At 33.8% G+C, this 61,927-nt stretch overlaps 1 long non-coding RNA gene and 2 pseudogenes across 1 annotated transcript; all 3 read right to left on the bottom strand.

Annotated features, from left to right (window-relative positions):
- Nucleotides 1–9,892: 9,892 nt before the first annotated feature.
- LOC111992829 (uncharacterized) lies at nt 9,893–12,447 on the bottom strand. The gene is made up of 2 exons (XR_002880901.2): nt 11,851–12,447; nt 9,893–10,587 (listed from the first exon to the last, which is right to left on the bottom strand). It is a non-coding gene; the product is annotated as an uncharacterized LOC111992829 (long non-coding RNA).
- A 3,343-nt stretch (nt 12,448–15,790) lies between these two features.
- Nucleotides 15,791–30,109, bottom strand: LOC112039025 (ABC transporter C family member 8-like; annotated as a pseudogene).
- Nucleotides 30,110–31,453: 1,344 nt separating this feature from the next.
- LOC136061162 (ABC transporter C family member 8-like) lies at nt 31,454–34,562 on the bottom strand (annotated as a pseudogene).
- Between the last annotated feature and the right edge of the window lie 27,365 nt (nt 34,563–61,927).

Genomic DNA, 61,927 nt, shown 5'->3' with positions numbered 1-61,927 from the left:
CCTAGACCCACAACCCAGAAAAGAATGCCAATGGCTAGGAAAAGTTGAAGTACAAAGCTCCATGAAGAATGGAACCACCAAGGAAATTCACCCATTCTATAGGCATCAACTGCAATATAATTCACTATCTCCCCAGTTGAGTGCCTTCTCCTTCCTAAACTAGAAAGCTTTAACTGCTTTTGGTAGACTGCCACCATTAAGGCTGATCTCATTCTCATTCCTGACCTCCTTGAATCGAAGAACCAGTGCCTTTGAGACAAAGACTCAACTAACTTGGTAACAACTAGACACCCCACAATAGAGAGGCCTTCATCCAGGTTCCTCTCATTGCCATTTGCATAATTTACAAAAGCATATAGTATTAGAGGAGAAACTACTACAGCAATTGTCCTAAGAAATGCACAAATGCCTATGAATATATTCTCTTTCAGGTAAACTTTTGCAATGGCCTGAAGAACCAAGTTCCCGGTATTGTTCGAGTTTGTTTCCCTTAAAAGAGAATCCCATGCATGTGCAAACTTTTTGTAGGTAAATTTGGCTTCATCTTCAGGAACTACGGGGGGGATATCTTTAAGAGCCAATCGTTTTGAGTAGCCCAAGCTAAGTAAACTATTAATCCAAGAAAATGTCAATTTTCCAAGAAAACTAGCCTGGTCTAATTCTATTTGCCCTTTTTCTGCCTTTTTGGCTAATAGAGGTTCAGATAGATTGTTTTCAAGATTATGCTGAGAAACAAAGTGAATTAGGTTCCTAAGGGCACAGAGGCAAAGTAGAAAGTTAATAGACCAAGGTACTATGTCCAAAATTTCAATGCTCTGTGTTATTAGTAGAATTTGGACATTCAGAATTGAAATCAATACAAAAGAGAAGGCCCACCAAAAAGAGTTTAGAAGACTGATCCATTTGGACCATTGAGAAAGCAGGGAAACAGTAAAAGTGATCCAAACCATTCCTCTAACAAAGTAAACCAACCAGCTTAAATGATTGAATTCGTCATTTTTGGCCATTAGATTCCATAAACCCACACTAAAATAACCAATGCTACAAAGAGCACAACACAGTGAAACTACCACCAAGACCCAATCTTTTCTGCTACTTCTTGTAGAACATTTTCCTATGATAGCTATGACCAAAAATAGGTAGAAAGCACATAGGAAGAATAGGTTTACACCATCTACAATTGTTCTTTGAAGGCAGTAAGAACCCAGATAAAGTTCTTCACAAATCCATGAGATGCCCCCTGCATATACATCAAAAGAGAAACCGTAAGAACAGCAAAGATTCATGCTAGAAACACAGGAAAGTTGGAAAAATCAAAACAAATAAAATAGTGATGCAAAAGTAAAAGCTAATGAGTTTGCCAAGAACACATTAACTGCAATTCATTGATAACAAAGCAAGAGAGAACAAACAATTGAAGAAAAAAAAATTTAAAGCAATAGAACAAACGACTGAAGAAAAAAATTTAAAAGAATATTCAAAATGGTAAAATTCATTTATTGCTTGAAAAATTATTGTACATGCCATAATAGGCAACCTTTTTTTTTTTTTTTTTTCAGACAAGCATGTCCAAACCTCTTCGTCTTTCTAACTATTCCCTTAGGTGTATGTAGTCCCCTTATCTCACATGCACCAGATTATTACAAGGAAGAATCTCATAAGGGTTGCCCTAAGATGCTAGTGTGACAGTTCGGGCCCAAGATCTCATAAATATCATGAGACTTTAGGAACTACTAGCGGTTGGCATCAATTTGAAATGTCTTACAGTGAACAACATAAATTCTTTACTTAATTGTGGAGGAATAAAATCTATAATCCGACTTTTCCATCTTTTATAAAGAAAAAAAAAACTTCTATAACCCAACTCACTGCAACACATGCTTGCTTAATGGTTATTAGGGGGAAAGGAAACAAAAAAACATTCACACAGAGAAGGAAGATTGCATGTACCAAGTGAGCTCCCCAAGGAAATCATTGCTGGAAGAACTTCTATGGTTAACTTGGCACCTCTAGTAGCGCACCAGCCTACTTATCATGTATGAAGTCAAGAATAAGAAGTGCCCCCACGTAGCTTCCTCGTAGCATATTCCCATCTAATTAATGCTGTCAGAATCATCAAAGCTCAACCAGTCACTCCTTGTCATCATTTGTTTTTCATGTTTGGCACATTTATTTCTTTGTCTGATTGTGTGTCATTTCCTTTCATTAATCATTCTAATAAAACGTGGAGGATGAGGTTATTCATGACCAGTTCAATACGTCAATAACTTCAATAAATAAATTTAAAAAAATATATGCAAGTCCATATAAATCTCCAACTCTTCGTTTTCTTTTTCTGTTTGGGTAGAGGGAGAAATCATAAACCAAATAATCGGAACTGTCTAAGGTACTTTAGGCCTTCTTATTGAACAAAAAACGTTTATGAAAAGTTATTTAATACTACAAGCTTTCTTGGGTAGAAAGTGAAATCATTAAACAAACAATTAGAACTGTGAAAGGATTGAAGTCTTCTTTTTGAACACAACCACATCTTTTGGAAATTGTTTCAAAGACAACAAAGTTCCTTTTGACTATATTAGGGAATAAATTCAACAAATTATTGCATTGACTAATAAAACATAAACAAGATTATTGTTTGTAAAACAATTGAATTCAATACAACTGTCTTTGAATTTAATCGAAGAATCTAACGTATTGCACCTAAAAAATTTACACCTAAGTCTTAACTTAAATTCAATACTTGAAGAGCAAAATTTATCCTCTTGCTTGAACCTTAAAATATTTTATACTATTTTCAGTGAAAATATCTAGAGTTCTCTCTTTCCCCACTCTATATTTAAAAAAATTATAAACAAGATTCAATACTATGTTTTTTATTTAATTTATCAATTGTGACTTGTCAGTTAATTTTTTTTATGAGAAAAAAGACTTTACTGATGACAAACCAGATTACACATAACAGACTCCTTAACCAAAGCAGCCTCTAAACAGGGAGGGCAGCAACCAACACCAAAGGACCCCACGAAATTATAATTCCAAAGACCATTTTGCAAAACAATGACCTGCAACGTTCTCAGCTCTAGAGACCCAACTGAAGGAAACACCTTGAAAGCGAGAGATGATGACAACTATATTCTTTTCTTTTCTTTTTTTCTTTTTTTTTCTTTTTTTTTTGTAACCAAAAAATGGGTAGAGGGGGACAACCCGTGTGGCTTCCCTACCTGAGCGTGACCATAGTAGTACCCTACCCGCTCTCAGGCGAGACCTCATACTCCCGGTCCGTGAGAAACTCACTTATTATTCTTTATTCTTTAGACCGTTTTGGATATAGGAGGGATATAAGGGGCATCAACACACAGCTAGTTGTTTGAGGCTCGAACTCAAGTCCTAAGACTTGATGGCCCAATATCTTACCAACTAGGCCATCCGAATGTTGGTTATGACAACTATATCCTGAACCATAATGGATACCACTTACATATTTATGTTGTCCTCTTGCTAATGACTATCCGATTAATGCTATAAAAAAAAAAAAATTATTTTTGCTAAAGGGTTTGACTTACTTCCAGTACTTTTTTAACTAGACATTTCCTGTTGTTTTAAATATATAATGGCAAGTGATAGTGGGTTTTAAGGAAAAATTTTCTCTGCAACCTAGGTTGGAGGATGTCTCTCCAACCTGTGACGTGTCCCTTTCTAATAATGACACTTGTTCCACCCACTAAGACCCAAATTCAACGGATGACTCCCATTAACTCACATAAGCCACTCTCCGTTAATGGACTGCGCTATATTTCCCTCTTTTTTTTTTATCAAAAGAGCAATTGTTTCCCACCATAACCAAAACGTGAAGCTCAGTCCGTAAACCACACCAGTCACTCACACTCTCTCTGTCTCCTTCCTTCAACCTTATACAGCTCAAATCCCTTCTCCATCTCTCTCATTCGTTCTTTTCCCTTTCTCTCTTCAATTGATCTTAGCCACACTCAACCAATGCTCCCTCTGCCTATCCCCCCCGATCTTTCCATTGTTTCTGATTCCAATAGTCCCACCCATCCACCACTCTTCGCCATTCCACCCACCCAATCCCTTCCCTCTCAATTGGTGCCACTCCCTCCAAACCTCTCTCATTCTGCCGTTCCCACTCCCTTCCCCCTACTCTCTCTCTACCTTCCCCATCCCCCACCCAACTTGTCACCACCGAGAACCACCTCTCCACACCCTTCTTTTTGTGGCAATCTCAGTGATGAAGACGATTATTTTCGCAGTTATCTTTGTGATGAAGACAAAGATGATTTTTTGGTGGTAATCTCTGTGACGAACACAAAGATGATTCCTTTCACAATAATCTCTATGATGAAAACAGAGACGACTGCCTAACCTTTTTCAAGGATTGTTTTCCATTAGCAGATTTGAGATTTTTATGCATTTGTTTGTTATTTCTATTGTTGTTCATTGTTTGTGATTGATTTTCAAAGTTTGAATATTGGAGCTTTCCTGATCTTAGTTGAGTTTTGTGGCTTCGAATTCTGGTGAATTTTCAAAGTTTGCTCTTGGGTTTTTTCTTGATTCTTGTGGATTTTCTTTTAAAAGAATTTTTTGGGGGAAAATGTTTAAATGGGAAAATTTTTTGAGGTTTTGTTTGTTTGGATTTGAAATCTTTGTAACCGTGGAAGGAAAATTGAGGCTATTTTTTGGGTTAAAAAAACTTAGCTACAATTTAACTTTAGGTTCATGTAAAAACTGAGAAATCTAAATAAAATTTAGAGGATTTCATTAATTGAAAGAGAATTACAAGAATTGGGAAAAGAATTAATGAAATCAATACATAATGTGCTCTATTTTATATACACAAAAAAATATAACTAACTCCCTAAAGACGCCAAAAAAAAAAAAAAAAAAAGTCGTTTGAAACTTCTAGAAACTGTACTCGTGTCAGTCTTTGAGTAACAACCTCCTTTATTCACGGAACTAACTTCTTCAATGCTCTTGGATGAAGAATTCATGATGTGGCACTGCCTCAATCAGTTCCAAGACTTCTATGCTAATCAAGGCATCTGATGCAAGCTTCGTGGTCTGAGCAATGCACTCCTCATCAGCAAATGCTACACTGCTTGCTGCCCTTGTGGCTTGACCAGTGCATTTTGCATCAGCAACTGCTGCACTGCCTGCTACTCTTGTGGCTTGGCTAGTGCATCTCTCATCAGCAGCTGCTGCACCACTTGCTACCTCTGTGGCTTGGGTTATGCAACTCTGCTGTGAACGTTGCCTGCACTTTTAACAGTTCACTAATTAAATTCAACTATTTAGTGGCAAATACATAGTTAAATTTAATTGGAGAACACGAGGTACAACATTGAACCAAGTGTATCTAAGTTTTGTTCTTTATTGTAATTGGGTATCTAGAAAACAAAAGTATATACTTACTAAAATAGGTACTGATTTCAGCTTAGATTTGAGGCCTTCTTTGTTATTTGGAGTTATGTTAACTATATGAAAATGTTAGTTTTGTATCTTTGTTGAAATATTTGTTTCCTTTACTTAATCTGCTAAGGAAATTAAACTTTTTTAGGTAGGACATGATAATTTCTTCCCAACCATCATTGTCAAATTTTGAGTAAAATTTATATGGGGTTGATAGAAAAGAAAACCATATCAAATTTATTAACATGTTTTTATTTACATGTACATCAATTCATTTACATGTTTTTATTATTATTATTTTTTTCATATGCAAATTTATTTTCCTAATTTGCTTACTTTTTTTTATTATTATTATTCAAAAGGAGGCTCAAGTAGTACCTACTCATGGAAGCCCAAAAAAATCAAGCACTGCAATAGACGCTCCAGAAATTGGCATGAAATTTATTGTGATGATAATGCATATGAATTTTACAAAGATTATGCCCACCAAATTGGCTTTAGTGTATGGAAACAATTTATAAAGAGAGGAAATATGGGACAAGTCATAAGGAGAACATTTTGTTGCTCAAAAGAGGGTGAACAAGGTGTTGACAAACGCCAAGAACAGGTACATTTTCATTACCCAATCTCACGAGTAGGTTGTTTAGCACAAATGACATGTCAACTTCAAAAAATGGTATGTTAGAAGTTGTTTCTTTTCATGAACAACATAATCATGAGTTTGCTCCTTCACCAATGAAATATATGTTAAGATCAAAAAGAAAAATTGCACCTGCTTAAAAAGCTATTGCAAATGATGCAAAGAAGTCTAGAATATCAATAAAACAAACTATAGATTTATTGAGCATGCAAGTTGGTGGTCATGAAAATCTTGGTTTTTTGGATTATGACTATAAAAATCATGTACATCATGAGAGGACAAAGGCTTTGAAGAAAGGTGATGCTCGTGATGTGATGGAATACTTTCATAATATGCAATTAGAAGATCCATGTTACTTTTATTCAGTACAAGTTGATGATGATGGTCTAATATTGAACATATTTTGGGCTGATGCTAGATCAATAGTTGATTATGGCCACTTTAGAGATGTTTTATGTTTTGATACAACTTATAGGACAAATCAATATGATCGACCCTTTGCTCCATTCATCGAGGTTAATCATCACAAACAAACAAACCATCTTTGGTGTAACTTTACTTTATGATGAAACCATAGAGTCATTTAAGTAGTTGTTTAAAACTTTTTTGAGTGCAATGTCAGGGAAGCAGCCAAAAACTATACTTACAGATCAGTCTGCTGCAATGGCTAAGGCAATAGCAGAGGTATTTTTTGAATCAAATCATCGTTTATGTGTATGATATATTTATCAAAATGCTGCTAAGAAACTAAGTCATGTATTTCATTCATCAAAGCAATTTGTAACTGATTTGGGCAATTGTATGTATGATTATGAAGATGAAGATGAATGGCTAGTTGCATGGAATAATATGCTTGAGAAATATGATCTTACTAATAATAAATGGTTGTGTGGGATATTTGATCTAAAAGAAAAATGAACCATGGTATATGGTCGACATATGTTTACTGCTGATATGAAAAGCTCCCAACGTAGTGAGTCAATGAACAATATGTTGAAGAAATACTTGAAATCGAAATATAATCTTTTGCCTTTTTTGGAACATTACTCTAGAGTTTTGGCTGATAGGAGATGTCAAGAACTACAAGCTGAGTTCAAAATGAGGCAGACAACACCAGTTTTACAACTTGATGTAGAGATATTGAGACATGCTGTAAAGTTGTACACCCCAAAAATGTTCAAAATTTTTCAAGATGAATATATGAAGATGGGGGATTGTACAATTTTCAAAGTCAGTAAATCTAATACTATCATTGAATACAAAGTTAAATATTGACAAAAAACTCGAGCACCTGGTTAAATATGAAATCTCAACAACTAATGTTCAGTGCAATTGCATGAAGTTCAGCTTTGTAGGAATTCTTTGTGTCCATGCTTTGAAGGTTCTTGACAAAAAAAACATTAAGATACTTCCAACTCATTATATATTGAAAAGATGGACACAAGATGAAAAGGTTGGTTCTATCAAGAACTATCATGGTGTTGATATTAAAGGTAATGCTCAAGAGTCATTGGGAAAGCGTTACTCTCATTTATGTCACAATTTTCATGAAGTTTCCATACTTGCAGCAGAGTCTGAGATAATGTATGACTATGCCAAAAGATGTTCTGACACATTATTGAAGGATTTGCAAGAAATGAGGAAAAAATCTTATTCTCTTAGCATGAAGGATCAGACAGAGGTCCATGATGAAGTTGTTCTTGAGGTGTTTTACAAGGTGATAATGGATGCCAATCCCATGAGGGAATAACTTTTCAAGATATACGTGGGATTAAAACAAAACCTACTGTTGGACGTCCAAAATCAAGGTTGAAAGGTGTGTTAGAACGGCAAAGAAATCCTAAATCTCAAAGAAAAAAGGCATGTAAGTCAAGACAAGTTCAATCACTTGGATGCCTAAATAAAGTAAGATATGCTACACTGCATTATAATATATGAATCTATATGTCTATAAATTTATTTTAAGTTTTTGTGACAATTATTCTTTGCAAATGTTATAGGCTAATTCCTCAGTTGACATTAATTTTCTTGAAGAACATAGTAATGTTGAACAAGTTTCATAGTTGGTGGATAATTTCACTCAAGTATGAATCTTTGGGTTTGAGTTTTCAAGTTTCAAAGTAAATGGAATTAGATTTATTTGAATTTTGAAATTGTTTGGGAGTCGCTTGTGTTTTGGATTGTGTCTTGTTTTTTTCAACTTGTAACACTACTTAAATCCTAGTTCGCGTCTACATTTTCCTTTTAATGAAGTGCTGTCAAAATGCCAACTTATGAAAAGTCCACTGCCCACCTATAATTTTTTGCTTGTTGCATTTTTTTTGTTTGGCTGAGTGGTTGGAATATGTGATGGGCCACAAATTAGTAAATAGCAGTAGATGGGGCAATTCTTTTGATCACCACAAGAATGGTTTGATTATCTTGATAGCTTTTATGGAATGCATGCTAATGGTAACAAAATCAAAACTCATATTTCCAATGCCAATTTTCAAAACGATAATCCAACAACTTCTCCCATTTACAAAAGCACACTTCCCTGAGGTTGCTAGGGAACTCATCTTTTGATGGTTCATTTTTCCTTTCCAAACAGAAAAGATTGAGGAATTTAAGTCCATTGGTCTCAAACAAGTTTCACATTAATTCTCTTGAAGAACTTAGCCATTTGATAGATAATAATTTAAGAAGTTCCACAATTTCAGTAAGGTTTGGTTTTCTTTTTCATAGGAAATAATAAGATAAACATGTCATTGACGTAAATTTGTTAAAATGTAAAATGTAGGAATCTGTCTTTTGTAGTCATTTGGTTGGACGAGACTATGTTGTTGGACAAATTGTTGAGACAAATCAGGTACGCATATTCCTCGTGATTTTTGCTACAACTTGAGCCTATATATATATATATATATTTTCGTACATATATTTATATTTTGTGGCATATTTGCAGGTTTCAGTAGCTCCTAATGATATTTATAATCCTTGAAAAGTACCATATTGGAGACTTTTTGAATTATATTTTTGCAGAGCATGTCTTACTTGGCAAGCTAGTCAATATTTTTGGACAATTTTTTGCACAGCTAATGGACAATATATGGCACATACAAATGACAGCTAGTAGACAACAACATATTGGACAATTTGTTGGATATAATATCTAACAATTTTTGTAACTAATGAAGCTACTCAAACATGTTAGGTTCTATATTTGCATGTTTGAGTAGCTTCTAGTTAAGCACTAATGACATATGTGAAATGACAAATATTTTTAAATGCAATGGAAATGTACATTTCTATATGTTAAGATCCATATGTGCATAACTGCATATTATGTAATGAAGTTGAGGCAATATCTCCCACTTCTAGCATAATTCACTGTTGGTAATATGCAAAAAAAATTTGATAACAAAGAGATTTTATGTTGTCAATTATAGCAATCCAACAGACTTAATTAAAAAAATAGAAAGATGATAACTATTTATACGGACAAAATTTCATATAATTTTTTTTTTTTAACAGAAAATTTTGTATAGATAGCTGCTTTGTAAATGGGTTGTGTATAATTCCAACATATATTCTACAACAACATATTTCACTTACAATCATAGCTCAAAAAAAAAAAAAAAACATGCTTAGCAATGAAGGAAGCACTGCTGCAATAGATGTCAAACAACACCCAGCAGACAGAAGGACACCAAATGTTTCCACCATATGCCCCTAGATCATTAAACTAATATTCCAAGATTTCAAAATCTTTTAGAAACAACCCTAAACAATATATATTTAGAAAAAGTAGATTCATTAACTAGATTTTATAACTTATCAATCAATTCATTCAGCTATCCAGGCACAAATTATTATACCATCACAATTTTAGATACAACCAACTTGCACTTAAAACAGTGTCACACTAATGTCAAACTATTTGATGAACAAAGCTGCATGCAAACATCCCTTAGTACAAGTAAAATCACCAAAAATAGAAAACCATTACAGTCATCCTCCAAAGCCTTAGCTAAGTCCACGTGTGGACTTGTAAACAAAGTAAAATCTAGTTCTTGGTCAACACCTATTCTAGCCATCAGATCAGCGCCTATTCTAACTCAACAATAAGGCAGGGTATATTAAAGCTACAACACAACATAAGACCATCCATAAGCCTCCAAAGTTCAGCAGCAAAGCTGTTAGTTGCTCCAACGTGTCTTGTGAATCCCGCAACCCAATTTCCATGCTCATCCCTAATTACACCTCCACATCCAGCCTGCTCCATACTGCCTATAGACGATCCATTAGTGCTCAACTTCTTCCACCCTGATGGAGGTTTCTCCCATAAACTCCAATGTTTGGTTGTGGATCTCCATAGGCAGATTTGGATTTGGATTTTTCCTGTTGAAGACGTATGAATTTCTGCTCTTCCATATACTCCACACAGCAAAGTTGAAATAATTTTTGTCTTCTCCTTCATTTTTAGTTCTTGGTTTTCTTTTCATTTTCCTGCTTGCCCTTGCTTACATCCATCCTCCCATTCCCTATATGTTGAAATAATCATGATAAAAAAAAAATTAAACATCTTATAGATGCAAACAGTACATGATATGACATATATGATAAAAAAGAACAAATATAACAAGGCCAAAGGTGAATACAGTTTTCAAACATAACTTATTGAGGGATAAAAGCAATATGAGAGCTTCTAAACCATAGAATAGAAGCTTGTATTAGCTAGTCCTTTTTTACAAAAATACAGTACTCAAACCACATGTACATGTCAAATAGCCCATGGTTTTTTTTTTTTTGGATAATGGGAATTATATATAAATGAACTAGTAGCACTCAAATTTGTAACATTGTGAAGTCCATTACAAAGTTTAGTGCAAAATTTCACAAAGGAAAATCCAGCAATGCCATTTTATACATTATGGTTCTTGATTAGTGTTTTTCTCTGGTTTGATTTAGACTTTAATCAATTCAAAGACTTTATACCACCTTCAAGCCTTTATAGACATCTAGCATCAACAATTTTCAAAATCTCAATTACGACAATAGATTAGACAAAATAACATGACTTAGCATTTTGGTTCAACCAAGCCATCCAAACATAACAGCCTATTGCATTTTGGTTCCCCATTCAATCATTGTATAGAACGTGCATAATGCATTTACATATAATACAAATATATATATATATATATATATATATTATCAAACTACTAATTAACACATCACAATTTTAATGCCTACCCATAAACTATGAAAATCCACATATTACTTAAGCATGAGTTTGAACTTTGAAACCATTCCCCTAAGGCTGCTCTGAATTATGCAGTAACAGGGAGTATTGGCTAATTGTTTCTGCTTTAACAAAAGTCTGTAATGGCCTGTCAATTTTTTATTTTCATTCTCATTATGTTCTTTGTAATCCTTCCTAAAACCCCACCCAGCAAGCAAGAAACTCCCTTGTACAGCAGTTGGCTGACAACCCAAACTCCACCATCAAATCCTCCTCCAAGAATCCTGCCACCCTAACCAATTACCACCGGTAATCAAAGTTTAGCCACAACAAACCCAACTACCAATGATAATCACTACCAACAAAAACTGATAGGAAAATTAAATAGATAGTACAACATCAGTTTTAGACACAATTCCACCCGTACTAGGGGCTACAAAACTCAACTAAAATCAGGAAAATTCCAATATTCAAACTTCGAAAATCAATCACAAACAACGAACAACAATACAAATAACAAAACCACACATAAAAATCTCAAATCCGTTAAGGGAAAACAAACCTCGAAAAAGGTTAAGCAGTCGTCTTTCTCTTCGTCATAGAGATTACCGCAAACGAAATCATCTATCTTTGTCATAGAGATAACTGCGAAAAGAATCGCCTTTGTCTTCGTCACTAATATAACCGCGAAAATAATCATCTTCATCACACAAGGGATTGCCACAAAAAGAAGGATTTAGAGGGGTGGTTCTCAGCGGCGACAGTGTGGGTGAGGGATTCGATGGGTGGAATGGTGGAGAGTGGTGGAGGGGTGGGATCGTCAGAGACAAGAGACAAATCGGGGGGACCGGCGGAGGTAGCATTGGTTGCTGAAAACGATCGAATAAAGGGAGAAAGGGCCTGGAACAAAACAGAGAGATGGGGAACCGATTTGCGTTGAAGGAGAGGGAGAAAGGACTGATCGTTTAGATGATGGTGGTGAGATTCAAAACCATATCTCTAGTGGCTACCTGTCCCTGCTTGAAGTTTGCCGTGAAGAGATATAGGTGATGGTGGTGAGAATTTTTCAAATAAAAGGAGGAGACTAAAAAGGCGTGGACAAAGAAAAAGGAAAAAAAAGAGCCACCAGAGATGCTGAAAAAGTGGCTAACGTCCGTGATAACGGGAGTTATAGGTTGAATTTGGGTCTTATTGAGGTGGTGCAGGTGTTATTATTAGAGAGTGACACGTTACATATTGGAGAGACGTCTTTCAACTTAAGTTACAGAGAAACTTTTTTTGAGTTTTAATCTTTACATTTCATTTAGTTAGTGCGTAATGTGGCAGATTCTTATTAAAATAAAAGAAGATTTAGGTTAAAAAAGTACTGAAGGTAAGCCAAACCCTTTAGCAAAATGTTATCAAAAGATTTAATAGTCTATATAAGGTAAGATTAAAAATAATAATAATAATAAATAAAGCATTACTTTCAAAACCTTCTCCAGTATCTCTGTGTGTGTTAAAAATACTTACTATTCTTCTCCAAAAAAACCTTTTTATGAAAAAAGAAAAAAACTGAATTTTTTTAAATATCTGTTTATATTTCTTATCAAAATTCTCCTAAACTTTTTTAGTAATAAATGTTCTAAGGGCACCCATTAACCAGACCTATAAATAAATAATGCCACAAACCACTTATATGAATATTATTAAATTGAAAAGGTTAACGGATGCCCTAAGAGCATTGATTTAAGAAATTTTTTTAGAAATTTTTTATGAAAAAAGTAATTAATTTTTTTGGCTTTTATATTTTCCATGAAAGTGATGATTAAATTTTTCTAAAATATCTTATTAAAAATTGCCATAAAGCACCCATTAACATAACCCTTATTAAATTATCTAAGAAATATCTAATTTTTCAAAGTAATAAGACTCCTTCAAATTTCTGATTGCAATGATTCTTTTGCTAATTAATCTCATTTGTTTATAATTGGTCAATTCCTTACGCTCTTTCCAATATCACAAATCCTAATACTCTATCTAATTGCAATGATTCATTTGTTATTGCAATGATTCATTTGTTAACTAATCCCTATGCCTTTTTGTATGGCATCTCCAACCCTAATTTGCCAATTTCAATCCTATTTTTATAAGACCACACTTTTAAATACTCCCACTCTGTTTGGTGGGGGGAATCAAAAAGTGAGAAAATAGAAAGTAGGGTGGGACTGAAAAAATAGGAGGATAAAATAGATTTTAGTTTTCTCTCATGGTATATAGTGGGAAGATGGCAAAGTAGAGAGATAAAAAAAAAAAAAAAAAAAACCAATCATGCTCAGTCAATAAAAAAATTAAAAAAAAAAAACAGAAAACCCAAAAAATAAATAAATAAAACAAAATCAAAGGTAGCACCTAATATAGTGGAGTTTGAAGAAACCTGACTTAGGCATTTTGTCTAAATATTTTTCAATAATTTTCTCTCCAATTTGGGGATATTGTGTTTTGGTGGGCCCAAGGAGAAAACTCTTAGATCCCACCACATCCTTTCGATTTTTCCACAAACCTTATTTTTCTCTCCTCTTTTTTCTCCTTTATATTTCATCCCTCCAATAATCACTCCAACCAAATGGGGTTTAAAGTCTACTCAAGCGAGGATTGAAGCGTTCTTTATTTATTTATTTTTTTTGAAAAACAAACACACACATGAGAGAGAGAGGTTTAAAGTATTCTTTAGATAGTGAGGAGAGGAGGGAAAATCTAATAATACAACAAAATGTTTTAGTTGTGAAGGGTTTTAGTATATTATTTTATTTTATTTTATTTGACCTATAATAAGCTAACACCTCAACTCTTGTAAAAATGTGAGACATTAACAAATCATAGTTAGTAAGTTATTATTGATTCTAATTTGAATCTATCACGGAAATTACTTTTTTTGCACCTAAAACTTAAGATTTGTTGTGAAAGTGTTGTGTGAATGTTATGGATACAATATATCTCTTTATTATAACCATAAAACAACTAAGTGGAGTTCAAGGTTAGAACCACAGACATGAGATATTGATTTATTTTTTAAACACCTTCGTGAGGGAAAAATCTTGTATGCAACATAATGAGATTCATGTCTCACTGGCACATAGGGTTCCACATGCGCAAGAGATACTTGACACTGATATCACTCTCGTATGTTTTTCAATATTCAAGCAAGAATCTCGTTCGAGCAAGAAATTAAGCCCATGAACCCGTGAAAAGAATTCATTTTATAAAACAAAGAGTATCAAGGAAGAGCTGTTGAAGTGTGTGCTATTAGAGCCATTACAGTAGAGCTTGGCAGCTGTAGAGCTAAGCAGAGAATATGAGAGAGGAAGAGGCAAGGTATGGCTTTGTGAGTAAGCAGACCAGCCATTGTTTTTGCGCAAGCAGATTTGAGATTTCAATGGTACAGCTTCTTTAGTATCCCCATGTCATAGTCAAGAAGATCATTAAAAAAACTCATGCCAAGTGCTTGATAAAAAATACCCATTTTTATTATCACTTTAATTTCAATACCAAATACTGTATTTGAGAGATTAAAAGAAGGTAACATTTTTTCCAATCATGAAGGATCTTTGGATCTTCTAGAAGTTCTGGCTTTTGTGAGCAGGGAATTCGTGGAGTAAATCACTATTGAAAGATTGCAAAGATTCTGTACACACACAATCCATTAAATCAGAAACAATTATAATAGTCAATGACTCACAAAACTTCTAGCCCTCCGAGGACAATTTGTAACTTTGTATATATGTATAATATTGGACCAAATTAGGAATTGGCATATTGGAACATGAATTTCTATTTCTTTATTCTAAATTAAGCTCACTGGAGTTAGGGAATGAGAGGAACAGGTAGAGCTTATTGCATGATGACAATATTAGACTAGAACAAGCCATTTCATGCTAGTGTTGTACTTATCATGATGTTAATATATATCTTTATGTTAAGTGTTAATTAATTGACTATTACCTACCGTCGAGCCATACAGATCAAGTGGTACCTCTATCTCTCTCCCCAATTGGAGAGAGTGCAGGTTCAATATCGGAGTTCTAATTTCCTTGAAAATATTTATAGTAGAACTATAACTATTACCCTTTCCATTGTGTAGATTAGTGAAGCTATTTTTCCTTTTTTTTTCTTTTTTTTTTTAAAATGTGTTTTTCAAAGTTGATCAAAAGTGTCAAATTATTTTACCTTCCTTTGTATAGTTTATAGGCATAATGAGCCTATAATGGCAAGAAGAAAAATATTCGTGTATAAGAGTATATGTTGGTAATAAGGTGAACAGTAATGTTACAAAGACAAACTATTTTACAACATTTTTATAAAATGTTGATGTGATCAACCTCTTATTAGTTATCATTTAGACCCACCATTAATATCATATTTTTATTTACCAATAATCACTCACCACATTAACAGTTTGTAAATTTTTTTGTAAAGTAGTTTATATCTCTAACATTATTCTAAGGTGAAACACACTTCAGTAGTTGCACACCTATAAACAATAATGATGGTATTATCCAAATGGTAAAATATGGCATTGCATCTTTTCCCATAGCCCATAGGCAAATCCGCTTACAAAATACAAAGCAGCCCCGGATTCTATATACTAATCAAATATTCCAATACTTTCACAAAGAGACCTATTTTGTGACAACACCTTAGGATAACATGTGTTGCATGTATTCACCTAAGTGTGCTTTAAAGTCACATAAAAATCACTCATTTTCATGCCGAATGTCTGCTTTATTTACTTTATTTATCATTATCTATATTATTATTGATATTTGTTGAAATCCTGGTAGGAGTTCCTCCTGCTGCTGGACCAGTATTCAGCTACAAGCTTAGCGAAGGAGGAGTTAGTCTCAAGAAGTTTCGAAGGCTCAACATATTCTATAAGTTTCCCTACAAGACCAAACCAACTCAGATTAGCATAAGCTGTCTCAACATCATTACAATTTAGTGAAATAGTTTGGATGGGGACTCTTTGGGGCCTTTTGGACACAAACTAGCTTTCACATATATCCCTAGGTACTTACAATTGTTCTTACTGTAAATTCTCTTTTCTTCAGGATATTTCCACTTATGATGAGCTTATTTTTCAGTTTATTGACTTATCTGAAGTTTTAAAACCTCTCTCTATCTATATACAGCTTATTTTCCAAGAAAAATTAGCCATTTGAAAATTTGCTCATCCAAGCACATAATTTCCTTTGATCCATTACCGATTCACACAAACCCATAAGGCCAAGGGAGCCCTTAAGCTAAGCAATTCTTTTAGCATTATACAATAATTTTCAGGTATACTTGCCATCATATTTAGACATATTCCAAAATGATACTTTCCCTTGCATTTATTTAACCATTTTAACTGTTTCTCAAGAATCTTGTCTATGTACATTGTTAGGTTCTAAGTACTTAAGAACTAATGTATTAGAACTCTAATTTGTATTGTTGGCAAATCATGATCAAAAAAGGTTGTTAGTCTAGTTTTAGACTTGCTCAAAGTATGTCTTTTATGTAAAATTGGAATCGAATTAACTGCAGAATTGAGTGTGCAATTCTGAATGGCTCGATCGATCGAGAATTAGACTTGATTGATCGAAAGTCGGGAAAAATGTTTTTTTTCTGCAGAATTTCCAACTCAGCCCTAAGCCCATATGATGGGTAGGGTTTTATGTTTTGCCCTAAGTATAAAAAGGAAACTCTAGCTGGGTTTTAGAGGTGGCTCTATTTGCTATGTGCGTAAATCTCTTGTGATATCTGAGAGGTGATTGCCTTCACACATGTTTAGGATTATTAAGAAGGAGATTTCATTGAAAGCTTGATGATCATTCAGTTGCTGCACTAAAGAGCTTAAAGATATACAGGCGGAAGTACTTGTACTTGCTGGAGAATCCAAGAAAAAAGGAGTCCATAGTCTCGGAGCTTACACGTAGTCGTGTCAATAAGTTTTCTACATGAGGTAGCAAGAGGATGTTAGTGGTCTAAGTCGCTATTGTAAAACTTCAATTCTTTCATAGTGGATTCAGTTTTACCTTGAGGATAGCTAGATTAAATCCTCCCCAGGTTTTTACCAGTTTGATTTTCCTGAGTGATCATATCTTTGTGTTCTTTATATTCTGCACTTTGCATTAATATGATTATATGTTTGTGTTAACCTAGATCTGAAATTTGGACTAAGTAATAATTTGACTAATTAACTAGGTTAATCCGATTGTGTTTTAAGGGATCTAAAAACAAACATGCATATTTATGTATATGGCGAAAAAGAAAAGGGAAAGAGGAAAGTATTTTGAACTGGATTCCTTCTGTATGTATAAAAGAAAGTTGGAATGTGAAAAAACATACCATAAGAGAGGACCATGACCATATCACTATCAATAACAGTAGGAACTCATGTGCTACTGTTATCACCGTGCATTCTGAGAATTCCTGCCTGATAATTCTTTGTAGAACTGCATCTGTTGCGGAATCAATGGAAGCAGTAGCTTCGTCAAGAACTAGAATTTTATTTCTTTTAAGGAGGACTCTACCGAGGCAGAAGAGTTGGCGTTGCCCAGCACTCCAATTTTCACCTTCATCACTCACTGTTGAATATATCAAAGTTAATGAGCAATATTATCCATATTGCTTTAATACCACTCTCTAGAAATTGACATGTTTCATTCTTCTAGTTAGTTCTAAAAAAGAATCATAAACTGACCTGAAGAGTCAAGCAGATTAGGTAGGCTGCTGATTGTTGCCTTAAGCTGACACTTCTCAAGAGCCTACAAATGAAAATGTGAGTTGGGTTGCTCCAAACTTGCAAAGAAAAGAAGACAAAATATTACAAAAGAATTTGTTCAAGATGAGAATCAGCAGGCTTACCTTCCATATATCATCATCAGAGTTAAGACCTAGAGGATCCAAGTTAGTCCACATGCTACCCTTGAAAAGAGTTGGCTCTTGAGGGATGATGCTGAGTTTCATCCTTAAATCCTTCAAACCAATGAAGCATATGTCAAGCCCATCTACAAGAATTTTCCCGCTTGCATGCTCTACTAAACGAAATAAAGCACTAACAAGTGTAGTTTTCCCACATCCTGTTCTTCACAAAACTCTGACTCTAGCCCCTTCTTTGAAAGTGCAGGTGATATCCTAGAGAACTAATGGAGAATTTGGACAATATCTTATCTGAAACCCAACAAAAATGATAACTGGAGTCAATTTGATCAATTAGAAGTTGAAATGATTGAGGTAGCGAGGTGAAGAACACTAAGAAACTTAAGTTGATAAAGCTAAATGGGGATATGTATGACATGCTTCCTTACCTTCAAAGCTTGCAACTCTATCCTACCCTTTCAAGGCCATGAAGACAGTGGCCTCGTGTCCTCCACAATAGCAGGAGGCTCTGATGGTACGTGCATGAATTGTTTGATCTGTTCAACTGAGATGATATAGTTTGATAAGCTGCTATACCATCGAGTCAAAAAAATTTGGGTTCCTGTTAGTGATAGAGCATAAGAAAGAGAGTCCCACAAGTCCTGCAGACCACCCAAGAAAGGAGGATTTATGAGTAATATTTTTTGACAGTCTGAAAACTCCTTGCTACAAAAAATGGACAGTTCTAATGAAGTTATGTTACCTGGAGCTATAAAACCATTGGGAAGCAACACAAGAAGGAAAGCTGCAGTGAAGAGGGTCAAATTCTGAAGTACTTATATTCTTAAAACTAACCACTCCATGGCTGCATTTGAATAGAAGAAAAGCTGAGCATCAGAATCAATGAGCTTTAGATAGTTCTCAAAAAACTTGTCCGTCATGTTAAAAGCTCTAATTGTGACCACTTCAAGTGAAGTCTCAGCTGCATAATTCATAACCGGTGCTTTTGTAGTTCCATTTATCCTTATTAGTTCCCTCATAGAGGGTTTATAATACCCCTTTGAGCAAAAGCAAAAGAGAGAGCTTTGTCAGTCCGTTATTGATGAAAGAGGTTAAAAAAATCAAGACTAAATATGAATCATTAGATCTACCTGAAAATATTTTGCAGCTACCATAGCAAGAATGGCTACAATAAGAACTTCCCATGTGACAGAAGCCATAATTCCTAATTGTAGTCAGAAGTTCAATACTTGCTGCCACTACAAATATTGTGGAGAAAGGTACGTTGTAATCCAAAATACTCAAATCTGATGAAGCCTGCAAGAGAAACAATAAGATGAATGTACAAATTGAGTACAGGCTCTGATTATAAAATACCCTTTCAAGATACATAATACAGTATAGATTTTTTATTTTTTATTCGTGGTCGAGAAATAAATAATCTAACTCTAGTCAAAATCTGGCCAACAGGGGTTGAGTCAAAGAATAACATGGGAGCTTTAAAGACAGCATTGGTAAACCCGGAGAAAAGGCTCTGGAAAGACCTTACATATACAAAGAGAGCACTGAGTGTTGAAATTGCAGTGTAGACTCCAATCAAAATGACACTAGTGATTTTCGGAATTCAAATGCCCAGAGCTAGCCAATATGTCGCAGCAGCCTGAAGACCAACAAAACCAGCCTGAGTTACTATGCCTAAGAAAAAAAGAAGCAATCCCTTTGAGTCGATATAATCCCAGAATGGCTTCCATCCAACATCATTAATCTCTGTTTCTTCTTCTTCTGTTAGTTGTACTCCTGGTAGATCCTTCACAGCAATCTCACCCTCACTGTTTTCCTTAGTGAGGTTAGACCCTTGAGAAACCTCTGGCTGAACCGTATCTAACTTCTGAGATTCTTCTTTAGTTCCGTTATTTGAAGGACCCAGTCCTGTTATTGCATCTCTATGAGCATTCACAAGCTGTTCAAATGCTGTCCCATCTGTCAAGAGCTCCTCAGCTTCCAGATTGAGTAATCTGACCACCATTCATAACCTGGAAAGTTAAGAAACAGAATACTATTAGATATGGGTAACAAAAATTTATGCATACAAAATTTAAAATGAAGCTTAACTTTTAGGAACTCCACTTGGTGAGTCACTAGAATGATCGTTTTGTTTTCAAGAGCAGCCATGACACAATCCTGCAATTTCATTTTTTTTTTACTTGGTTAAAAAACTGCATCAAAGATGAGGATTCTTTCTTGATCCTAGATTTCACATTCATGAAAAAACTTGAAGCAAGTTTCTCTTACATTAAATAAAACTGCAGCTGTGTGAGCATCTACTGCACTGAATGGATCCTCAAGGAGATAGATATCAGCATCGTTATAGACAGCTCAAGCTAGTTGAATCCTTTGTTTTTGTCCTCCACTCATGTCAAGCCCTCTCTGACCTATTTCTGAGAGATCACCATGGTTGAAATTATTGATGTCCTTGTCCAAAGCACATGCTTTTATGGCCTTCTCATATTTAGTCTTGTACATAGGCTTTCCATATAATATGTTATCGCAAATAGTCCCACCTTGGATCCAAGAAGTTTGAGAAACATAGGCAATGGATCCGAATGCATGAACCTGTTAGTGAGCAATAAAAGACCAAAATCAGTGACAAAAAATTCAGTTGCAAAATTATAAGCAATCAGTCAGTTTTTTACTCACTGTTCCAGAAATTTTTGATATCTCCCCTAGTAAAGCATAGAGAAGTGATGATTTCCCAGCCCCAACTGGACCAGAAACAGCAACTTTCTGACCAAATCTTATTTCCAAGTTCACATCTGTTAGAGTTGGAATCATTATTTCAGGATCCCAATTGAAATTGCCTGATTGTATCTTTACACTCTTATCCGACTTCTGAAAGGGGATTCTCCTCAATTCATCATTTTTCAGCTCATCATCAAGCAGAAAAGCATTGAGACGATCGAAAGATACCTTCACTTGAACCAAAGAAGAAAGAGCTTCTGGTATCATTCTAACAGGATCTCCCATACTCCTCAATGATGCAAAAACTGTGAAGATGGTGCCAGCATTTAGAGGGGCACTTCCAAAAATAATACATCCCAAGAAGACCACTGAAGAAATGATGGTTCGAGACATCCAATACAACAATGTGCCATAAGCCTTTGCAAACTGAGTTTCAGCCAACCATTTGAACTCATTTTCGCAGAGGGATTCAATCAAATTCTTGAATTTGTCTTCCCATGATTGCAATTTTATGATCTTCATACTGTTTAGGATCTCGGAAGTGGATCTCAATCGTTCATCCTGGGCTATCATAAACTAAGTTTGACACTTCTGTAGCATATTTGCAAAAGGCACGTTAAGGAGTCCACATATGAGAAGAGGAACTAGACCTCTAAGTGCACCAAGACCCACAACCCATAAAAGAATGCCAATGGCTAGGAAACGTTGCAGTACAAAGCTCCATGATGAATGGAACCATCATGAAAATTCACCCATTCTATAAGCATCAACTGCAATATAGTTCACTATCTCCCCAGTTGAGTGCCTTCTGCTTCCTAAACTAGAAAGCTTTAACTGCTTTTGGTAGACTGCCACCATTAAGGCTGATCTCATTCTCATTCCTGACCTCCTTGAATCAAAGAACCAGTGCCTTTGAGACAAAGACTCAACTAACTTGGTGACAACTAGACACCCCACAATAGAGAGACCTTCATCCAGATTCCTCTCATTGCCATTTGCATAATTTACAAAAGCATAGAGTATTAGAGGGGAAACTACTACAGCAATTGTCCAAAGAAATGCACAAATGCCTATGAATATATTCTCTTTCAGGTAAACTTTTGCAATGGCCCAAAGAACCAAGTTCCCATTATTGTTCGAGTTTGTTTCCCTTAAAAGAGAATCCCATGCATGAGCAAACTTTTTGCAGGCAAATTTGGCTTCATCTTCAGAAACTACGGGGGGATGTCTTCAAGAGCCAATCGTTTTGAGTAGCACAAGCTAAGTAAACTATTAATCCAAGAAAATGTCAATTTTCCAAGAAAACTAGCATGGTCTAATTCTAGTTTCCTTTTTTCAGCCTTTTTGGCTAATGGAGGTTCAGATAGATTGTTTTCTAGATTATGTTGAGAAACAAAGTGAATTAGGTTCCTAAGGGCACAGAGGAAAAGTAGAAAGTTAATAGACCAAGGTAGTATGTCCAAAATTTCAATGCTATATGTTCTTAGTAGAATTTGGACATTCAGAATTGAAATCAATACAAAAGAGAATGCCCACGAAAAAGAGTTTAGAAGACTGATCCATTTGGACCATTGAGAAAGCAAAGAAACTGTAAAAGAGATCCAAACCAGTCCTCTAACAAAGTAAATCAACCAGCTCATATGATTGAATTCATCATTTTTGGCCATTAGATTCCGTAAACCCACACTAAAATAACCAATGCTACAAAGAGCACAACACAGTGAAACTACCACCAAGACGCAATCTTTTCTACTACTTCTTGTAGAACATTTTCCTATGACAGCCATGATCAAAAATAGGTAGAAAGCACATGGGAAGAATAGGTTTACACCATCTACAATTGTTCTTTGAAGGCAGTAAGAACCCAAATAAAGTTCTTCACAAATCCATGAGATGCCCCCTGCATATACATAAAAAGAGAAACCGTAAGCACAGCAAAGACTCATGTTAGAAACACAAAAAAAGTTGGGAAAGTCAAAACAAATAAAATAGTGATGCAAAAGTAAAAGCCAGTGAGTTTGCCAAGAACACATTAACTGCAATTCATTGATAACAAAGCAAGAGAACAAACAATTGAAGAAAAAAAAATTTTAAGCAAGAGAACAAACAACTGAAGAAAAAAATTTAAAAGAATATTCAAAATGGTAATTCATTTATTGCTTGAAAAATTATTGTACATGCTATAATAGGCAACCGTTTTTTTTTTTTTTTTTTTTTTAACAAATGAGCGTGTCCAGACCTCTTCATATTTCTAACTATTCCCTTGATATATATATATATATATATTCTTTCTTTTGGTGGATGTTTAATTCTTTAGATTGGTGAATTTTTATGTTTAACTCTACTTTAGGTTGATATGATTTGATTATATTTTAATTTTTTATCTTTTTAATTTTATTTTCTTTATTTGTTGCATATTATCCTATGAAATTACAAAATGATTTAATGTTATTCTATTACATAGCATGACTTAGATAATTTGGTGTTTACAACTATTCATTTTCTTTTGAATCTTCTACTCATCTTCTTTTATATAATTTTATTATATGTCTCACATTCTCTTCCAAAAAAGGTGATTGCTCTCTCTCTCTCTCTCTCTCTCTCTCTCTCTCTCTCTCTATTATTAATTTTTTCTTGCAACTCTAATTCAGATTGATGATTTTTTTTTTCGTGTCTCTACTTCTAGATGATACACTTTAATGGTGTGTTTTCTGAGTTATTTATCACATGTACTCTCTATCCCTTTTATAGTTTTGGTTTGAATTAATTTTTTAGATATTTTAGAAGTGAGATGATTATGTATTTGAATATTTCTATGAATCATTTGAGCAATATCCATTATGAATTTTATGATAATCTTTTTAAGAGAATGAGAAATTCAAATAATTAATTTTGGAACTTAAAAATTTTAGTTGTAGAAAGAAAACCATAACACACTATACAATAGTTTGAATAATATAGATCAATTGAAAAAAAATAGTATTTCTATCTTTTATCTCAAAAACAAATAATGGAATAATATCACATATACTCTCTATCCCTCTTACAGTATTGGTTTGAATTAATTTTTAGATATTTTAGAAGTGAGATGATTATGTATTTGAACGTTTCTATAAATTATTTGAGTAATATCCATTATAAATTTGTGATGAGATTTGGTTATCATGATAATCTTTTTAAGAGAATGAGAAATTCAAATAATTAATTTTGGAACTTAAAAATTTTAGTTGTAGAAAAAAAAAAACCATAACACACTATGCAAAAGTTTGAATAATATAGATCACTTGAAAAAAAAAATTACATTTCTATCTTTTTTCTCAAAAAAAAAAATAATGGAATAATATCAATTAAATGCACCTAAGTTTTTCAAAAAAAAAAAATCAAAATAATAGAATGATATATTTGTTGAGATGGAGAGATGAAAAATAATTTTAGAAATACTATCTCTTATATGTTTTATAGAATAAATCATTTATTACACTACATTACAAAATAGTTGTATATTTCCACGCATTGTGTGGGTCTGTGACTAGTTTGATTTTAATTTTCAAAGAATAATGAGTAGGGAAAGGATGGCAGAAGATTAATTTTAAGTCTTTGTGTTTGCTTGGACTCTTATAATATTTATCATTTGCTAGCTAAATGATACGCATTACTAATAAAACACATATGTACTTTTGGTTTGAGAAAAACGTGCCCATTATCGTATAATTGGAAAGGAAATGTGGGACAAGAATTCTATTGAATTTTACAAACGTACATGTACAATACGAGTAACTTATGCCTACTTACTAACTAGACCACCTATATGAATATTATTAAATTATCTAAGAAATATCTAATTTTTCAAAGCGATCAAAAGTTAAAACTCCCTCTCATTTCTAATTTCAATGATTCTTTTCCTATTAATCTCACTAGTTCACAATTCTCTACACTCTTTCCCATATCACAAATCCTTACACTCCATCTAATTGCAATAATTCTTTTGTTAACTAATCCTATCCCTTTATGTGTGGCTTCTCCAACCCTAATGTCCTAAATCCCAATCCAATTTTATAAGACCACACCTTTAAATACACCACCCACAAAACTTTAAGGCTTACTCAATTTAGGATTAAAGTTTGTTTTAGATAAAAGGGAGAGGCGAAGGGGGTAAGATTCGAACCATAAATATGAGACACTCTTTTTCACTATTGATTGAACACCATAGTGAGTTGGTATCTCCCCAAATACTAGCTAGGGGGAGGATGTGGGTTCGAGCGGCAAGAATGACATATTTAGTATGTAGTGTTTTAAATCGCCTTTTTTTTTTTTCCATTTTTTAATCTTGCATTGAGCAAGCCAGCTTGCGCTAGCCCATCAAATTTCATTCGTTGAATTGAAAGAGTGTCGAGAAAACACAACTAGAAAGGCAAAAAGTTTAGAGAATAGTGCAGTTTACAGTAGAGCTTCATTGCTGTAGAGCCAAGAAGAAAATATCATAGAGGAGCTTTTATTGCTTTGTAGAGCTTGAGTTCTTTTGGGGACCGGAGAAGCAAGGTGTGGCTTTGTGAGAAGCATTTCAGCAATTATTTTTAGGCAAGCAGATTGAGATTGAATGATAGAGTTTCATTAGTACCCCCATGTCATTGCCAAGATCATTAAAAAAAAAAACTAACGCTAAGTGCTCGATAAAATGCCCCTTTTATTATCGCATTGCACATAGCATTTTTCAAATGAGATTCAAGAAGTTCTAGCTTTTTCAAGGAGGGAATTTGCAAAGGAAATCACCATTGAAAGATTGCAGAGGTTATGGACCAACGTGGTAGGAAGGCAAGTAGTGTCATTTTATTCTATTTGAGGTCATACTCTCTATTACTTCCTTAATTGACTTACTCTTTCGCATCTATGCATTTGAAAATTCCTCAATCAAAGCATTAAAGATAGTGACAGAAAGTGGAAAGTGGAAAACCAAAGCGAAATTCTCAAATGAAAAAACCACAATGGGACACAGATAATCCCATAGAAAATCCACTAAATCTGAAACAATTACAATAATTATCAACTTACAAAACTTCTAGCACTCTAAAGGATAGTTTGTGATCTAAGTATGTGTATATATATAATGGACCAAATTAGGAATTGGCATATTGGAAGAAAATTGACTAATTATGTGATTAAAGTTAAACTCATCTTGCTTGAATCATGAATTAAGCTCACCGGTGTTAGGGAATGGGAGGAGCATGTACAACTTATAGAATGATGACATTATTACACTAGAACAAGCCACTTCATGCTAGTGTTGTACGTATCATGATGCTAATGTATATCTTTAAGTGTTAATTGATTGACCACTAGCCACCATCGAGCCATACAGATAGAGTGCTATTTCAATACTCGAGTTCAAATATGAGTAACACCCTTTCCATTGTGTAGAATAGTGGAGCTGCTTTTCCTCCTCTGTTTTTTTTTTTTTTTTTTCCCCTTCAACTGTGTTTTTCAATGTTTATCAGAAGTGTCAAATCATTTTACCTTCCTTTGTATAGTTCATAGGCATAATGAACCTTCAATGGACAAGAAGAAAAATATTTATGTAAAAGAGTATGTTGGTAATGAGGTGAAACACACTTCAGTAGTCGCACTCCTGTAAACAATAATGATGGTACCCAAATGGTAAAATATGGCATTGCATCTTTTCCCATAGCCCATAGCCCATAGGCAAATCCGCTTAGAAAATACAAGACAGCCCAGGATTCTACATGCTAATCAAATATTCCAATACTTTCACAGAGTCCTATTTTGTGATGGCACCTTAGGATAACATGTATTACATGTAATCACCTTAGTGTGTTATAAAGTCACATAAAAATCTGTTAGGACATATGTGTTTTTCACTTGTTAAGAACATATGTCACTTATTTATGTAAATTGGCTAATCCTTTGACAAAACGCACTCTACTTGTAATTGGATAGTTCTAGATGTTTTTAATACTTCAAGAAACAAGGTTTCAAAGTCAAGTGTTGAACTCATCAAGTCTATCCAAGAAAAAACAAGCTGAAGTGCAATTTCATTAAAGCTCGACACCTTCTCGATAGCTACCTCGACACCTGCTATCTGTCGAGATTTATAATTTCAGATTTTCTGATCTGATTTCCTTCGAATCCGTGAATATGGTTTTGGGCCTTCTTTTCTTCTAACTCTAAACATATAAAAGGATTGTTTTAAGAGCCGTCAAATTGTACACAAGTTGCAAAAGCATTGAGCAATCTCTGTTTAAGCAAATTGTGATCAAAAGACGAAGTTCTTGACCTAGTTCATCTTCTCTGAAGAAGTTGCTGTATATTTGCACCAAAGGGTTTTGTGACCAATCATCTTCCTGATCTTCATCGTGTAAGATGAACTGAAAAACTTTGCAGCCAACCTCTCCTCCTTAGTTGGTGTTTGAAGTCGCGTACTAGGATCCGCGCATTGGTTAGTCACGTATTTGGGAGCCGTGCATCAAAAGGGAAATTGTCACTACAGATTAAGTCCAATTGGGTATTGGGGTAAGGGTTCAATTGTAGGTTGGTAAGGTACTTGGGATTCCTTTACTTGTAACTGCTTGATTTGATAATAGCGGAGTTTCGGGAGTGGTGACCTAAAAATCACCCGGTGGGGTTTTTGCCGTAAGAGTTTTCTCTATTTGTAAACAAATCACCTTGTCATTTAATTTCCGCTGCATATTTAGTTTATTGATGATTTGTTTGTGCTTCCACGCGTTTGCATGATAAATTGATTAATTAATAACTTGGCTAATTAATTAATTGGTTTAATCACAAGGGGTCATTCAATTTATGGCCTATCAAAATCTCTCATTTCATGCTAAATGTGTGCTTTATTTATCATTATCTACATTATTATTGATATTTGTTGAAATCCTGGCGGGAGTTCCTCTTGCAGTTGGACCAGTATTCAGCTACAAGCTTAGCAAAGGAGTTAGTCTCAAGAAGATTTGAAGGCTTATCATATTCAATAAGTTTCCCTGCAAGACCAAACCAACTCAGATTAGCATAAGCTACCTCAAGATCAATACAACTTTGTGAACCAGTTTGGATGGAGACTCTTGGGCATTTTGGACTCAAAACTAGCTTTCACATATATCCCTAGGTACTTACAATTGATCTTATTGTAATTTCTTTTTCATTCAGTATATTTCCACTTATGATAAGCTTATTTTTCAATTTATTGACTTATCTATAGTTCTTTAAAACCTCACTCTTTCTAGATACAACTTAATTTACCTATCTTATTCTTTAAGTAAAACAAACCATTGAAAATTTGCTCATCCAACCACATTATTAGCTTTGATCCGCAACTGAATCACACAAAAACCCATAAATTGCCAAGGAAGCCCTTAAGCTAAGCAATTCTTTCAGCATTTTATAAGATAGTTCTCAGATACAATTGCCATCATGTTTATACATAATTTAAAATTATACTTCCCCTTGCATTTATTTAACCATTTTTTTAACTGTTTCTCAATAATCTTGTTTATATACATATTTATCTACATGGCTAAAAGAGAAAGGAAAGGGGAAAAAATTGAATTGGATTCCATCTGTATGTATAAAAAGAAAGTTGGTAAGTAAAAAAACATACCATAAGAGAGGACCATGACCATATCACTATCAATAACAGTAGAAACGCTATGAGCTACTGTTATCACCGTGCATTCTGAGAATTCCTGCCTGATAATTCTTTGTAAAATGGCATCTGTGGTAGAATCAATGGAAGCAGTAGCTTCATCAAGAACTAGAATTTTATTCCTTTTAAGAAGGACTCTACCAAGGCAGAAGAGTTGGTGTTGCCCGGCACTCCAATTTTCTCCTTCATCACTCACTGTTGAATATGCCAGAGTTAATGAATATTATTATCCATATTGCTTTAAAATCACTTTAGAGAAATTGGCATGTTTAATTCTTATAGTTAGTTATAAAAAGAATCATAAACTGACCTGAAGAGTCTAGCAGATTGGGGAGGCTACTGATTGTTGCCTTAAGCTGACACTTCTCAAGAGCCTATAAATGAAAATGTTAGTTGGGTTGCTCCAAACTTGCAAAGAAAAGAAGACAAAACAATACAGAAGAATTTGTTCAAGATGAGAATCAGTAGGCTTACCTTCCATATTTCATCATCAGAGTAAAGACCTAGAGGATCCAAGTTTGTTCGCACACTACCCTTGAAAAGAGTTGGCTCTTGAGGGATGATGCTGAGTTTCATCCTTAAATCCTTCAAACCAATGGAGCATATGTCAAGCCCATCTACAAGAATTTTACCACTTGCAGGCCCTACCAAACGAAATAAAGCACTAATTAGTGTAGTTTTTCCACTTCCTATTCTTCCCACAATGCCTACTTTAGTCCCTTCTTTGAAAGTGCAAGTGATTTCCTTGAGAACTAATGGAGCATTTGGACGATATCTTATCTGAAAGCCGACCAAAAGAATGAATAGTTGGAGTCAATTTCATCAGTTACAAGTCAAAATGATGGAGGTAGCTGTGTGAAGAACATTAAGAAACTTATGTCTGACATGCTTCCTTACCTTCAAAGCTTGCAACTCTATCCTACCCATTGAAGGCCATGAAGATGGTGGCCTGTTGTCCTCCACAATAGCAAGAGGCTCTGATGGTATGTGCATGAATTGTTTGATCCGTTCAACTGAGATGAGGTAGTTTGATAAGTAGCAATACCATCGAGTGAAAAAAATTTGGGTGCCTGTTAGTGATAGAGCATAAGAAAGAGAGAGTCCTACAAGTCCTGCAAGCCACCCAAGAAAGGAGGAACTACTGAGTAATATTTTTTGAAGGTCTGAAAATTCCTAGCTACAGAAATGGACAGTTCTAACGAAGTTATGAACCTGGAGCTATAAAACTCTTGGGAAGCAACACAAGAAGAAAAGCTGCAGTGAAGAGGGTCAAATTCTGAAGTACTTCTATCCTTAAAACTAACCACTCCATGGCTGCATTTGAATAGAAGAAAAGCCGAGCATCAGTATCAATGAGCTTAAGATAGTTCTCAAAAAACTTGTCCGCCACGTTAAAAGCTCTAATTGTGACCACTCCAAGTGAAGTCTCAGCTGCATAATTCATAACCGGTGCTTTTGTAGTTCCAATTATCCTTATTAGTTCCCTCGCAGAGGGTTGATAATACCCCATTGAGCAAAAGCAAAAGAGAGAACTTTGTCATTCCGTTATTGATGAAAGAGGTTAAACAAAACCAAGACTAAATATGAATCATTAGATCTACCTGAACATATTTTGCAGCTACCATAGCAAGAATGGCTACAATAAGAACTTCCCATGTGACTGAAGCCATAATCCCTATTGTAGTCAGAAGTTCAATAGTTGCTGCCACTACAAATATAGTGGAGAAAGGTATGTCGAAATCCAAAATACTCAAATCTGATGAAGCCTGCATGAGAAACAAAAAGATGAAAGTGCAAAATGAGAACTGGCTCTGAATATAAAATACACTTTCAAGGACACAAAATACAGTATAGTTATTTTTTAGTTTTTATTTATTTATTTATGGTCGAGAAATAAATAATCTTACTCGGGTCAAAATCCGCCCAACAGGGGTTGAGTCGAAGAATAACATGGGACTTTAAAGACAGCGTTGGTAAATCCGGTAAAAAAAGCTCTGGAAGCTTTTAATCCAAGATGGGCTACAAAGAAAGACCTTAGGTATACAAAGACAGCGCTGAGTGTTGAAATTGCAGTGTAGACTCCAATCAGAATGCCACTAGTGATTTTAGGAATTTGAATCCCCAGAGCTAGCCAGTAAGTTGAAGCAGCCTGAAGAGCAACAAAACCAGAGTGAGTTACTATGCCTAAGAAAAGAAGAGGCAATCCTTTTGAGACAATCATATAATCCCAGAATGGCTTCCATCAAACATCATTAATCTCTGTTTCTTCTTCTTCTGTTAGTTGTACTCCTGGTAGACCATTCACAGCAATCTCCCCTCGCTGTTTTCCTTAGTGAAGCTAGACCCTTGAGACATCTCTGGCTGAACCGTATCTAACTTCTGAGTTTCTTCTTGAGTTTCATCATTTGAAGGGCCCAGTCCTGTAATTACATCTCTATGAGCATTCACAAGCTGTTCAAATGCTGTCCCAGCTGTCAAGAGCTCCTCATGGCTTCCTGATTGAGTAATTTGTCCATCCTTCATAACCTATAAAGTCAAGAAACAGAATTGTATGACTTACAAGAAAGTACATAGATATGGGTAACAAATTTATGCATACAAAATTTAAAATAAAGCTGAATTATTAGAACTTAGTTTTTGGTAAAAACTTACCAGAATTTTATCAACTTCTGAGAGAAACTCCACTTGATGAGTCACTAGAATGACAGTTTTCTTTTCAACAGCAGCCATGACACAATCCTGCAAATTCAAATTTTTACTTGGTTAAGTGAACTACATCAAAACTGAGAATTCTTGCTTGATCCTAGATTTCACACGCATGAAGAAACTTAAAGCAAGTTTATTTTACATTAAATAAAATTGCAGCTGTATGAGCGTCTACTGCACTAAATGGATCATCAAGGAGATAGATATCAGCATCGTTATATACAGCTCGAGCTAGTTGAATCCTATGTTTCTGTCCTCCACTCATGTTAAGCCCTCTCTGACCACTTGTTGAAATTATTGATGTCCTTGTCCAATGCACATGCTTTTATGGCCTTCTCATATCTAGTCTTGTCCATAGGCTTTCCATACGGTATGTTATCTCGAATAGTCCCACTTTGTACACAAGAAGTTTGAGAAACATAGGCAATGGATCCAAATACATTAACCTGTTAGTGAGCAATAAAGACCAAAATCAGTGACAAAAAATTCAGTTGCAAAATTATAAGCAATTAGTCAATTTTTTACTCACTGTTCCAGAAATTTTTGGTATCTCCCCTAGTACAGCATAGAGAAGTGATGATTTTCCAGCCCCAACTGGACCACAAACAGCAACTTTCTGCCCACATCTTATTTCCAAGTTCACATCTCTTAGAGTTGGAATCATTATTTCAGGATCCCAACTGAAATTGCCTGATTGTATCTTTACACTCTTATCCGACTTCTGAAAGGGAATTCTAAATAATTCATCATTTTTCAGCTCATCATCAAGCAGAAAAGCATTGAGACGACTGAAAGATACCTTCACTTGGACCAAAGAAGAAAGAGCTTCTGGTATCATTCTCACAGGATCTCCCATAGTCCTCAATGATGCAATCACTGTGAAGATGGTGCTTGCATTTAGAGGGGCACTTCCAAAAATAATACATCCCAAGAAGACCACTTTGAACTCATTTTCGCGGAGGGATTCAATCAAATTCTTGAATTTGTCTTCCGATAATTGCAACTTTATGATCTTCATACTGTTTAGGATCTCAGAAGTGGATCTCAATCGTTCATCCTGGGCAATCATAAACTGAGTTTGACACTTCTGTAGCATATTTGCAAAAGGCACATTAACGAGTCCACATATGAGAAGAGGAACTAGACATATAAGTGCACCAAGACCCACAACCCATAAAAGAATGCCGATGGCTAGGAAAAGTTGCAGTACAAAGCTCCATGATGAATGGAACCACCATGGGAATTCACCCATTCTATAAGCATCAACTGCAATATAATTCACTATCTCCCCAGTTGAGTGCCTTCTCCTTCCCAAACTAGAAAGCTTTAACTGCTTTTGGTAGACTGCCACCATTAAGGCTGATCTCATTCTCATTCCTGACCTCCTTGAATCAAAGAACCAGTGCTTTTGAGACAAAGACTCAACTAACTTGGTAACAACTAGACACCCCACAATAGAGAGACCTTCATCCAGGTTCCTCTCATTGCCATTTGCATAATTTACAAAAGCATAGACTATTAGAGGAGAAACTACAACAGCAATTGTCCTAAGAAATGCACAAATACCTATGAATATATTCTCTTTCAGGTGAACTTTTGCAATGGCCCGATGAACCAAGTTCCCGGTATTGTTCGAGTTTGTTTCCCTTAAAAGAGAATCCCATGCATGAGCAAACTTTTTGTAGGCAAATTTGGCTTCATCTTCAGGAACTACGGGGGGGATGTCTTCAAGAGCAATCGTTTTGAGTAGCCCAAGCTAAGTAAACTATTAATCCAAGAAAATGTCAATTTTCCAAGAAAACTAGCCTGGTCTAATTCTATTTGCCTTTTTTCAGCCTTTTTGGCTAATAGAGGTTCAGATAGATTGTTTTCTAGATTATGTTGAGAAACAAAGTGAATTAGGTTCCTAAGGGCACAGGGGAAAAGTAGAAAATTAATAGACCAAGGTACTATGTCCAAAATTTCAATGCTATGTGCTCTTAGTAGAATTTGGACATTAAGAATTGAAATGAAAACAAAAGAGAACGCCCACCAAAAAGAGTTTAGAAGATTGATCCATTTGGACCATTGAGAAAGCAAGGAAACTGTAAAAGAGATCCAAACCATTCCTCTAACAAAGTAAACCAACCAGCTCATATGGTTGAATTCCTCATTTTTGGCCATTAGATTCCATAAACCCACGCTAAAATAACCAATGCTACAAAGAGCACAACACAGTGAAACTACCACCAAGACCCAAACTTTTCTGCTACTTCTTGTAGAACATTTTCCTATGATAGCTATGATCAAAAATAGGTAGAAAGCACATAGGAAGAATAGGTTGACACCATCTACAATTGTTCTTTGAAGGCAGTAAGAACCCAAATAAAGTTTTTCACAAATCCATGAGATGCCCCCTGCATAAACATCAAAAGAGAAACCGTAAGAACAGCGAAGATTCATGCTAGAAACACATGAAAGTTGGAAAAATCAAAACAAATAAAATAGTGATGCAAAAGTAAAAGCTACTGAGTTTGCCAAGAACACATTAACTGCAATTCATTGATAACAAAGCAAGAGAGAACAAACAACTGAAGAAAAAAAAAATTAATGCAAAAGAACAAACAACTGAAGAAAAAAATTTAAAAGAATATTCAAAATGGTAACTCATTTATATTGCTTGAAAAATTATTGTACATGCCATAATAGGCAACCATTTTTTTTTTTTTTTTACAGACGAGCATATCCCAACCTTTTCACCTTTCAAATTATTCTCTCAGGTGTATGTAGTCCTCTCATCCCACATACACCAGGTTATTACAAAGAAGAATCCCATAAGGGTGGCCCTAAGACATTAGTATAATGTTTCAAACCCAAGATCTCATAAATATCATGAGACATTAAGAACTACTAGCGGTTGTCATCAATCTAAAATGTCTTACAGCGAACAACATAAATTCTTTACTTAATTGTAGAAGAATAAAATTTATAACCCAAATTTTCCATCTTTTATAAAGAAAAAAAGAAAAAAAATTCTATAACCCAACTCACCGCAACACATGCTTACGTAATGGTTATTAAGGGGAAAGGAAACAAAAAAAACATTCACACAGAGAAGGAAGATTGCATGTACCAAGTGAGCTCCCCAAGGAAATCATTGCTGGAAGAACTTCTATGGTTCACTTGGCACCTCTAGTAGCGCACCAGCCTGTATGAAGTCAAGAATAAGAAGTGCCCCCACGTAGCTTCCTCGTAGCATATTCCCATCAAATAAATGCTGTCAGAATCATCAAAGCTCAACCAGTCACTCCCTTATTATCATTTTTTTTTTCGTGTCGGCGCATTTATTTCTTTGTCTGATTGTGTGTCATTTCCTTTCATTAGTCATTCTAATAAAACGTGGTGGCAGTTCAATACGTCTATAACTTCAATAAATAAATTTAAAAATATATATATTAGACCATATAAATCTCCAACTCTTCGTTTTCTTTTTCTATTTGGGTAGGAAGAGAAATCATTAACCAAATAATTGGAACTGTCCAAGGTACTTTAAGCCTTCTTATTTGTAAAGTTGTGATTTTCAAGCCATTGTTGGCTTTAATTTCTTGACAAATTTAATTGTAGTTTCTTCAATTATTTTTTTGTATTTATGTGGGTTTATTTGTAAGGGATGAGTGTGAGAGATTGATGAAATATCAAGCGTCAAAAGAATAATCAGTGCAGTTTGCAACTAGCTCGCTAGAAACTTTGCAAGTAGAGCAACTCGCGAAAGGCCACGTGTGAAGTACATGACTAGAAACTGAAGAGTCATGCTAGACTGTCAAATTCGCAAGTACTTCGCAAGAAAGGCCATCTCGCGAGGTACCCGTGAAACTCTCTGTTTGGCAAAAAGAAAAAGTGTTTTACCTTATTCTTTACTCACATTATATATACCTTCATTATCCACGAAATATAAGCAGTGCTTTTCACAAAGAAAACTCTAGCAAAAACACTTAAGAATTAAAGATTGTTATACTCACAATCATCTACACATTTTCTCTTAGTTTTCCTCTGCTCCTACCTCTCTATCTCTACATCTTTAAGAGGTTTTTAGCCCAAACACTTACCTCACTCAATTAAAGTGTTGAGTCAAGTTTTGGTGCCTTTGGGAAGCATTGGAATGAGCTATTGAGTGACGGCTGCAATCGGGCTAAATTACGAGATCCGAAAAGCTAGTGAAAATAAGACTCTAATTTATTCACTAGTGGATCGATTTCAACTTGGAGGATCACGAAGAGATTTTTCACCGAGTTCTTCGGTTTTCTCTTCGATAACACGTCTTAGTGTTATCTTGTGTTTGCATCTCTCTTCCCTACTCTTTAAGCTTTTCTTTTATTATTCATTGTGGTTGAATATAGCTTAGAGTAGCATTACCAATTTATTGCGCTCATTTACTCTTATTCCGCACTTTGATAAGGTAGAGTAAAAGTCATTTAGCCGTAATTTAAACTTGGGGTCTGAAGCATCTTTAATGTTTTCACACTAATTAAGCTCTCATTATTGAACAAAAGACGTTTATGAAAAGTTATATAATACTTCAAGCTTTTTTGGGTAGAAAGGGAAATCATTAAACAAACAATTAGAACCGTGAAAGGATTGAAGTCTTCTTGTTTAACACAACCGCATCTTTGGGAAATTATTTCAAAGAGAACAAAGTTCCTTTTGACTATATTAGGGAATAAATTCGACACATTATTGCATTGAATAATAACATGATTATCGTTTATATAAAACAGTTGAATTCAATACAACTGTCTTTGAATTTAATCGGAGAATCTAACATATTACACCTAAAAAATTTATACCTAAGTCTTAACTTAAACTCAATACTTGAAGAGCAATGCTTTATCCTCTTGCTTGAACCTTATAATATTTTCAATGAAAATATCTAGAGTTCTCTCTTTCCCCATTATATATTTTTTAAAATTATGAACAAGACTCAATACTATGTTTTTCATTTAATTTATCAATCGCGACTTGTGAGTTAATTTTTTTTATGAGAAAAAAGACTTTATTAATAACAAACCAAATTACACAGAACAGACTCCTTAACCAAAGCAGCCTCTAAACAAGGAGGACAGCAACCAACACTAAAGGACCTCGCAAAATTATAATTCAAAATACCATTTTGCAAAACAATGAGCTGCACTGTTCTCAGCTCTAGGGACCCAACTGAAGGAAACGCCTTGAAAGCGAGAGATGATGACAACTATATTCTCTTTTTTTTTTTTTTTTTGGTAACTAAAAAATGGGTAAAGGGGAATGACCCGTGTGGCTTCCCTACCTGAGTGAGACCATAGTAGTACCCTACCCGCTCCTGGGCAAGGACCCATACTCCCGATTCGTGAGAAACTTACTTATTATTCTTTAAACCATTTGGGATGGAAATGAGATATAAAGAGCACTAACACACAGAATTGTTTGAAGCTCAAACTCAAGTCCTGAGACTTGATGGCCCAATATCTTACCAAATGACAATTATATCCTGAACCATAATGGATACCACTTACATATTTATGTTGTCCTCTTACTAATGACTATCCAATGATTCCAATTAATGCTATCAAAAACAAAAAAAAAAAACAAAAAAAAAATCATTTTTGCTAAAATGCTATCAAAAGATTCAATAGTCTATATAAGGTAAGATTAAAAAAGTAATAGTAATAAATAAAGGTTTACTTTCAAAACCTTCTTCCCTCTCCCCGTGTGTGTGTGTTAAAAATACTTAGGGCAAGTTTGATAGGCTGTAAGAGGCACTGTAATATAATAACTATTCATATGGTTTAGCTATTCAATAATTTGGTTATATTATTATTATAGGAAATAGTCATTCCTTATGAATAGTTATTTTTTAAAATGAGGAATAATTATGCATATCTAAAAGGGATGTAATAGCTATTCCTTAGTAGGTATATTAGTTTCAACAATTAATATGTTTTTTCTAAATAAACAAACTTTCCATATGCATATAACAATTATGAAAATAAAAAAAATCATAAAAAATAACTAAGCTCTCTTTCAAATTTAAAAAATATTATTTTTTAGGAAATATAATTATATAAGTAAGATATTTCCTAAAATATATCTTAAGTTTGATTTAAAATGCTTTCATTCTATTGTCTGTAGGGTTCTATTATTGTGTTGTCATCACACAAATGAATAGTAATAAGCATTACATTACATCATTTTGTATTCCTTGTAATATCTATTCCTATTCCTATATAATTACCGTTATAATCTATCAAATGTGTCATTAGAATTCTCCAAAAAAAAAAAAATTTACAAAAAAAGAAAAAGAAAATTGAATTTTTTTTAATATTTCTTATCAAAACTTTCCTAAAATTGTTTAGTAATAAATGTTATAAGGGCACCCGTTAACCAGACCTATAAATAAATAACGCCACGAACCGCTTATATGAATATTATTAAATTGAAAATGTTAATGGATGCCCTAAGAGTATTGGTTTAAGAAATTTTTTTTGAAATTTTTTTATGAAAAAAGTAATTAATTTTTTTGACTCTTTATATTTTCCATGAAAGTGGTGTTTTAATTTTTCTAAAATAGCTTATTGACAATTGCCCTAAAGCACCCATTAACATAACCCTTATTAAATTATCTAAGAAATATCTAATTTTTCAAAGTAACAAGACTCCTTCAAATTTTTGATTGCAATGATTCTTTTGCTAATTAATCTCATTTGTTTATAATTGGTCAATTCCTTACGCTCTTTCCAATATCACAAATCCTTATACTCTATCTAATTGCATTGATTCATTTGTTATTGCAATGATTCATTTGTTGACTAATCCCTATGCCTTTTTGTGTGGCATCTCCAAACCTAATTTGCCAATTCCAATCCTATTTTTATAAGACCACACCTTTAAATACTCCCACTTTGTTTGGTGGGGGAATTGAAAAGTGAGAAAATAGAAAATAGGAAGGAGCTAAAAAAATAGGGGGATAGAAGAGATTTTAGTTTCTCTTATGGTATTTAGTGGGAGAATGGAAAAGTACAGAGATGAAAAACTCTTTCATTTGGTTGATGAGAAAAGTGGGAGTATGAAAAATGCAATTTATATAAATTGACTCATATGTCCTTATTAAAAAAATTATCCCAATTAGGGGGGGGGGAACAATCATGCTCGGTTAATAAAATTTAAAAAATAAATAGAAAACCCAAAAAATAAATAAATAAAAGGTAGCACCTAACATAGTGGGGTTTGAAGAAACCTGACTTATTCATTTTTGTCCAAATATTTTTCAATAAGTTTCTCTCCAATTCGGGGATATTGTGTTTTGGTGGGCCCAAGGAGAAAACTCTTAGGCCCCACCCAATCCTTTCCATTTTCCACTATTAACCAAACAACCACAAACCTCATTTTTTTTCTCTCCTCTTTTTTCTCCTTTAATTTTCATCCCTCCAATAATCACTCTAACCAAATGGGGTTTAAAGTCTACTCAAGCGAGGATTAAAGTGTTCTTTATTTATTTATTTATTTATTTGAAAAACAAACACACACACACACACAAGAGAGAGAGAAAGAGGTTTAAAGTGTTCTTTAGATAGTGAGGAGAGGAGGGAAAATCTAGTAATACAACAAAATGTTTTAGTTGTGAAGGGTTTTAGTATAATATTTTATTTTATTTTATTTCACCTATAATAAGCTAGCACCTCAACTCTTGTAAAAATGTGAGACATTAACAAATCATAAGTAGTAAGTTATTATTGATTCTAATTTAAACCTATTACTAAAATTACTTTTTGCACCTAAAACTTAAAATTTGTTGTGAAAACGTTGTGGGAATATTATGGATACAGTATTTCTCTTTATTATAACCATAAAACAACAAAGTGGAGTTCAAGGTTAGAACCACAGACATGAGACATTGATTTATTTTTTAAACACCTTCACAAGGGAAAAATCCTGTATGCAAAGTTATGAGATCCATGTGGCACGTGGGGTTCCACATGCACAAGAGATACTTGACACTGATTTCACTCTCGTATGTCTTTCAATATTCAAGCAAGAATCTTGCTCGAGCAAGAAATTAAGCCCATGAACCCATGAGAAGAACTCATTTTTAAAACAAAGTTACAAATTGTCCTTGGAGGGCTAGAAGTTTTGTGAGTCATTGACTATTGTAATTATTTATGATTTAATAGATTTTGTGTGTCCAGAATCTCTGCAATCTTTCAATAGTGATTTACTCCACGAATTCCATGCTGGCAAAAGCCAGAACTTCTAGAAGATCTAAAGATCCTCCATGATTGAAAAAATGTTACCTGGTTTTAATCTCTCAAATACAGTATGTGGTATTGAAATTAAAGTGATAATAAAAATGGGCATTTTTTATCAAGCACTTGGCATGAGTTTTTTAATGATCTTCTTGACTATGTCATGGGGATACTAATGAAGCTCCATCATTCAAATCTTAAATTTGCTTGCCCAAAAACAATGGCTGGACTGCTTACTCACAAAGCCACACATTGCCTCTTCCTCTCTCATATTTTTAGCTTGGTTCTACAGCTACCAAGCTCTACTGTAATGGCTCAAATAGCACTCACTTCAACAGCACTTCCTTGATACATATTGGAACATGAATTTCTGTCTCTTTATTCTAAATTAAGCTCACTGGTGTTAGGGAATGGGAGGAACAAGTAGAACTTATTGTATGATGACAATAATATACTAAAACAAGCCACTTCATGCTAGTGCTGTACTTATCATGATGTTAATATATATCTTTATATTAAGTGTTAACTAATTGACTATTACCTACAGTCAAGCCATAGTGACTGAGTGGTACCTCTGTCTCTCTCCCCCTCTCTCCAATTGGAGAGAGTGCAGGTACAATACGAGAGTTCTAATTTCTTTGAAACTATTTGTAAAGTTGTTATTTACAACTATTTGTTTTGTTGGCTTATATTCTGCGCCAAATTTGATTGTAATTTTATTCAATCTTATGTACCCTGTATTTATTGTGGGATTCCATTGTAAGAGTTGTGTGATAGAGAGAGTGGTGTGAAGACTTAAGCATTTGAAGACTGAAGAAGGTTTTGCGGGTATCTCGCGACTTAGCATCCCCTGAAGTATATCATGTGCCCTGCACATGCTGGAATGCAAAGAGTCAGGCCAAATGGAGACAACTGTGTCTCGCGAGTATCTCGCAGGTAAGGCCTTCTCGCGAGACACCCGCAAGACATTCTGTTCTGCCAACCTGTCCAACCTGATACACACTTTTTGTGCCTACATTATTTATACCCATATTACCCACAAATGTAAAGGAGAGCTTCTGAGAGAAAACCCTAGTCAAACACCTTGAGAGTTAGAGATTGTCATACCCACAATCCTCTACACATTTATTTTGGGAATTTCCTCATCTCCTACCTTTCCATTTCCATACCATTGAGAGGTTGATAGCCCAAACACTTACCACACCCTTTCAGAGTATCAAGTGGAGTTTTGGTGCTGCTGGAAAGCATTGGAAGAAGCCTAGAATGGCAGATGCAACATGGAGCTTGTTACGGGATCCGGAGAACTAAACAAGACACGATTCCGAGAAACCTTGTTGGAGTAGGAGCTTGGAGGGCTTAGGTACAAAGGGTAGATTAGGCTTGGATGGTCTCTTGCTCACCCTTGTATCCCAACTGATTGTCTAGTGGATCGATTTCCACTTGAAGGGTGGTGGAGAGGTTTTTCGCCGAGTTCTTCAATTTCCTCTTCGATAACAAGTCTCGGTGTTATCTGTGTTTGCATCTCTCTTCCTTACTCTTGTTCATTTCATTTTTACTGCTATGTTGCTCTAAATATGGATTAGAGTAGTTGTCTTGCTTATACACTTGTGTTTACACTATTCCGCACTTAGTATTAAGTTAGTGTAAAATCAACCAAGCCGTAACTTTAATTTGGAGGTCTAAATAGCTCTTGTGTTTTCGACACATTTTCAAGCTTTCACTATTTATAGCAGAACTATAACCATTACCATTTCCATTGTGTAGATTAGTGAAGCTATTTTTCCTTCTTTTTTTTTTTATAAATGTGTTTTTCAATGTTGATCAAAAGTGTAAAATTATTTTACCTTCCTTTGTATAGTTTATAGGCACAATGAACCTCCAATGGACAAGAAGAAAAATATTTATGTAAAAGAGTATGTCGGTAATAAGGTGAAACACACTTCAGTACTCTCACACCTGTAAACAATAATGATGGTACCCAAATGGCAAAATATGGCATTTCATCTTTTCTCATAGCCCATAGGCAAATCCGCCTAGAAAATACAAGATAGCCCAGAATTCTACATGCTAATCAAATATTCCAATACTTANCTGCAAGGCTTAAATGAAAGGATCTCACAAAGGGTTTGGAGGACTTTTTGAGTTGTGAATTAAAAGCAGGGACGAACGCAGGATTTCAAGCTAGGGGGGCCGGAAATAAGCGAAAAAAAAAAAAAAAATTCAAACGCACATCCATATAGTCACTGGCGGAGCCAGAAAATTTTCTTAGGAGGAGCAGTTAGTTATGCCTACATTGTGTTAATAGGTTAAGCCTACATTGGCTCAAAATGCAAAAAACTCAAGTTAATTTGGCCCAAATTATGGCCAAAATTAAATTACTTTATTTCACAAACTAACTTTAAGTAAACTTGTGCCTACATTTTTTTCACTGTACTAAATTATTTGTGCTTAGGTTAATAGGTTTGAACTTACCTTTTTACATTTTAAAGCTTTTCTAAGAAGTTACATCTAATGTTTCAGCATTTAGGATAAAAAATTGATTAATAGGTATGAAATTTTGAAGATTTATACAATAATTTTTGTTAAAAAAAGTGTGAACAATGAGGTGCAAATTACTATTTAAGTGCAATTAGATCAAATCAAACAATTAAAAAATTATTTGTCCTCCTACTTTATCAGATATAAATAGATAATCTAATATTCTAATATAAACCACATTATTATATATTATTATTATTATTATTATTATAAATAGATTTATACAATATTTTTTTTTTTAAGGTTTTCATGGGCTTTTGAAAACTCTTGGGCTGGCTGGCTGGGGGGCCTGAGCTAAAAACCAAGGGGGGCCTAAGCTAAAAATCAAGGGGCCCAAACCTGTTTTTTTAAATTTTACATACTAAAATTTTTTTTTTTGGACCCAGGGGGGCCCGGGCCCCTTTGCCCTGCACCTGGGTCCGTCCCTGTAAGAGAGGACCATGACCATATCACTATCAATAACAGTAGGAACTCTATGAGCTACTGTTATCACCGTGCATTCTGAGAATTCCTGCCTGATAATTCTTTGTAGAATGGCATCTGTTGCAGAATCAATGGAAGCAGTAGCTTCATCAAGAACTAGAATTTTATTCCTTTTAAGAAGGACTCTACCAAGGCAAAAGAGTTGGCGTTGCCCAGCACTCCAATTTTCTCCTTCAGCACTCACTGTTGAATATACCAGAGTTAACGAATATTACTATCCATATTGCTTTAAAATCACTTAGAGAAATTGGCATGTTTAATTCTTATAGTTCGTTATAAAAGAATCATAAACTGACTGAAGAGTCTAGCAGATTGGGTAGGCTACTGATTGTTGCCATAAGCTGACACTTGTCAAGAGCCTATAAATGAAAATGTTAGTTGGGTTGCTCCAAACTTGCAAAGAAAAGAAGACAAAACAATACAGAAGAATTTGTTCAAGATGAGAATCAGTAGGCTTACCTCCCATATTTCATCATCAGAGTAAAGACCTAGAGGATCCAAATTTGTTCGCACACTACCCTTGAAAAGAGTTGGCTCTTGAGGGATGATGCTGAGTTTCATCCTTAAATCCTTCAAACCAATGGAGCATATGTCAAGCCATCTACAAGAATTTTACCACTTGCAGGCTCTACCAAACAAAATAAAGCACTAATTAGTGTAGTTTTTCCACTTCCTGTTCTTCCCACAACTCCTACTTTAGTCCTTCTTTGAAAGTGCAAGTGATTTCCTTGAAACTAATGGAGCATTTGGACGATATCTTATCTGGAAAACCGACCAAAAGAATGAATAGTTGGAGTCAATTTCATCAGTTACAAGTCAAAATGATTGAGGTCGTTGTGTGAAGAACATTAAGAAACTTATATCTGACATCTCTCTTATGGTATGTTTTTTTACTTTCCAACTTTCTTTTTATACATACAGATGAATCCAATTCAAGTTTTTCCCCTTTGCTTTTTCTTTTAGCCATGTAGATAAATATGTATATAAACAAGATTCTTGAGAAACAGTTAAAAAATGGTTAAATAAATGTAAGGGAAAGTATAATTTTGGATTATGCATAAACATGATGGCAATTGTATCTGAGAACTATCTTATAAAATGCTAAAAGAATTGCTTAGCTTAACGGCTTCCTTTGCAATTTATGGGTTTGTGTGATTCAGTAATGGTTCAAAGCTAATAATGTGCTTGGATGTGCAAATTTTCAATGGTTTGTTTTACTTAAAAAATATGATAGGTAAATTAAGTTGTATCTAGAAAGAGTGAGGTTTTAAAGATCTGTAGATAAGTCAATATATTGAAAAATAAGCTTATCATAAGTGGAAATATAATGAATGAAAAAGAAATTACAATAAGATCAATTGTAAGTACCTAGGGATATATGTGAAAGCTAGTTTTGAGTCCAAAATGCCCAAGAGTCTCCATCCAAGCTGGTTGACAAAGTTGTATTGATCTTGAGGCAGCTTATGCTACTCTGAGTTGGTTTGGTCTTGCAGGGAAACTTATAGAATATGATAAGCCTTCGAAGCTTCTTGAGACTAACTCCTCCTTTGCCAAGCTTGTAGCTGAATACTGGTCCAGCTGCAGGAGGAACTCCGACCAAGATTTCAACAAGTATCAATAATAATGTAGATAATGATAAATAAAGCACACATTTAGCATGAAAATGAGAGATTTTTATGTGACTTTATAACATACTAAGGTGATTACACGTAATACATGTTATCCTAAGGTGCCATCACAAAAAAGGACTCTTTGAAAGTATTGGAATATTTTATTAGCATGTAGAATTCTGGGCTATCTTGTATTTTCTAAGTGGATTTGCCTATGGGCTATGAGAAAAGATGCAATGCCATATTTTGCCATTTGGGTACCATCATTATTGTTTACAGGTGTGAGAGTACTAAAGTGTGTTTCACCTTGTTACCGACACACTCTTTTACATAAATATTTTTCTTCTTGTCCATTGGTGGCTCATTGTGCCTATAAACTATACAAAGGAAGGTAAAATAATTTTACACTTTTGATCAACATTGAAAAACACAGTTGAAGGGGGGAAAAAAAAAGAGAGAGGAGGAAAAGCAGCTCCACTATTCTACACAATGGAAAGGGTGTTACTCATATCTAAACTCGGGTATTGAAATAGCACTCTATCTGTATGGCTCAATGGTGGCTAATGGTCAATCAATTAACACTTAAAGATATACATTAGCATCATGATACATACAACACTAGCATGAAGTGGCTTGTTCTAGTGTAATAATGTCATCATGCTATAAGTTGTACATGCTCCTCTCATTCCCTAACACTGGTGAGCTTAATTCATGATTCAAGCAAGTTGAGTTTAACTTTAATCACATAATTAGTCAATTTTCTTCCAATATGCCAATTCCTAATTTGGTCCATTATATATTGAACGGTTTTAGACCCCTTAAAACACAACCAGATTGGTTAGCCTAGATTAATTAGCCAAGTTGTTACTTAGTCAAATTATGCAATTCTAGGTTAAAACAATCAAATAATCATATCAAAATAATAAAGCAGCGGAATAATAAAAGACACAATGATATGATCACCCAGGAAACCACATGGTAAAAACCTGGGGAGGATTTGACCCACCGATCCTTAAGGCAAACCTGAATCCATTATGAAAGAATCGAAGTTCATACAGAAGGACTACAAGCTCCCCGCTCGACTTCCTAATGCTACTCACCAGTAGAACTTACTGACACGACCACGTGCAAGCTCCGAATCCACGGACTCCTTCTTTCTTGAATTCTTCAATCAAGTACAAGCAACCCCGCTTGATAATCTTTAAGTTCTTGAATCTGCAACTGAATGATCATCAAAGTTTTGATAATATCTCCACCTTGAAAACCCTAAACTTTGTGTAAAGGAAAGCTCCTCAAAGATCTCACAAGAGATTTACACAAAACAACAATATGAGCAACAAAGGCTTAGAGAGGTTTGGGTACAAAACCCTAGATACAAAAGAGGCACACTCTTCTCTCTCTCAAAAGTCCCAAAAACGTTCTAGGGTTTTCCTTATATATATGAGTGTTTTACTTGAACCCCAAGACGTTTAAATAGAGTTTGGGCTGAACTGGAACTCTGCAGAAAAATAAATCTGTACGTGGTTCGATCGATCGAGTCTAATTTTCGATCGATCGAGCCTTACAGATTTAGTCCAATAAATCTGCAATCACTCGATTCCAGTTTTACAAATAAACATACTTTGAGCAAGTCTAAACAAGATTAAACATATTGTTTTGATCATGGTTTGCCAACATTACACATTAGAGTTCTAAATACATAAAATCCTAAATCTTTAGAACCTAACAAACTCCCCCTTTGGCAATCCGTGACAAAACACAAACTAAAAGCTCAAAGTTTACAAACTAAAAGCCCATTACAAAAATAATGCTCATAACAACAAATCCAACCTAACTACTTTCCATCAGTTGCAAGTATAGACAGTAGCTCAATTGAATCAACCTGTATATTTCCTGAAACACTCAATAAACGCATAAACGCATGTGTGACAGAAAAACAGTAAATCAACAAATATGCAAACTAACTCTCCCCCTAAATTAGATACATCAAAAACAATGCTAACTCCCCCTAAACATAACATTCTTGTATTTTCCACACATATTCCCACATATCAACTATTTCTCCCCCTTTTTGTCACGTATTGATAAAGACAACTCATACAAAGAGTAAACAGTCAACATACACAACAAAGGATAAGAGAAAATAGAGGAAGAAGGGGATACAAAACAATTCAACTCTATAGAAAATAGAGACAGCTCCCCCTATGAACAACATAGGTTAAAAAAAAACTTTGCTCCCCCTATCAAAAATAGGGAAAAAAAAACAAGTTTTAGGAAAAACAGTTTTGGGGAAAAATAAAGGAGGCGGGGGAAAAGCAGCAGCAGCAGCAGCATCACCAACAGGATTAGGTACATTCTCACCAGTAGGACCAAAGTTAAAAACACACAAACCAAAGTGAAAAACAAGGTGAGGATACACATGAAGAAAAAATATTCTCTCTTTCAATAAAATGTAAATATGGCACTATGTGACCCATAAACAGTTGCATGAATAGAGAAAATATTTGCACATTGATTATCCATCATATCTCTTAAGAAAAATATTTTCTATAATTCACACATAAGAAATAGCATATACTAGAATGTACAAAACTTAAAAATTAATCAATCAATTTTTAAATCAAGTTGAGTACCCAATTTAGCAAAGTGTATGCATGTTATGTGTGAAAACAATGAGAGATATGACTGCAAAACTGTAAGATGGATACAAAAACAATGCAATGCATGTGAATCCTAAACACAAGTGATGCATGAAAAAAATTTTGGTCAAAAAAACAGAAACTGAAAATTTTTCAATTTCGATCGATCGAGTATCAATCGAACATCAATCGAGTCAGGCAGACTCAGACCAAAAATTTTAATCGCAATTTCGATTGATCGAAAAACAGGTTCGATCGATCGAAAATCTGAAAAAATCAGATTTTTGAAAAACAGAGCATTTTAATGCAGAAACTCCTCAAAGCACATTGTTTTATAAAAAATGCATGAGTATGAGACGAAAAGTTTTTCAAACACATTTGAATTTAACCCAGATCTTCCAAAATCAAGATTTTCAATCAATTTGTCCTCAAAGCGCAAACATTATACACATTTTGCATTAAAGTCAATGAACTTTAATCTTGGATGGCCACAACAAAATCACACACAATAAAATGTACCAAGTTTAACAAAGAGTAACTTGTGTAGTGTGTGCAACTAGCAAAAACTTGAGATACATGTGAGGTGATATGTGAATAGCAATTAATCACAAAGTCTACACAATTCATCACATAGAATTTAAAAGAGACTATCACCTAAAGAGTTACATCCTATAACTCCCACATCTCCTAGAACAAAAGCTTGCAATCATGTAAGTTTATTGTATTTTTGCCTCATTATTATATATGAATTGGCATTCAGCCTAATAGTACACACCGGTTTGAATTAAGTGAATTGGCATCAAGCCTAATAGTACACACCAATTTTAAGCATTAAGCAATTAAGCCAAGGCATCACCCTATGTTCTTTTTGTGCATGTGCTACACTTTCTCGAGCACAGAATCTTATGATATGCACTAAGGTGTTCATGATTGGCTAGTGAACAGTGGTGAGGTGGTTATTTATGCCTTTCTCAAAAGGATCAAGTCCGACAGTCAAATAACATGTGACTTCAAGATTAAGACAAAATGATAAACACCATAAACATCTTTCCCACACAACATGCACTACAAAGTTTCAACTAGTAAAGTGCAATAATTAAGTTCATCCGAACTAAACAAGGTACATAAACTTGTTATGTAAAGATAAGGTGGCCAACCTTGATTTCAAATCCATGATATGAAATACAAAGCACAAAAATCTTTTTGGTTTAAAAATTTTATGACAAAAAACAAAAAGCACATATTATGCTAAATGAACAATGCAAAAGCAATGCATGATAGTGCAAAACTAAGCTATAGAGGATACACAAACAAGAAATATCAATTTCTTAATTAACCCTTGAGTACATGTACAAACTTGTACATACTCACACAAAATCAGAAATAGCTTCGGCACAAGCTATTCAAGTTTCTCCACAATGTCAAGCATGTTCTAAATCAAGAGAGATATATCATAACTCATGTAATCCTCAAAAAGAAAAACTAGACACAAAATAAAATATTTTTGTCTTTTTGAAAATTTTTCAATGTTTTTGGATTTTTTTTAAAAAATAAAAAACAACATAAAAAGCAAACAACCAAAACAAAAACAAAACATGTCCACAATTAATTGAAAGAGTTAAATCAAGGACAAGTTAGCAACACTCACCTTGGAGAATCTTTTCTCACCCATATAGCACAATTCTTCGGCTTTGTAGGTGAAAATCCATGTGAAGCAGAGTGTATTTGAGGGACTACACCAATCTTCTGAGAAAGACTAAAATCCTGCAAATTCCTTTCACAAGCCAACAAGCTCAAATTTTTCAAAAGAATATGAAACAATTTATATGGACTTATGGCAGGAGAAATATCATCACATATCCTAGATTGACAAACAGAATGTTTAAATTTCAATTTATGACAATTAGGACGAATGTGACCATGAACACCACAAAAGTGACAAACAGGAATAAATTTAGGAACATCAGTATTCCTAACAGCAAATCTAGTCTCAGATTTAGGTTTTTGCCTCATCAAAGAACAATTTGGTCTAATATGACCAACAACACCACAAAGGTGACAGGTAGGCACAAAAACAGATTTATTATGCTCTCTAACAGTAGATTTAGACTTAGGTGTAGAAACTTCAGCGTCTACATCAGAACTTTTACCTTTTGTCTAACCTAGCAAAATAAGCCTTCTCTTTATTATTCCTCTTGAAAGGAGGGATATAAACTTTTTCAGTTTTAGGCTTAAGAGAAACAGAAACACTTCTGTTATCAACAACAGGCTTGACACTAGTCAAATCTTTAATTTTAGCTTTAGATTCAACTAACTCTTGTTCCAAGCTTTTCATCTTCTCATCTTGAGAGGAAATTTGATTTCTCAAAAATTCATTCTTTTTATTAGACTCATCTAATCTCACAATCAAATCCTCTTTTTCAAGATTAGCCAATTTTAACTCTTCTCTAAATTTCTTAGTAATTTTCAAAGATTTAGATAATTCTTTACGAAGAGTTTCAAAAGAATAAAAAAAAAATCAGCAGAAGCATGAGCAGAAACATGATCAGAAAGACACTTCAAATTATCCATGACAACAAGGGTCAAGGATCAGCTCTTAGATCAAAAGATCTACAACAAGAAGAGCTACCTGCTCTGATACCACTTGAACGGTTTTAGACCCCTTAAAACATAACTAGATTGGTTAGCCTAGATTAATTAGCCAAGTTGTTACTTAGTCAAATTATGCAATTCTAGGTTAAAACAATCAAATAATCATATCAAAATAATAAAGCTGCGGAATAATAAAAGACACAATGATATGATCACCCAAGAAACCACACGGTAAAAACCTGGGGAGGATTTGACCCACCGATCCTCAAGGCAAACCTGAATCCACTATGAAAGAATCGAAGTTCATACAGGAGGACTACAAGCTCCCCGCTCGACTTCCTAATGCTACCCACCAGTAGAACTTACTGACATGACCACGTGCAAGCTCCGAATCCACGGACTCCTTCTTTCTTGAATTCTTCAATCAAGTATAAGCACCCCCGCTTGATAATCTTTAAGTTCTTGAATCTGCAACTGAATGATCATCAAGGTTCTGATAATATCTCCACCTTGAAAACTCTAAGCTTTGTGTAAAGGAAAGCTCCTTAAAGATCTCACAAGAGATTTACACAAAACAACAATATGAGCAACAAAGGCTTAGAGAGGTTTGGGTACAAAACCCTAGATACAAAAGAGACACACTCTTCTCTCTCTCAAAAGTCCCAAAAACGTTCTAGGGTTTTCCTTATATATAGGAGTGTTTTACTTGAACCCCAAGACGTTTAAATAGAGTTTGGGCTGAACTGGAACTCTGCAGAAAAATAAATTTGTACGTGGTTCAATCGATCGAGTCTAATTTTCGATCGATCGAGCCTTACAGATTTAGTTCAATAAATCTGCAATCACTCGATTCCAGTTTTACAAATAAACATACTTTGAGCAAGCCTAAACAAGACTAAACATATTGTTTTGATCATACACATTAGAGTTCTAAATATATAAAATCCTAAATCTTTAGAACCTAACATATATATACATATACTTAGATCACAAACTATCCTTTAGAGTGCTAGAAGTTTTGTAAGTTGATAATTATTGTAATTGTTTCAGATTTAGTGGATTTTCTATGGGATTATCTGTGTCCCATTGTGGTTTTTTCATTTGAGAATTTCGCTTTGGTTTTCCACTTTCCACTTTTTGTCACTATCTTTAATGCTTTGATTGAGGAATTTTCAAATGCATAGATGTGAAAGAGTAAGTCAATTAAGGAAGTAATAGAGAGTATGACCTCAAATAGAATAAAATGACACTGCTTGCCTTCCTAGCACGTTGGTCCATAACCTCTGCAATCTTTCAATGGTGATTTCCTTCGCGAATTCCCTCCTTGAAAAAGCTAGAACTTCTTGAATCTCATTGGAAAAATGCTACGTGCAATGCGATAATAAAAGGGGCATTTTATCGAGCACTTAGCATTAGTTATTTTTAATGATCTTGGCAATGACATGGGGGTACTAATGAAACTCTATCATTCAATCTCAATTTGCTTGCCTAAAAATAATTGCTGAAATGCTTCTCACAAAGCCACACCTTGCTTCTCCGATCCCCAAAAGAACTCAAGCTCTACAAAGCAATAAAAGCTCCTCTCTGATATTTTCTGCTTGGCTCTACAACAATGAAGCTCTACTGTAAACTGCACTATTCTCTAAACTTTTTGCCTTTCTAGTTGTGTTTTCTTGACACTCTTTCAATTCAATGAATGAAATCTGATGGGCTAGCACAAGCTGGCTTGCTCGAGCAAGATTAAAAAATGGAAAAAAAAAAAAGGTGATTTAAAACACTACATACTAAATATGTCATTCTTGCCGCTCGAACCCACATCCTCCCCCCAGCTAGTATTTGGGGAGATTCCAACTCACTATGGTGTTCAATCAATAGTGATAAAGAGTGTCTCATATTTATGGTTCGAATCTTACCCCCTTCGCCTCTACCTATTATCTAAAACAAACTTTAATCCTAAATTGAGTAAGCTTTAAAGTTTTGTGGGTGGTGTATTTAAAGGTGTGGTCTTATAAAATTGGATTGGGATTTAGGACATTAGGGTTGGAGAAGCCACACATAAAGGGATAGGATTAGTCAACAAAAGAATTATTGCAATTAGATGGAGTGTAAGGATTTGTGATATGGGAAAGAGTGTAAAGAAATGTGAACTAGTGAGATTAATAGGAAAAGAATCATTGCAATTAGAAATGAGAGGGAGTTTTAACTTTTGATCGCTTTGAAAAATTAGATATTTCTTAGATAATTTAATAATATTCATATAGGTGGTCTAGTTAGTAAGTAGGCATAAGTTACTCGTATTGTACATGTACGTTTGTAAAATTCAATAAAATTCTTGTCCCACATTTCCTTTCCAATTATATGAAAATGGGCACGTTTTTCTCAAACCAAAAGTACATATGTGTTTTATAAGTAATGCGAATCATTTAGCTAGCAAATGATAAATATTATAAGAGTCCAAGCAAAAACAAAGACTCAAAATTAATCTTCTACCATCCTTTCCCTACTCATTACTCTTTGAAAATTAAAATCAAACTAGTCGCAGACCCACACAATACGTGGAAATATACAACTATTTTGTAACGTAGTGTAATAAATGATTTATTCTATAAAACATATTAGAGATAGTAATTCTAAAATTGTTTTTCATCTCTCCATCTCAACAAATACATCATTCTATTATTTTGATTTTTTTTTTTTGAAAAACTTAGGTGCATTCAATTGATATTATTCCTTTTTTTTTTTTGAGAAAAAAGATAGAAATGAATTTTTTTTTTCAAGTGATCTATATTATTCAAACTTTTGCATAGTGTGTTATGGTTTTTTTGTTCTACAACTAAAATTTTTAAGTTCCAAAATTAATTATTTGAATTTCTCATTCTCTTAAAAAGATTATCATGATAACCAAATCTCATCACAAATTTATAATGGATATTACTCAAATAATTTATAGAAACATTCAAATACATAATCATCTCACTTCTAAAATATCTAAAAATTAATTCAAACCAATACTGTAAGAGGGATAGAGAGTATATGTGATATTATTCCATTATTTGTTTTTGAGATAAAAGATAGAAATAATTTTTTTTTTCAATTGATCTATATTGTTCAAAATTTTGTATAGTGTGTTATGGTTTTTTTTTTTCTACAACTAAAATTTTTAAGTTCCAAAATTAATTATTTGAATTTCTCATTCTCTTAAAAAGATTATCATGATAAACAAATCTCATCACAAATTTATAATGGATATTACTCAAATAATTTATAGAAACATTCAAATACATAATCAGCTCACTTCTAAAATATCTAAAAATTAATTCAAACCAATACTGTAAGAGGGATAGAGAGTATATGTGATATTATTCCATTATTTGTTTTTGAGATAAAAGATAGAAATACTATTTTTTTTCAATTGATCTATACTATTCAAACTTTTGTATAGTGTGTTATGGTTTTTTTTCTACAACTAAAATTTTTAAGTTCCAAATTAATTATTTGAATTTCTCATTCTCTTAAAAAGATTATCATGAAATTCATAATGGATATTGCTCAAATGATTCATAGAAATATTCAAATACATAATCATCTCACTTCTAAAATATCTAAAAAATTAATTCAAACACACCATTAAAGTGTATCATCCAGAAGTAGAGACACGAAAAAAAAAAAATCATCAATCTAAATTAGAGTTGCAAGAAAAAATTAATAATAGAGAGAGAGAGAGAGAGAGAGAGAGAGAGAGAGAGAGAGAGAGAGAGAGAGAGAGAGAACAATCACCTTTTTTGGAAGAGAATGTGAGACATATCCACCAAAAGAAAGAATATATATATATATATATATATAAAGAGAGAGAGTATTCACCTTTTTGTGTGAGCAAAACATGGATTGAATGGAAGAGAAAATAACAATTTTTATAGTAAAAAAAAAATGGGGACAAGAAGAGTCAAAATAAAAAGAAGATGAATAGATAGAGAAATTGTAAGGTTAAGAAAATATTACAGTAAATGAACAACCAATGAAGATATAATTATGCTTAATGTTGAATATTTGGTGTAAATGTCTTCTTCTTTTTTCTTTTTTTTTCTTTTTTTTGGGAAGGGAGGGTAGTTGGTTTTAATGGGTAGTTGCAGATGCATAATTGAATTACCCTGTAAAAGTGATTTTTATTTATAAAAAAAAGGGTATTTTTGTTTTTGTTTGTGGTTTTGTTGTGTAATGGATGGTTACGGGTGTAGAATCATCCATGAAAATATGCTTATGCTTGGTGTTCAATGTTATCCTATTAAATTCTAGGATGGTTAATTGTGAATTCAAATAGTTAGCCAATTGGGTTTTAATGGAGTAAATGAAGAAGTTGAATGGGTTGTGGTTAGCTTAGTCATTATGGAGAGGATTCTACATAATTTATCAAAAAAAAAAATGTGGAAGGTGAAAAATAAGAAAACATTCAATGGATAATTGAGAGCAATTGAAAATTTTTAGTTTTAAAAATAACATGGTTAATTGTAAGGGTGGCAATTGAAGGGTTTGAACTTGAAAATAGCTAATTGGGTTCAAAGGGGAAAATGAAGAGTTGAGAATTAGAAGATGGCTGAATCAATGATGAGTTGGATTTAGTGAGTTAGAGAATGTGTAAATTTACACTTATATATATATATATATATATATATTAATACTGTTTAAAAAAATGAAAAGGAAAAGAATGTGACATGGCCAATGATGTGACTTAATTGGAGCGTAGCAACAATAAATGTTATGCTTCAGCTTTTAGATATATATACATATAGGTAATAGGTCACACTTTTCAAAGACACAAAACTCATTGTTTAATGTACATTCTTCTTATTTATTTATTATTGTAACTCTATTTTATATGAATATTTCCCATAGAACTGATTATTCAATTGAATATCTTTTTGATATATAATATTTATGTTATAGTTTTGATACTTCCTCTAGTAAAAAATTTCATAAAAGTATTTTGAATATATTTTAATCTATTGAATATTCCATAATAAATACTCTAAATAGTTTTAGTAAGAATTATTCTATTGAATATTTTTTTGATATAATCATATGATTATTTAAAATTAAAATCTAAGAATATTTCCTATTTAATACAAACATTACTGTATTTACTTTCAAAATAGTATATAATGTTAATGTATATTTGATTGCGAAGTTTTTAAAAACAAATGTCATATACCATTTTTTTCTGGTTTCTGTATTTTTGTGCCAAATTTTTTAAACAAACTTTTCTTAAAGATACCGAATATCATACTCTACATGTACTGTATTTTACTAATTATCTAGGTCATGGTTTTTTTTTTTTTTTTTTCATTTGATCAATGGTGGAATGGTCATGATGACTCATGAATGCACTACCAAAAAGAAAAGTACTAAAAAAAAGGGCTACAAGTATCCAGATGTACTGTCCATTAAAAAAAAAAAAAAGAACTTATAAGGATCGGATTATTATCATTCCCTCTCCGCTAATACATGAAACACCTACAGTTACGGATAAGAATAGAACAAAAAAAATTGCCTTATTCAGCAAAAGAAAAAAGAAAAAAGAATAGAACCAAAAAAAAAAAATTTATCTGTTTCCCCATTTCTTCTTCCTTTTATCCTGTTCGTACTGCGGCAAAAAAAATTCAACAATAAACAAAGCAAAGGAAACAAAGAAAAGACGCCTCAATAAAAGCAGACAACAGGATAAAAAAGCAATTAAGGAACGTGAAAACTATTAATATTTTAATACTAGGTCTGCAACTAATCAGCCCCACATAAATAGGATTTTATTCTTAGTAAGTGAAGGATGAAGGCTTAGGTCCAGCGAAAGTGAATATGTGTCTTTATCTTAATGGGTGTAGTATACTTAAGTACTGGACTTAAACTTCGTCTGTAAATATTTATACATTTGCATGTTTTTAATAGAGTAGATTAAGTTTAAATCTCTCCTATCACATAGTAAGTGATAGTAACTATAAGGACTTGATTTAAGTTCTTAGCCCAAAAGATGAAAGGACTTAGGTCTAAAAAGTCTAAAATAATAAATTTGTAAAGAATAAGTTAGAAAGACTGGGCTTTAATGAATCAGACAAGTACTATGATGGATTTAGATCACAAAAGGATAAAAATAAACAAGTTTAAACTGAAGAAAATTGTCCTCGACGAAATCCGAGGAAACTGATTCTTATATATGATTCTTAAGTTTGATTACAAATTTGGTTTCTAATTGCTATAGTGTTTCTCTATTGATTTCCTAATCTCTCTCTCTCATTGCTTCCTTCTTCTTTTATACTCTTTTTTGTTTTCATCTCTACCCTCCACATGCAGGCCAGATAGTTGGTCTTGATATTTGTCCCATCAGCCCATTTCTAAAGTCTTTAAGTAGTAGCTGTAAGGCTGAAAGTGATTGTTCAGGTATTACCTCCATATTAATGCGGCCAGATAATTAATTGCAGAACAATTAACGCGGTGATAGCAGCTTTCTTTTTAGATATTTTAGGAATCCCCTCTGTCCTTTATTTTTGCAATGCTTGTTTGTGCCAACAGAACTTCTTGGAACATCCCTCCGGATGGCAGGCCACCTTTACGGACCTCGGCTTGGGTTAGCCGAGGAGGCACTCATCCTCGACCTATCCTCCAGGACCATTGTGATCAAAACTAACTTATTCATTCACTAATATGAGCTCCCTTGACAATGTTTACCCANCATGACCATTCCACCATTGATCAAATGCAAATTTACATTTAGTTAGCTTTAGATTTTTTTTTTTTTTTTTTTTGGGTTGTCGGGGGCAAAAAAGTTTCCCTCTCAACAAATGAGATTTATGTTGGGTCGGGGGTTTAAACCAAAACTCAATGATGGGTTTGATGCACAGCCTAAAGGCTATCGATGAAGATTCAAAGAATTCACTGTATTTTATGCCTTGGGCCTAGATTGAGATTGACAAGAATGGTCCAGAAGCAATCCCTACAACAGACACGTTAACATGATTAAAAAAGCATACTGTAAGAAGTAGCCTAGCAGTAAAATATTTCTACAAAAAATAGCCCAGCAGTAAAATATCCCAACGGTAAAGTAAGATAAAACAAGATAAACCTCTAGTTGTTAGCTCTTTCACAGACTAAGGAAAATATCTACATTTTCAGACTCATCATCCGTTAGCTCTGGAGAAAAGTCTTCTAATACAACAATATGAGGGAAAAATTCTATAATAACAGTTACATCTTAACCATTAATAGTAAATAAATAAGTAAATATTATGGGTTCCATAATAACAAATAATGAGGAAAATTTAGTGTGAGATGAAGGGGGAGAGAGAGAGATCCTAGCTAACGCAGCAAGATCATTATGGTGCCAAGACATGCTTGTGAATATAGTGAGTAATGAGGAAGATTTCAGGTAGTATGAGTAGTAAGAGAGAGTGTCTATAGTAAAACTGTCGGGGCTTTCTACTAAGGGTAGGTGAGTGTTTATGAGTAGAGTTATGAGGAGTGTTTGTGAGCTAGGAGCTGGGGAACTTAGTTTCTAAGCTTGAAACTAAGAACTCAGTCACTTTTTTTTTTTTTTTCCAGAGTTTTAGAGAAGGCTTAAACAGAGAGGTTAATGAAGAGTTCTCCTTTCTTGGTGTATGTCTTAGTGTGTTTTGGTGACGTATTAATGGAGAGTTCCATTTATATTTGGGTTTTTAGTGGGTAATTAGCAAATAATCTCTACTAAATCTTTCTCAATCTTTAGAAAATCCTTAGAGAATCGTTTCTAGGATTTTAGCTAAGAGTAGTAAGCTTAACTTTTAGAAGGTTCTTGCTGTTTTGGGAAATAATAGCTGGGATTTTAACTTAGCATTGAATGCTGATTGGCTTTGGCTGATGGGATTAAAGCATACTTTAGGCTAATGATCTTGGTTATGCTGCTGTTAGAATCAGAGCTCCCTAGGGCAGATTGTATTACCCCAAGCTAGGTGTCAATCTTGGAGCCCTTGCTAGGAACTCTGCTGGGATCCCCTTGATGTCTTCCAAACCACATTTCCCTAAGTTTCCTTATTTGAAGTTCATGTGCTTGGTCCATAAACCAGAGAATACATGTTTTTAGTATGAAAATGAATTGATTTCAAGTTATTTCAGGAGCTTTAATGGCCTGGTCATGGCTGCTCTTGGTTCTTAACCGGATAGGTTGGAGAAGAAAGAAGGGACAATTGGCTAAAACATCCCAACTTTCTGTCAAGTCACTTTGACCTTTATGTCACATGAGAAATGATCGAATTTTAGCTTGTTAAGGAAAGGTTTAACCCCTGATGGACACGTGTCCTTTTCTGATCTGATTAGACAAGTTGGGACTTAATGGGAATGGGCTCCAGTTGTTCAGTTGTGTTGAAATTTGGTTGGTCAGCTCACGTGATCTCCAGCTGCTGGGATTTGTGTGTGGGCTAGGCTGGCTTAGCTGGGCTTTGTAGTTGAGCTCCTTTGGGTTTGGTTATCCCTACAAAATGAAGAGTTTTGCCATGGGTGATATACATGGGCTTTTGTACTTAATTGATTATGGAAAAATAAGCATAGTTCCCATAAATTCTATTGAGAGAAATATTCTTAAGAGGTGAGTAATTTATATTATATATTTTGCCAAGAAATAGTTTTGGGCTTTGAGTATAATGTAATTGTTTTTGCCAAAATAGTATTTTGGGCTTTCATAAATAGTTGCCAAAATAATATTTGGGTTTCGTAAAATAAGTGCCAAATTAGTATTTGGGTTTTGTCAAATAAATGCTAAATTAGTATTTGAGTTTTGTAAAATAGGTGTCAAATTAATATTTGGGCTTTGTAGGATTTTGTAAAAACATTGTTGTGTAGCAATAGGCTTTTGAGTACTGTATCGTAATGGGCTTCAGAGATGCCGTGTCATAAAGGGCTTTAGAGTGCCGTATTGTAACGGGCTTTAGAGTGCCATATTGTTACGGGTTTTAGAGATACCGTATCGTAACGGGGTTTAGAGTGTTGTATCGTAACAGGTTTTAGAGATGCTGTATCATAACGGGCTTTAGAGTGCCGTATCATAACGAGCTTTTAGAAGGGGTTTTGTTGGGCTTTTTTGTGGAGATAGCATAATTTTGTGGCCCCATTTTGGTAGCAATATGGTGAGTATTTTTGTGAAAACCCAAGTTGGATAATATGTGGGATATAATGGGTAGTATTTGTGAGAGGACCCAAGGCAATTTATGGGGTTTATATATGGAATATTGTGAGAGCCTAATAACATGGAGAATATTGAGTAATATGTGGGAAATATTCAAGTGGGCTCAAAATAGTTCATGGGCTCATGTGAGTGTTTTTGTGAGTGGGCAAATGAAATTAAGACCCGAAAATTTGTACCTCAACAGAGGTTAAACTTAAATTGATGAGTAATTATTAGAATTTTAAGAAAATTATTATCTAAAAAAAATGATTTTAAATGTCAAGAGTTTTGTAGTTGAATCAAAATTTAATAGGAGAATCAAAATTTAAAAAATCCCTCTTTTATATATATATATAGTCTTACCCTATTCCCAGTTATAGATATTGGCACCCACCATTTAAAATTATTAGAGTCCATATAATTAAGTGGATTTTTTTTATATTTAATATTAATTAAGTAGTATTTATTTAGTTTTTTTTTATTTAAATGCATTCTTCTTAATTTTTGAAATGTAAAATCCATAATTAAAATTTTGTATCTAGGCTTTATTAACATTTCATTTTCAATGATAATATGTCTAATTAATTTCATATGCTTATGACATAATCGATCTTAAATAGGATTTCATCAATTCTACATTTGTAAACCTTTTACAATCGAACAAAAATAACAAATCAGCAAAGTTTTGTATGCAATATATGCATTTAGGGAAAAAATTAGTCTTTTTATAAATAAAAAATTGTGATATAACATGTTTGAACATCATTATGATTATTTTCATCTTAATATTTATGTTGTGTTATTTAATTATATTTGAACTCTTTTTTGTGAGTTTCTTATTTATATGAGAGATTTTCATCCTACAAATTCTCTATTATATTTTTTATATTGCTAGTAGAAATTTATCAAGAAATCCTATTTGCAATTCTATTAATCTTTTGTTCTCTCTTGTTGTTTTTAGAATTTTTTTTTTATATTCCTATTTTTATTTTTCAGAATATGTTTTTTATTAAAAATTATTTACAAATAAAAGAAATACTATCTATGATATAAAGTTATAATATAATAAAAAATAAATTTGAAAGTGTAGCACAATAAAATCTAATTTCTTTAATGCATTATTGCAACTTCAAGAAAATAGAATAACCTAATAGTATCAACCTACCCAAACAATAATGCAAAGATAGATTTACCACATAACTTGATAACTTGATACTAACCAAAGCAAGATTAATTCCATATGTCAAATAAAAAATCATGATTCGGGCATTAAACAAGTTTTACTTTCCTTGGCTAAGGCGATTTATGGTTGTGAGTTGTGTGAGTTATAAGCGTGGGTCATCGTTGATGGTCATGTGTGGGCATCAATTGTTGGTTAGCGACGTGGATTGCCTTTGGATGGCTGTCGATGGTTATTGTTAATAGTCATGGGTGGGTGTGGGTTTTGTGGATTGTGAGGTTACAGCCATGGGTCGTGAGGTCACCATCGATTATGCCTTTAGGAGTTCGTCAATTTGTGTGGATTTGCTATTCCCAATTCTTGTTGGCTATTATTTTTTTATTTATTAGTGTGGGGAGTGGAAGCCCAAACTTATGTATTGGGCCTAAAGCCCTATTTGAAGGATACAATGTGTCCGAAGAGGTGAAAGCTGTTGAGAAGGAGTCCGTATGAAAGAAAGATACCTGGAAATGAAGGGAGAACAGTCCGAAGAGAGCACCAATGGTCCGAAGAGGTCATTCTCCTCGGATGCAAAGATCCTTGGTCAAGTAAATATCTGGAGGGTTCGAGTGATCTTCCCAACGACTTCAATGATAAGGATAAGTTTTGGACATGCCTAGAGATGAGAAGAATGGAGAAATATCTAAAAGGAAAAACTGCTACTACCACATTAAATACACTGCATCTGTTTTTTGGCCGCATTAATGTGAAGAAGACCCCTGAACAGTGTCATTTCAGCTACTACTACTCATAGAGAGCTAAAGAGGAGACATGACGTGACATATACTCAATGGGACACTTAAATGAAGAACAAGTGGACGGTGAAAATGATGAGGAAGGATGCTATATAAAGGAAAAAAGCCTTTGATAAAGGGGGGGAGGAAAAGAAGTTCATGGTAGCTCTAAGAATTGTACTCATCTTTCATTCAATAATATACCTCCTCGGACATCAATTTGAAAAGCTTTGAAGTGTGTTTCTATGTCAGTTCATTCTTTAACACCACAGTTAACTATTGTTTAGTTCACAATCAACCTAGCTCTTTCACCCACTCTCTACAAATTCATTGTTCTTGATTCATTGGGCTTATAATCCAAACCTTTTGGGCTTGGGCTACAAAAATTGACACTATAATTAGAATATATGATGGATTGATCTTAAAAATATGAAAAAGAAACGGAGACCTATTTGCAAAACAACCTTTTTTCTTCTTCTCTCAAAGTTTAAAAACAATGAAAAACATATATTGGAAACAAGTTTTGAAAACCTATTTAAAAAAAAGGTAATCAAATACTTGTTTTGGATTATGAGAAATATGGATAAATTTTTGTAAAATTTGTTCCGATGTTTGTAGACTATGTATGTAATTGCCTTACACAATATACTAGCTATAATTGTTTTGAATTGTACAACAAATATTACTATGTTTCAGCACATCCCAACTACCAAAAGCGTTCTTGAACTCGTTTTTAAGTTCATTAATAACTAAACATAAAAAATTGAGTCAGCTTTCAAGAAATTTAAAATAACCAAAAAAAAAAAAAAAACGTTTTTATCAAAACAAACGAAGTGTAAAAAATAAAAAATTAAATTAAATTAAAGGTCAGATTTTGGCCGACAAACTTTCTTTAACGTGACTGATTGAATTGAATCACCCAATTAGGAACATTCCAGGCCGATGTAAAGCTTCAAAACTTGGTCATGCACCGATGCGCGTTTGCTCCCATTAAGGCATGAAAATCATTGCTTTACACAGTATACTTATTATACTTATTTTGAATTGTACAACAAATAATACTAATTTTCAGCACATCCCAGAGACCAAAAAGCATTTTTGAACTTATTTTTAAGTTAGTTATAATAACTGAACATAAAAAATTGAGTCAGCCTTCAAGAAAAAAAAAAAAAAACTGTTTTTGTAAAAAGAAAAACGTAGTGTAAAAAAAAAAGAAGATAAAATTTAGGTACAAAATTTGTTGTAACATAAGGTTACAATCTTACTTAATATCTTTTTATTAAAAGTGAATTTTAACAAATTCACTATTGGATTACACATTCTTCTTATATACTCTATGTTTGCAAAAATTTTTAAAAATTGAAGATCAATAGTTATGTTATCAATAAATTGTTTAAATTTCAA

Source organism: Quercus suber, unplaced genomic scaffold (genome assembly GCF_002906115.3).
Source record: "Quercus suber isolate HL8 unplaced genomic scaffold, Cork oak 2.0 scaffold_708, whole genome shotgun sequence".
NCBI lineage: Eukaryota > Viridiplantae > Streptophyta > Magnoliopsida > Fagales > Fagaceae > Quercus > Quercus suber.
Note: the sequence above shows the minus strand (reverse complement) of the source record. Positions and strands in the feature narration are given on the sequence as shown.